Source organism: Nicotiana attenuata, chromosome 7 (genome assembly GCF_001879085.1).
Source record: "Nicotiana attenuata strain UT chromosome 7, NIATTr2, whole genome shotgun sequence".
NCBI classification, from domain to species: Eukaryota; Viridiplantae; Streptophyta; class Magnoliopsida; order Solanales; family Solanaceae; genus Nicotiana; species Nicotiana attenuata.
The window spans coordinates 95,095,032-95,167,120 of NC_031995.1; the positions used below are offsets into that span (position 1 = coordinate 95,095,032).

Below are 72,089 nucleotides of genomic sequence, written 5' to 3' on the forward strand. Positions count from 1 at the left end.
ATTCGGATTAAAAAATATTGGTGCTTCTTACCAACGCCTAGTGAATTGAATGTTTGACGAACAAATAGGTAAATCAATGGAAGTATATATTGATGATATGATAGTTAAGTCCATGCGCGCAGAGGACCATTTAACACATTTGCAGGAAACTTTCAACATATTGAGAAAATACAACATGAGCTCAATCCTGAGAAATGTGCATCCGGGGTCGGTTCGGGCAAGTTCCTCGGCTTCATGGTATCAAATCGGGGGATCGAGATCAACCCCGATAAAATCAAGGCAATCGAAGACATCATAATCGTGGACAACGTTAAGGCTGTACAAAGATTTACAAGGCGGATAGCCGCCTTAGGCTGGTTCATCTTGAGGTCTTCGGATCGAAGTCACGGGTTCTTCTCACTACTCAAAAAGAAGAACAATTTTGCTTGGACCCCGGAATACCAACAGGCGTTGGAAGAATTAAAGCGGTATCTTTCGAGCCCACCATTGCTTCATACTCCAAAAGCGAACGAGCAACTCTACTTATATTGGCAGTCTCGGAAGTTGCGGTAAGTGGTGTCCTAGTTCGAGAAGAGCAAGGTACACAATTTCCTGTTTACTATGTCAGTCGAACTTTAGGTGAAGCCGAGACCCGGTACCCACACTTAGAAAAATTAGCACTTGCTCTAATAAGCGCCTCTAGGAAACTAAAACCATATTTTCATTGCCACCTAATTTGTGTGTTGACCACTTACCCTCTTCGTAATGTTCTGCACAAGCCCGAACTCTCGAGCTGATTGACTAAATGGGCCATCAAAATCAGTGGGTATGATATCGAGTATCAGCCTCGAACGACCATCAAGTATCAAATCGTGGCAGACTTCGTGGCCGACTTCACGCCAGCCCTCGTACCCGAGGTCGAAAAGGAACTTTTGTTAATAATGGGTACATCTTCGGGGGTGTGCACCCTTTTTACAGATGGTGCTTCAAATGTGAAGGGGTCCGGGCTAGGCATCGTTTTGAAGCCACCCACAGGCAATACAATTAGACAATCTATCAAAACCCCTAAGTTGACTAATAATGAGGCCGAGTATGAGGCCATGATTGCAGGTCTCGAGTTGGCTAAAAGCTTGGGAGCAGAAGTCATCGAGGCCAAGTGTGACTCCACACTTGTGGTTAACCAAGTCAACAGGACCTTCGAGGTTCAAGAAGATCTGATGCAAAGGTACTCAGACAAGCTACAGGTAACCCTACACCGGTTTAAAGAATGGACCCTACAGCATGTACCTCGAGAACAGAACAGTGAAGCCGATGCCCTTGCAAATTTGGGGTCATCGGTCGAAGACGACGAAATTAGCTCGGGGATTGTCGTACAAATTTCAAAGTCAGTAGTCAAAGAAGGCCATGCCGAAATAAACTCCACAAGCTTAACTTGAGATTGGAGGAGCAAATATATCGAGTATCTAAAAAACGGGAAGCTCCCATCGGACCCTAAGGAATCAAGAACCCTGCGAACAAAGGTTGTATGATTCACATTGGCCGAAGATGGAACATTATACAGAAGGATGTTCGATGGACCGTTGGCAATATGTTTGGGTCCGGAAGACACTAATTACGTCCTACGAGAAATTCACGAGGGTACTTGCGGGAACCATTTCGGTGCCGAATCACTGGTTCACAAAGTCATCAGAGCGGGATACTATTGGGCCAATATGAAAAAAGGTACTAAGGAGTTCGTTCGAAAATGCGACAAATGCCAAAGACATGCGCCGATGATCCACCAGCCCGTAGAGCAACTTCATTCAGTCATATCCCTATGGTTGTTCATGAAATGGGGAATGGATATCGTCGGCCCTCTGCCATTGGCCCCAAGTAAATCTAAGATCATTTTATTTATGACTGACTATTTCTCTAAGTGGGTTGAAGCACAGGCTTTCGAGAAAGTCATAGAAAAAGAAGTCATAGACTTCATTTGGGATCACATCATATGCCGATTCGGGATACCCGCCGAGATCGTATGCGACAATGGAAAACAATTCATCAGCGGAAAAATAACAAAGTTCCTCGAAGATCACAAAATAAAAAGGATCTTATCGACGCCATATCATTCTAGTGGGAACGGACAGGCCGAATCGACAAACAAGACCATCATTCAGAATCTAAAGAAGATATTGAACAACGCTAAGGTAAAATGGAGAGAAATTTTGCCCGAAGTCCTTTGGGCGTATCGAACAACATTAAAGTCCAGTACGGGGGCAAGACTGTTCTCCTTAGTATATAGCATCAAAGCACTAATCCCGGTCAAAGTCGGGGAACATAGCGTCAGGTTTTGATACATAACGGAGGAGTCAAATCACGAGGCTATGAATACAAGCCTCGAATTGCTAGATCAAAAACGGGAAGCCACCCTTGTTCGAATGGCCGCCCAGAAACAGTGAATAGAGAGATATTACAATCGAAGAGCCAATCTTGGACACTTCAAAATTGGGGAGTTAGTCCTGAGAAAAATCACCATCAACACTCGAGACCCAAACGAGGGAAAGCTCGGTCCAAACTGGAGGGGACCATATCAGGTCCTCAACATCGTCGGAAAAGGATCTTACAAACTTGGCACGATGAACAGCGAACAATTTCCAAATAATTGGAACATATCACTCCTCAAACGATATTATTGCTAAGGTATGACCTTTTTCCTTTTTCATTTGTATTTCATACTAACTTGTTGCATGTGTTCGATCGAAGGCATCAGAGTTCTCTCCAAATACGAAGTCCTTAGGTCTGAATGCACGCGTTGCACTCTTTTTCCCTTCGATCGATGTTTACCCTAAATGGGTTTTTCGGGTAAGGTTTTTAACGAGGCAACCATTGTTCGTGCTAACATAGAGTAATTCAACAGTATCAGAGGCTTCTTTACAATCAACCTCGAATACTGGGGAGCATCACCCTCGGATGTTACGTTTTCAAGGAAAATACTTTGTGTCAACAGGGTCTTGATAGGTAAATTTTGTAAAGGGCCAAACGGTCAAATGAACTGTGTCCATGTAGATCACTCAAGACCTAATGACAAAACATGTACGCATGAATGATCCATTGAAGGAGGTATTTTTTCCTTACCTGATGTTCCATGCCTTAGTGAAATTTCTACTTTACAATTTCATACTTATGACCTATTGCGGAAACTAGCTCAAGCGCCGATCGCAACTAAAGCTCGAACAATCAACCCTGTACTCGGGAACTGCCATCCAAAAATTGACATGCTCGAATCATTAAACTTCAAGATTATAAGACATTAAAAAGGCAACCCTCATCTTTACAGGCCACGGCCATCCCACTCGAGGACTGACGCTTCGAACAAGTTCAAAGTGTAATTGAGAAACAAGCCCAAAGGGCAAATCTCAATTAAAGGCTACGACCAAACTAACCGGTTCGGAGATGTCCGAATTTCGTAATAAAACAGGCCTTCCAATATTTTAATAAAACCAATTAAAAAAGGATACCCTCGGCAAAATTACTATGGGTTTCGATAACATCAACCCTCAAAAACCTTAAGTGGTACCAAATTGTTCGAACTCCCGAACAAGCTTATACTAAGGCATAACAAAGTAAAGAGTTTCGATAATACTAACCCTTGAAAATCCTAATGGGTAGAGATTTACCTCGTACTAAGGCATAACAAATTTTTATATGATTAAACTTTTTAAAGCCGAAAAGGGAAAAAGCCACTCTTCTTAGGCCATATCGGCCCAATTCAAGAGCCTAAGGGCCATTTTTGAGTTTGAGAAATCATCCTCACTCAACTAAAACCTAAGGGTCGTCCTACTTCGAGTTCCAGTAAATACTCCCTCGATCATAAAAACTACACTAGTCCAATTTCGATCGAATTGCCCAAGCCTCATACTTACGAAAATTTTCAAGACATGGTCAAAACGAAATTTGTACGGCGCAGAAATTGAAATGAAGACAAATCAAAGAGAAAAAAGATCTTTAATATATGAAAATATTTACATGGATCGGTTAGGATCCTACACAAAAAATTCAAAGGAGAAAACATTCTAAGTGCCTAATCCTCCTCGGGAGCCTCATCTTCACCGCCCTCGGAACCACTCACGCTCCCAGAATCATCATCGAAGGAAGAGAGCAACGCTTTAGCTTCAGCCTCAAGCTCTTTCGCACTCTCGATCTCGGCAGCAAGGTCAAAACCAAGAGCATAAATCTCCTCGAGAGTCTCTCTCCGAGACTGGTATTTGGCATGTTCGGCAATGCAAAATGCTCAAGCCTGAGCAGCATCGGAAATTTCTTTTGCTCGAGCTTGAGCAGCCTCAGCATCGGATTGATAGACAGCCGCGATTGCCTCAGCATTGGCTTTAGCCATCTCAACCTCGGACTTGGCTTTTGCCAGTTCGATGACCAACCGAGCCTCGAGCTCCTCCATTTCTTGGCCTGAGCTGAGCTTTCCTCCTTCATGCTTTGAAGTTGATGTTCGGCCGATGACTGTTGGGCTCGAGCAGTCTCTTTCTCCGAGGCAAGGCGATCCATGTTTTGTTTCCACCCCAAAGTCTCTGCCCTTATCATATTGGCCTCATCATGGATTTGTTCGATCTTCTCGGCCTTCTGGTGAACCTACAAGATCGGAGTATTAGTCGTCATCCCCGAACTGGTATATCGTATTTCTAAAAAAGTTTTTTTTTCATTACCTGCTGAATCAGGTCGGTTTGCTCTTTATGGGTTGTGGCCAATTCGGCTTGGAGGACCTTGATCTCCTATTCTTTTTGCCCACTGAGAAGTTTGAGGGCATCTTTCTCCTCCATGAGCCTTTTAAGATTGGCCTCACACCGATTCTGCTCCGCCCGGGATTTAGAAAACGCATCCCGGTGAAGCGTTAAGGCCGATGAAGAAAGAAAGGAAATCAGGCAAGAGAAAATACAGGCAAAAGTAATATTGATAAAGGGAGATAAGGCTTACCTGACTCATGAGTCGATGAGCCTCATCGAAGATACTCAATGCATCACCCTGATTGGAAGCATCTTCGACTCCCGTGAAGCAACCGTGAAAAAGGTCCTCCCTTTCGTGCACAATACCCGCATCGGGAGTTTTTATGGCCTGGGACTCCTGAATTTGCCCCTCGGGAAATGCGGGGAGGGGCAGTGAATCGTCAACGTCTATTTTCCCAAGCAAGTCACTTGGGGCGTTCTTTTCGTTTTAAAGGGCCTCAAAACAGGCCTCTTTCGGATAATCCGCCGATTGATCATCACGGCGCGGGGCATCTTCAGCCTCCGATGGCTCAGGGACTTTGCTCGGGCCACCCTCCAAGATTTCTTCGGTCCGAGGCTGAACCTCTTCGATCATCACCGGCTCAGTGGCCTTCGGGGCCTCGGTGTCCCTCTTCGTTCAAGCTACTAGCTCGAAGTCAGCATCTTCATCTTCCTCTTCTTCCTACCTTAGACGCTGAGCAACATCAGCTGGCAGGGCACATCAACTGGAAGGGCGGCGGTGTTCTTTTTCAACCTGCGAGGCTTGCTCTTCTTGGTTTTGGAGTATTAGAGGGCGAGGCCCTTTTCCGCTTCTTATCCTTCGCCGACTTCGGGGCCTCATCCTCCCCAGACGGTGGCCTCCCGACGGCAATGTCTCTGAGACCTGCATGAAAGGAAATCAAGTAAATACGAAAAAGAAATATTTCAGAGAATAGCATCAAATATGTGTAAGGAAACTTACCATGATTTTTAGCCTCCCATCGACCCTTTGCCAAATCGCGCCATGAGCGCTCAGCATATGAAGAGGTCGAGGCTAATTTTCGAACCCAACTCTCGAGGTTCGGAATTGCACCAGGCACCCAAGAAGCCTCTACATCATAGGAAAGGATGTCGGTGAGAAAAGACAAAAGAAACAAAACAATAAACAGAAGCTATAGGTGGGTTTTGTACTTACGCTTCATGTTCCAATCCTCGGGGAATGGCATCTTCTCATCTAGAATTATGTCGGAAGTCCTCACTCGAATGAAGCGTCCCATCTATCCTCGATCCTTGTCCTCGTCTATGCTCGAGAATAGCACATTGGTAGCCCGACGTTGAAGCCTTATCAACCCCCCTCGATAGAGACGGGGGTTGTACATTCTGATGAGATGGTCAAGGGTGAAAGGCGTCTATTCGACCTTGCTAACGAAGAATCGGAGCATAATGACGATCCACCAAAAAGAGGGATGGATCTGACCTAGGGTTATTTGGTATTGACGGCAAAAGTAGATGACGACGGGATCGACGGGGCCCAACGTGAAAGGGTAAGTGTAAACACTTAGGAACCCTTTCACATGAGTAGTGATGTCTTCTTCGGGGGTCGGAATCACCACATTTTTATCTTTCCAATGGCAATCCTTCTTCACATGCTCGAGGTCGCCCTCAGTTATCGAGCATATATATGTCACGCCCCGATTCTCGGGGAGCGCAACCGGCGCGCGACCAAGCGAACCCGGTCGAGCAAGCCTAACCAGCCTTTCCTACCCGACTCATCCAATATCCAAAGAAGAAATGCATCACCAATTATTAAACACGGGAGAGAGAGTTGTTATATAAATGCATAAACGTTGCTAGTTAAATTTTTACTTAAATACGACATGCCATAGTTAAGTTTCCAAAAGTACATACAGTTGACAATCTAGTGGGAGAGTTTCAAAAATACAATGTGATCCAATAACCATCCCGACACCCATAGATGATCCACATCAATGTCTACGGAGCCTCTAAGGATACAAAAGACCAAAATGACAATGCCGGCAACAAGGCCCCGGCTATGCCTCAAAATATGGAAATTTGTACAAACGAAGAGCTACAAAACCCCTGGGAGAAATGGGGCTCACCAAGACTGCTGTAAAGAGAGGAAGAGAGCACCACTATCTGCGATCGGCGCTATCAGCAATGGAACCACCTACATCCATTCAAAGATGTAGAGCCCCTGGAAAAAGGGACGTTAGTACTGTAGTAAAAATTAGCTCAAGAGGGTCTAATGGGGTGTTTTTAACGGAATGGGGGTCGGGTTTTAAATTAAGAAAATGGGTGCCCCGATACAGGTTTGCGGTCGCATATGCAACCGCATAATGGTTATGCGGTCCGCAAAGTTACCGTAGAATAGGCCTCAGAAAGTTAAGTATTATGTCCGAGTATGCGACCGATATGCGGTCCGCATATCTGTTCTGCGGTCGCATAATGCACCGCAAAAATTCCCTTCGCAAAAGTTCAAGGCAGATATGCGATCAATATGCGGCCCGCATAGCGATTATGCGATCGCATAATTGGGCCGCATATCTGGCCTCAAAATTGGCCAACTTTCTGTTTCACTCTGCGGACATTATGCGGTCCGCAGAGCTATTATGCGGGCGCATAATGGGCCGCAAAAACGTGTTCTTTTGGGAAACTTTTTCCTCTAAGTCGTAGGGTATTGTTCAATCCAAAAAGTCCGAACCGCGGCTCGCAAGCTCACCGTGAAGAATTTCTACTATAATAACGCGAGAATCCAACTCGGCACCACGAAATCCTGAGTTTTTGGTTAAGAATTTTACGGGTCCTTACAATATATCTCGACATTGGCTCACATCGGCCACCGACGAAGTTTTCTCGACCTTGAAGTCGGAAGTAAGATCACACCCCCGGGAACGCACTCCTCAAGGCGTGGCTCCACCAGCGTTTTATCGCCAGCCGCCCGCGATGAAGAAGCTTTTTCCTTTTGAGGAACAGTTTTTGATGTCTTCGCCATTTTTGTGTAAAGAAAGAAGAAGAGGATAAGGTTTGGTATTTTGAGGAAGGGTTGGTAACGGAGTAGAACGGGAAGGCTTAAAAGATGTGAAAAGCTTTGAAGATTTGCAGATGGACTTGGAGAACTCAAAGGGATTTTTGAAGATTATTACAAGAAAAATTCAAAGTAAAGTTTGAGGAAGTGAGACGAAGACCTATTTAAGGATTCACGGCGACGGTACAAAGGCACCTGTGGCCGACCGCCAACTGACATTCATTAATAATTTTGGGAACTGTACCGACGGGACGTTTCGGTCACTTCCGTCGCTTACGTCGCGAGGATGACTTCATGACAGATCGAGGTACAAAATCGAAGGCTCAATTCGTTTCTTCTCATTACATTCCAAGAAACAAGGGGACTATCTGTATACAGTTAAAATCGGGCCTACCCAATTGTGCTATTTGATCAGGACTAGGGGACTGCATCGAGGGTTAGCTTCGTAATGTATCATACCAGAATACGAAGACGAGGTATCGAGTCCAAGGTTCGAGGTGCCTGTCGAGATCGAGGCCAGCAGCGATCGAGACCAAATATGACATACTTCGAGCAAAGCGCAATAACAGAAAAGCGAGATATTCGTGACCAGCCGGAGATCATGGCGTAAATCTCGAAACAGATCAAATCAGGGGCGGCTATCTAGTTAATCATGGGATTTACTTCCGGAATTAAGATTGTACCATAAATAGGATTTCTCTACTATATAAAGGAAATCCTAATCATCTTGTAAACACCTTACATTGATACAGATCAAAGCAATATAATATTCTCTTTTTAGTTTACATCCTTTTGTTTATCAGCTTGTTGCATTTAACTGTTCTTGCATAACTAGCTCGAGGGTATTCAAGCTCGAGGGCTCTGTCCAAACACTAGTTTGTTTTATTTTATTGTCAATTTCCACTACTTATCTTTACATTTATCAATTGGTATTAGGTGAATCACGTATCCTTAAAACCACATTATAAGTTTAATTGTTATCCGGCTTTTAGGGTAAACAAGTACATATTTTCGTACTTAACTAAAAGATTGAGTGGGCCATAAAAATTAACTAAAAGATTGAGTGGGCCATAAAAATGTCTTTTATGTAACATATTATTTATGGAATTCATTTTCGATTACATTTAATTTAACATTTTTCTAAAAACCGATACGATTACTTTAAAGAACAAGGCTATAATTAGAGGAATATTACTAAACTCGGCAACAAGAAAACACCTAGATAAAGACAAACACAGTAATGGATAGAGGTAAGGAAAATTAGGAATAAAACAGAGGACGGTTGGGACTTGGGGGTTGTCCAAAAATATGCATGAGTTAAATAATTTTTGCAGTGGGGGCTTTATTGCGATCCACACATTGTTGTCTCTGGCCCAACGTGCACTGCCATATACTTTTCAAGGCACACTCCTCGCTTAATTTTAGAATCCTATGCTATGTACCTTCCAACCCCATTCTCACCTTTCTATGTAGAAGATTTTACCATTTATTTTTTTTGTCCTAGTTATTTAATATTCAATATTTACCGGTTCAATTGTGTAGATTCGTGTCGAATAAGCCTATTGATAAAGTGTTCCCTTACCAATAAATTCTTCATTAATGACTTGAATATGAAATTCTAGTTAAAGGTGGAGCGATCTCAACCATATCACTACCCTGAAAGGCTCAAACTAGTGTTATAAAATACTGATCATTATAAGTTATTCAATTGTTGTTTTCTTGGAGTATCCTCCCGTTGAATTAAGATAGTAATAATTATGACTTTGACGCTAGTGGTTACTTGATTTTTTCTCCGTTGATTGACTTATTTTGATATTTATTTTGTCCAAATTTGTTATTCGGCTAAACGTAAGATGATTTTTCGAGATCGAAAATTCTAGGAATTGTTTTGTTCAAGTTATAGAATGTCAAGAATACATGTGTAGTATCTGCAATAAATGATCGATTCTCTTTTTTCTTTTATATTGTTCAAGAAATTAAATTTGATCTATTAATCCGTTTGCTTGTAAAAAAAATAATCTTTTCTCTAATTTTCAAAAGCTCCTCTTGTTTCCACCCTTCTTTAAGACGCTGTCTTGTATAATTTATAAACATTAGATTAATCCATGAAAATTTCATTAATAAGATTAAATGAAGGTGAGGAAGTATAATAAGGCCGAATTTAGATGGAACCAATGGTTAGCACCAGCTTAGTCATTGGATTTTGCATTTTGTCTTCTTACTAAAAAAAAATTTAAACAAGAAATAAAAGACAATGTAGTGTATGTCTATGCGTGCTAAATGATGAAGATGCAAGATTTTTAGGTGGGATTGGGAGGGATAATAATTATACGGCGATAGTTGTTAATCAGCAAATAAATAAAAGGTTGTAGAGAAGACCGGGAGAGAAGTAAATTTTTGTGTTGTCTAAAAAATTGATCAATTTATCGAAAATAAAATATATTTTGTTATACAAAACTTTTATTTTGATTTCTCACTTGTTCAGTATTCATATTAAAGACCTCACTAATTTAAACTCATAAGGCCCATTAGAGGATAAGTCGCTTCCTACCGTGATTTTAAAGGTGGATAGATTAACCTTGGTGATGTTATACAAAACTTAAATTAACGTAAAGTACTAGTAATAGTATTATTTTAGAGATTTGAATCTTTATTTTGTAGTTGTAGTGTAACAAATAAGGTGTCAAGGGAGCTGCCTGGTTGTTGGCAGTTGGCTGATGCTTTCTGCTGGCACTTGTCTTTAGAACTATCATAAAATATAACTTCTTCATTCGTCTGGAATCCAGACTCTGGATGTTTTTGTGGTACGCAAAATATTTCTTAAGATATACTTTGGTGTTTGGTTAGAGTGTAATATAATATTTCATTAAAAATTAAAAATGCATTGCAAATTAAATAGTGCTTAATAAATGTTTGATTATTAAAGATGGATAATAATATATTAAATTCCGTTGGAGAAATCTGTAAAGGAAATAACTTCCGTTCAAAAGTGAGAGAATTAATTTTTTTCCTTATTTAATAAGACAATTATAAATCAGAAATGATATGTCATCGGAACATATTTCTGTTGCATATGAAACCGAGATAAATCAATTTCATGCGAGTTGTGATATGTATAGTAATTGGCCTAGAGGCTGTCACGACCCAAAATCCACTAAGGGTCGTGATGGCGTCGGACTCCACTGTCAGGCAAGCCAACAACAAATAACTAGTAACTTCTCGTTTAAATATTTTCTGAAATCACTTCTTTTAGGCGTTTAAACAATACGTGATGAATTCCACTGAATAAATGATGAAACAATTAACAATTTTACATTTCTGAATAAACGCATAGACATCCCCAGAACCCGGTGTCACAAGTGCATGAGCTATTTCTAAGAGACAATACAATACCACATCCGTCCGGGATACAAATGGACAGAAAGTAAATACAATATACTGGAAGGGACTGTACTAGCTGCGGGCCGCCTCGAGTAATGCAACTCACCTAGTCCCAGTATCATCCATGCTGCTACGCCCAGTAGGCCACTAGTAGTACAAGTGCCTGTGCAACAAAAATGCACAGAAGTGTAGTATGAGTACATAAACAACGTGTACTCAGTAAGTATCCCACCTAATCTCGAAGAAGTAGAGACGAGATGGCAACTTCGACACTTACTAAAGGTCCAGTAATAATATTATTAATGCGATGACTCGCAGATCCATTAAGAACAACAGTAAAATTCAAATGAGTCACTAAACAGGTGAAAGTTCCTTTTTAATTAAAATCTCCGGATTCATAATCCATTAATTGACAATTATCTCAAGTCGGGGAAATCAGGTATTAGTATCAACAACTTTCACAGCAAGCAATATAAGCATGCGCAACTCATGCCGATGACGTACGGCCCGATCCAACAACATTTAAATTGTGCACTGCCGAGGGTCGAAAGGCACGAACCATAGATGCTGCATCTATTACCCCGCTCGCGAACCATACATGCGACGCGGTCAAATTTAAATAAGCAATCATCCTGCTCGCGAACCTTACATGCGATGCAGGTACACATAGAAATACATGCTCAAACAGCAGATTAAGAATTTATCGAGGAACGTTTATCCAAATAAAAGTCAATTCTCTTTTAACGATTTAAGAAAATGAAGTTTAATCCTTTTAGAAATTCATTTACCAATTCGACAGGATTTAAGCAATTCAACTGTAACCAACATTACAATTATTCCACGTACAACATGCTTTTGGGTCCTAGACTACCCGGACAATAATGTAATAGTAGCTACGCACGGACTCTCGTCACCTCGTGCGTATGTAGCCCCCACAAATAGGAGCACATAACCAATTAACTCACCTATGGGGACAATTCCCCCTTACAAGGTTAGAAAGGAGACTCACTCGCTCCAAAATGCACTTCCAATGCCAAGAACAAGTCCAAGCCCTCAATTCGGAGCCGAACGACCCCAAACTCACAATGCTATGTTGAAATCCCCCCTTTGAAAGCTCCCAAATCGCTCAAGTGTAGAGACCAAATGAAATAAATGGCCTAAGTCCCGTTTTTAAAAGTTGTGTCCAGGTCTCTGATGTCGCATTTGCGACACCAGGCTCGCAAATGCGAAGTCGCAATTGCGACAATATGTTCGCAAATGCAAACTGGGTCACCCTCTGCACTGATCGCAATTGCGATAGAGGGGTCGCAAATGCGGACCCTGCTGGGTTCGCAAATGCAAAGCAAAAGTCGCAAATGCGAACACTGCTAAACTGGTGTGTTGATTTAATCCGAACCCATGCCCGAAACTCACACGAGCCCTCGGGGCTCCTAACCAAACACTCGTACAAGTCAAAAAATATAACGCGGACTTGCTCAAAGCCTCAAATCACCTCAAACAATGCTAGAACCATGAATCGCACTCCAATCTAAGCTTAATGAACCTCGAAATTTCAAACTTCTACTTTCGATGTTTAAACCTATCAAATCACGTCCGATTGACCTCAAATTCTGCACGCAAGTCATATTCGACATTACGGACCTACTCCAACTTCCGAAATTGGATCCGACCCCGATATCAAAAAGTATACTTCCGGTCAAACTTCTCAAAAACCTTCAAATTTCTATCTTTAGCCAAATAACTCCAAAATGACCTACGGACCTCCGAATTCACTTCCAATCGCGCTCCCAACTCCAGAATCACCATACGGAGCTATTCACACACTCGAAATCCCAAACGGACATCGATAACACTGAAATGCACTTCAAGCCAAACTTATGAAATTTCTTCTAAAATGCTAACTTCCACAATATGCGCCAAAACGCTCTCGGGTTATCCAAAACCCGAACCGAGTATACGCCAAGTCCGAAATCATCATACGAACCTGCTTGGACCTTTACATCTCGATTCCGAGGTCGTTTACTCAAAAATCCAAATCTTGGTTAATTCCTTCATCTTTAAGCTTCCGAAATGAGAATTCTCTTTCCAAATCAACTCTTAACTTCCCGAAATTCAATTCCGACCACACGTACAAGTCATAATACCTAAAATGAAACTGCTCATGGCCTCTGACTGCTGAACGACGCGCTAGGGCCCAAAACGACCGGTCGGGTCGTTACATTCTCTCCCATTTAAACATACGTTCGTCCTCGAACGTGCTGAGAACTACACTGAATAGTCTGAAATCACTATTTAACACCTCATGCACCTTCCCGTGCTACCATAACTCAGTTGGGCACATTAGCTTGATCAATTCTGAAGATATTTCCTTTTATTCAAGCAAATAAGCCTTAAAGTCCAATTCCAACAACCGGAATTCTATGCTAGGCCTGTTTCGACATACGCTCACCATATAAACATCTACACGCAGCACCAAAACACGACTACATACCTTAGCTGAATTTACCCCTCGCACCATTTTTTTTTCCTTTTTTCTCATAGGACAACAATAACATTCTCTGATCAATTTAGTCGAAATTCTATGACTCTGATGCTCACAACGCACCTCAGGATGTGCATAGCTCTTACTCTAACTCTTACAATACCGAAACGACGGAAGATAGGCATAGAATTTCCTAACCAATTGCTGAATCAACAAATCATTGGGTCTATACTCTTGACAAGAACCCTCACCTCATTCTGAACTGAATAATGGTCTTAGTTCCTTAATATACTTCATATACTCAGATTACACTGATCTCGAATTCAATGATCTCGTCTCACCCAGTACGAACTGCTCAGGCAGCCACCCCGACATGACCAAAAGTCCCATGTGATGCTACAATATGCCAATAGGCTACCATATCGAACGCGATATAAAGGAAAGCAAACTTTAAGAAGGAAATTCAACAACACCGCTCGCGAATCATACATGCGACGCGGTCGACTTAATTAAACAAACACCCCGCTCGCGAATCTTACATGCGACGCAGGCACACAGCTAATATAAGCTTTCCTCATAAAATAGGAAACAAAACACATAAAAACAGATACGGGGAACTGTACTCAACTTCACTCTGTTGCGGCGTGCGACCCGACCCGAACAACATAACCATGGCGGCGTGCCACCCGATCCACCCATAAAACTCGCATAAGGAGATACGAACCGAGCTAGATTGCTCATTTCAATAATATACCGAATATTGGTCACAAGTACACTAAGTGCATAATTCCATCCCTGGGGAGACATATAGCGCCAGAAGCCACAAAACTCAAGCACAACTGAGGTGCGATATACGATTTGAAATCTCAAAAGCCATCCTGCTCATATAACATCATCTCTACGCGGAGCCTCAACACATAAGGAATTCACCAAGCCGTCTCACAACTCGCATGGCGCAATACGTCATTACATGAAATAGCTGATGACAAAATAACACCGCGACTACTCCTCCATTAAGGAGCGCTATGTTGAAATGAACACATCTGGCCTGATATAGAGCCCATATTTAAATTTAAATCCATCCACCGACCTCAAGACGACCCTGATCGTACCAAACTAGGCAAATGACCCTTCAAAGGTCCATACTAACTTCCCTTTTCTCATAACACACAAGAACAACTATCACAACAGGAGAAATCCTCCGCAGTCCACAACCCAATAAACTGAGTGCTCTCCAGGCATCTATTCTCAAATCAACGATATCATCACAACCTTCATACTTGGTTTAAGTCTTTAATCAATCCAGTGACTACCTGCCACACTTATACAATCTTCCTGTGGGACACACTCCCACAACCTGCCATAACAAATAACTGGGTCGTGTCTCCAAACCGCCGGCCGCACTAACGCTGAATAGCGATCAAGAATCATTAACCAGGATACAAAGCCCTTTTTACAAAACAGCGATCTCAGGTGACGCTGAAAACAATACCAACTTACCTTAAACATCGAAACTTCTTTCCTGCTCATCCGAGCTCGTGACATCCTTGTCGACACCGAACTGCTACCTTGATCTTCACTTCAAATTTCATACCCCTCACTGCACCCAACATGCCAATATACGATAGAACTCGTTTTTCATCATAACTTCGGAACCACTGTTAGATTAACACTTCATCATATAAAACTTTCCACTTAACTCACTTCAGGAGGACCATAGCAACACACAGGTGAATTCTCATGACCGTAGAATATGCAAATCTCTAAGTAGTGGTCTAAACCACCATAGCCCTTCCGGTATCCACCTCCACATAACAGGCCACAACGGTAGAATACCTTCTGAATAACACTAACTACGGCGGCCGACAAGCCTCGCACGCACCGTCACAATTCACTTGCATAACTTGATCACGCTGAAAGAACTGATCATTACCAGCAACATGCCAATTCGACTATGGCTAACCAATCCTTCTTCTTCCAATTTGTCCTTGATTGCCATAGAAACAATGATAACCCCATTCAACACTTAACACACTCCATCCGCACTCTTCCCGAGTGACCCTGAATCACGAGACCATGCTGTCTCAAATCCCACGTACCATTTAGTACCTTCCAATTGCTATATCGCAAGTCAAAACATCATAGAAAATTCTGTGCCTCTTCTCATAGGCTCCTATCAAGCTTGATTCTTAACCGTACCTATAGGCTCGAAATCATTAGGCATCACACTTTATCTTTTGAATTCACTAGGATCGTTGTTGAGAGCCACCCGCTCTAACTTGCCCCCGAATATAATCAATTCCATAAATCTTCTAGCACATGAATACCCCATTGGTGAAGCACCTGGCGGAATCATTCCCTTGGAACCCGCATCTTTACAAAGCACCATCCTGAATCCTTCCCCAAGTCTGAACATGGGCCAATAAGGCCAACGATAGCCCACCTTTAATAATTACTTTGCTCAAATTACCACCTATGTTCTTTTCCCGTAGCTGAGATAACCCATCAATATGCTAAAAATCAGAAACCCCGCAAGTAATTAACCATGCAACCCCATCATAGGCGGTGGGACTCTCCCACTTAGCTCGAAGCCACTATTACACAACTCTGGAATTTACCAGGATTCTTAGTCTCCTATTGACATAACCTTGCGCAATCAACCACCAAAATTCTCGATATCTTACTGTAGAAACCCCCTTTTTATACTCTGAATCATCAACAACATTCGCACGACCGATCCCTTCGCTGTATAACCCATAGGATTCTTCGCAGAAGCCTCGCCAACCACGCGACCGCTAAACTGCTCACAGGAATAACCCACCTGTGGAAATCACTCCCCGACATCTCCCAACGTTGCTGCACGGGGTACAATCACTACGACATCAATAACCCATCCTAAGTCCGAGCTCTCTCTCCAGCTGCACGAGTCCATTCACCCCTCGTGGACATCAATTAAATGTGCGGCAACATTCTTCCAATTCAAGGTTATGTTGTATCCTTCTTCATTCAAGCAGCTCCTTCCCGTTATATCAAATCTCCTGCCGCATAATAGCCCATACTCCAAATTAAATCCGTAGACCTCAATCACCAAATTACTAAAATTCGCAAGTCATCCCAGACTCTCCTTAAGGCGCATAGTCATCCTACTCCAATGCCCATATGCAACTCCGCCACTCTCCCACTTTGGCGGAACTTGTCCTTTTAATCGACTACTTGACCTTTGCCTCTTATACTTGGCCTTCTAGAAATTTTAGCCACCGCCTAACACTTCCCACATGCCTTTCCTCATCCTTTACTGCTCAGCTACTGTCTTAAATAAAATCTATCTTCGTGGCCCTTGAACCAACAATTGCTGCTAACATTACACCTTTCGGAAGATCATCTTTCTCATACCGTCGACATTAGAAACACTAATTCAACCCTGAACTACCGCACCCTGCAATATCTGACAGCCGCATTTTCGATACTATCTCAGAATAGCTTGCCCCAAAGGCGAATTGCAAAAGATCATAACACCGGCGAACTTGGTACGTTCAATTAGGACAACGACACCCCATTATAGAAGAAAGCTCCACCATGGTTGCAAATACCAAGTCTCATTACTCCGCTAGCCCACATCTGACCATTCTTAGTCCGATTGCCTTTCCCTTGCCGGGAATAAAAAAAAACTGATTCTCTAGATTATGCACTGAGTAAACCTCCCTTCAAGTCATTTACCGCCCCGACACGTAGGCAAATGTCCTACCATCATATCAATACTGCGGAATAATAGTTCATAAGCATCATGGCAACTTGTGCCTAGCCTCAGAGCCCTCAGAGGTACCGCTACTGGGCTGAAACGATAAGATATCCTTCTACAAAGCGACGATAATAATCCGATCAGCTATACCGGGAGAAACATCCCGTATCACATCTGTATTACCATTACAGTTCTTCAATTCTCGATTTATAACAAGCGGTTTGCGTCGCGTAAGATTGAGTAGGAATGAATTAAAGGCATACGCCCCCAAGGATCAAGTCGCACGATAAGGAATCAAGAAGGGAAGTACTCCTAACAGTCCTGCAGCCTCCCGAGGATAAGTACAGACGTCTCCGTACCGATCCGCGAGACTCTACTAGACTTGCTCATGACTCGTGAGACCCTAGGAACCTAGTGCTCTGATACCATGTTGTCACGACCCAAAATCCACTAAGGTCGTGATGGCGCCGGACTCCACTGTCAGGCAAGCTAACAACAAATAATTAACTAGTAACTTCTCGTCTAAATATTTTCTGAAATCACTTCTTTTAGGCGTTTAAACAATACGTGATGAATTCCATTGAATAAATGATGAAACAATTAACAATTTTACATTTCTGAATAAACCCATAGACATCCCCAGAACCAGGTGTCACAAGTGCATGAGCTATTTCTAAGAGACAATACAATACCACATCCGTCCGGGATACAAATGGACAGAAAGTAAATACAATATACTGGAAGGGACTGTACTAGCTGCGGGCCGCCTCGAGTAATGCAACTCACCTAGTCCCAGTATCATCATGTTGCTACGCCCATTAGGCCACTAGTAGTACAAGTGCCTGTGCAACAAAAATGCACAGAAGTGTAGTATGAGTACATAAACAACGTGTACTCAGTAAGTATCCCGCCTAATCTCGAAGAAGTAGAGACGAGATGGCAACTTCGACACTTACTAAAGGTCCACTAATAATATTATTAATGCGATGACTCGCAGATCCATTAAGAACAACAGTAAAATTCAAATGAGTCACTAAACAGGTGAAAGTTCCTTTTTAATTAAAATCTCCGGATTCGTAATCCATTAATTGACAATTATCTCAAGTCGGGGTAAGCAGGTATTAGTATCAACAACTTTCACAGCAAGCAATACAAGCATGCGCAACTCATGCCGAGGACGTACGGCTCGATCCAACAATATTTAAGCTGTGCACTGCCGAGGGTCGAACGGCACGAACCATAGATGCATCTATTACCCTGCTCGCGAACCATACATGTGACGCGGTCAAATTTAAATAAGCAATCATCCTGCTCGCGAACCTGACATGCGACGCAGGTACACATAGAAATACATGCTCAAACTGCAGATTAAGAATTTATCGAGGAACGTTTATCCAAATAAAAGCCAATTCTCTTTTAACGATTTAAGAAAATGAAGTTTAATCCTTTTAAAAATTCATTTACCAATTCGACAGGATTTAAGCAATTCAACTGTAACCAACATTACAATTATTCCAAGTACAGCATGCTTTTGGGTCCTAGACTACCCGGACAATAACATAATAGTAGCTACGCACGGACTCTCGTCCCCTCGTGCGTACGTAGCCCCCACAAATAGGAGCACATAATCAATTAACTTACCTATGAGGACAATTCTCTCTTACAAGGTTAGAAAGGAGACTCACCTCGCTCCAAAATGCACTTCCAATGCCAAGAACAAGTCCAAGCCCTCAATTCGGAGCCGAACGATCCCAAACTCACAATGCTATGTTGAAATCCCCCCCCTTTGAAAGCTCCCAAATCGCTCAAGTGTAGAGACCAAATGAAATAAATGGCCTAAATCCCGTTTTTAAAAGTTGTGTCCAGGTCTCTGATGTCGCATTTGCGACACCAGGCTCGCAAATGCGAAGTCGCAATTGCGATAATATATTCGCAAATGCGAACTGGGTCACCCTCTGCACTGATCGCAATTGCGATAGAGGGGTCGCAAATGCGAACACTGCTCCCAGCCAGCTTCATCGCAAATGCGATGCTACTGTCGCAATTGCGAAACCTGCAGCAACAGCAAAAACACCAGAAAATTGGTGTGTTGATTTAATCCGAACCCATGCCCGAAACTCACACGAGCCCTCGGGGCTCCTAACCAAACACTCGTACAAGTCTAAAACACGGACTTGCACAAAGCCTCAAATCACCTCAAGCAACGCTAGAACCATGAATCGCACTCCAATCTAAGCTTAATGAACTTTGAAATTTCAAACTTCTACTTTCGATGTTTAAACCTATCAAATCACGTCCGAACGACCTCAAATTTTGCACGCAAGTCATATTCGACATTACGGACCAACTCCAACTTCCAGAATCGGATTCCGACCCCGATATAAAAAAGTCCACTTCCGGTCAAACTTCTCAAAAACCTTCAAATTTCTATCTTTAGCCAAATAACTCTAAAATGACCTACGGACCTCTGAATTCACTTCCGATCGCGCTCCCATCTCCAGAATCACCATACGGAGCTATTCACACACTCGAAATCCCAAACGGACATCGATAACACTGAAATGCACTTCAAGCCAAACTTATGAAATTTCTTCTAAAATACTAACTTCCACAATATGCGCCAAAACGCTCCCGGGTTATCCAAAACCCGAACCGAGCATACGCCAAGTCCGAAATGATCATACGAACCTGCTGGGACCTTTAGATCTCAATTCTGAGGTCGTTTACTCAAAAATCCAAATCTTGGTTAATTCCTTCATCTTTAAGCTTCCGAAATGAGAATTCTCTTTCCAAATCAACTCTGAACTTCCCGAAATTCAATTCCGACCACACGTACAAGTCATAATACCTGAAATGAAGCTGCTCATGGCCTCTGACTGCTGAACGACGCGCTAGGGCCCAAAACGACCGGTCGGGTCGTTACAGAGGCATATTTAGATTTAAATTTTATGGGTTTGTGTTAGATATTTTAATGCAACTCATTTAATTTATTAGTTACAAAATTAATTAGTTATACTTATTTCGTAAATATTATATAACGAGTCAAAACTATTGAATTTGAATGAATTCATATATACATTTCCCTCTACATCTGTAAATGATGATTTCATGGCATGAGAAAAAAGGAAAAATTAAGAAGATATATATATACGTGAACTTCTAGCTATAAAAAATTATCAAACTTGTACTTACTTCTCTTTAACTTTTTTTTGGTTATGTTAACTATCAAAACTTCTATAAGTTAGATGACACTTATGGGGGTCCTTTTTATATGTCATTTAGATCGGTTGATTTAGAGAAGGAATAAGTAATGTATGAATTAGTAATGCAAAAATTATAATTATGGGGTTTATTAATATAGGAATTGTTGTTATAAATAGAATCCTATTTATGGTGAATGTCCATATTTAGAGAGATTCTAGGGTTTATTACTTGGTGGCTAAGTCACCATCTCCCTATAAATAGAGGGTTCTATTCCATTGTAATTCACCCCAAAAAATCAATAAGAATTACTCTCTCCCTACTTTTCTCTGCAATATTGTTCTTCTTCTTTTATTGTTTCATAACACGTTATCAGCACGAGACTCTACCGTCTCAAGAAGCTCTTTGAGAAGATTAAGAAAATATGGATATCTCTCAAAGCAAACTTGAATCAAATTTCAATTGTAAAAATATTTGTTTAGTTGATTCATGTACAACACATACAATAGTCAAAGAGAAGAAATATTTCTCTCATTTAAGTATGTGTAAGGCAGATATTACTATAATTTCTGGTAGTAGTAAACTAATTGAAGGCTCTGGAAGAGCTACTATAACTCTGCCTAAGGGAACAATACTTATCATAGAGAATGCAATGTTCTCCTCCAAGTCCAAGAGGAACTTGTTGAGTTTTAAAGATATCCGCAGAAATGGATATCATATTGAGACAATAGATGAGAATAATCTTGAATATCTCATCATTACCAAAAATGTCTCTGGCCAGAAAAGGGCTATTGAGAAGTTCCCATCTTTGTCTTGTGGCCTGTATTGGACAAGAATTAGTGCAATTGAGGCACATTCTATTATAAACCAAAAGGTTACTGATTCCAATACTTTTGTACTTTGGCATGATCGATTGGGACACCCTGGACCAATTATGATGAGACGAATTATAGAAAACTCAAATGGGCATCCATTAAAGAATTTAAAGATTCTTTTAAATGATGAATTTTCTTGCACTTCTTGTTATCAAGGCAAGTTAATTATTAGACCATCACCAACAAAGGTTGGAATTGAGTCCCCTGCGTTTTTGGAACGTATACAAGGGGACATTTGTGGACCTATTCACCCACCTAGTGGGTCGTTTAGATATTTTATGGTCTTAATAGACGCATCTTCTAGATGGTCCCATGTGTGCCTATTGTCATCTCGCAACCTCGCGTTTGCAAAATTAATGGCACAAATAATTCGATTACGGGCACAATTTCCCGATAATCCAATTAAGTCTATTAAACTTGATAATGCTGCTGAGTTTTCATCTCAAGCATTTAATGATTATTGCTTATCAATTGGGATAAAAGTGGAACATCCTGTAGCTCATGTTTACACTCAAAATGGTCTTGCAGAGTCTTTAATTAAATGTCTGCAATTGATAGCAAGACTGTTACTCATGAAAACGAGGCTGCCCACTTCTGTTTGGGGTCACGCCATTTTGCATGCAGCAATGCTAGTTCGTCTCAGACCGACAAATTATCATAAATATTCCCCGTTGCAATTAGTTTTGGGTCATGAACCTAATATATCCCATTTAAGAATTTTTGGATGCACAGTATATGTGCCTGTAGCACCGCCATATCACACCAAAATGGGTTCGCAAAGAAGGTTAGGAATATATGTTGGGTTTGAATCGCCCTCCATAATTCGCTACCTCGAAACATTGACGGGGGATTTGTTTACTGCACGATTTGCAGACTGTCGATTCGATGAGACACTTTTCCCAAAATTAGGGGGAGAAGTTGGTGAAACCAAACGGGAAATTTTATGGAAAAATCCATCATTATCTCATCTTGATCCACGTGCCTCTATTTGTGAAAAAGAGGTGCAAAAGATTATTCATTTGCAGAGAATAGCAAATCAAATGCCAGATGCATTTACGGATTTGAAAAGGATAACAAAATCGCATATCCCTGCAGAGAATGTTCCAATCCGTATTGATGTCCCTATTGGACAATCTTCTAGTGTCATAGCTAATGAGTCGAAAGCACGCCTAAAACGTGGCAGACCATTGGGTTCCAAAGATCGAAATCCTAGAAAAAGGAAAACAAATGATCAAAATGACACTACGAAAGGATCTCATGAAGAAATCCACGATTTAATAAATTCTGAGATTCATGAGGAATCCACTGAGCCCGAGACTCAAGAAAATAAGGAACTATCAATAAATCCAATCGATATTGAGACAAATTTGAATCGAGTGGATATAGTGGTGGATTATGTCTTTGCATATAATGTTGCATCTAGCATTATGCAAGAAAGTGAGGATCTTGAACCTCAATCTGTTGGAGAATGTCGACAAAGACTTGATTGGCCAAAATGGCAAGAAGCAATCCAATCAGAGTTGAATTCGCTTGCAAAACGTGAAGTTTTTGGGCCTGTAGTCCAAACACCTAATGGTGTTAAGCCTGTTGGCTATAAATGGGTCTTTGTACGCAAGAGAAATGAGAAAAATGAGGTACAAAGATATAAGGCACGCCTTGTTGCACAAGGATTTTCACAAAGGCCTGGTGTCGATTATGAAGAGACATATTCACCCGTTATGGATGCTATAACGTTCCGTTATCTCATTAGTTTTGTTGTACATGAAAAGCTTGACATGCATTTAATGGTTGTGGTTACCGCCTACCTTTATGGCTCACTTGATAATGAGATATACATGAAAATTTCCGATGGATTTAAAATGCCAAACGCACATAATTCAAAGTCCCGGGAAATGTTTTCAATCAAATTGCAAAGATCTTTGTATGGTCTAAAGCAATCAGGACGAATGTGGTATAATCGTCTTAGTGAGTATTTATTAAAGGAAGGCTATATAAATGATGCCATTTGCCCATGTGTTTTTATAAAGAAAACAACATCGGAATTTGTTGTACTTGCCGTATATGTTGATGACATAAACCTTATTGGAACTCCTATAGAACTCCAAAAGGCAATTGATTATTAAAAAAAGGAATTCAGATGAAAGATCTCGGAAAGACAAAATTATGTATTGGTTTGCAAATTGAACATTTGGCAAATGGAATTTTTGTTCATCAATCTACCTACATAGAAAAGGTATTGAAACGGTTTTACATGGATGGAGCACATCCATTAAGTACTCCGATGGTTGTTCGATCACTTGATGTGAATAAGGATCCATTCCGACCTCAAGAAGAGAATGAAGAGCTACTTGGTCCTGAAGTACCATATCTTAGTGCGGTTGGTGCACTAATGTATCTTGCTAATACAACAAGGCCCGACATAACTTTTTCAGTTAATGTCTTAGCAAGATATAGCTCTGCTCCCACAAGGAGACATTGGAATGGAATCAAACACATATTGCGGTATCTAAAAGGGACTACCGATATGGGCTTATTTTATGGCAACAATTGCAGTCCCAATCTTGTTGGTTATGCTGATGCTGGGTATTTATCCGATCCACACAAGGCTCGGTCTCAAACAGGTTATGTGTTTACCTGTGGAGGCACTGCCATATCTTGGCGATCGACTAAGCAATCAATTGTGGCTACTTCATCTAATCATGCTGAGATAATTGCTATTCATGAAGCAAGTCGAGAGTGTGTGTGGTTGAGGTCTATAATACATCTTATTCGAGACAAATGTGGTTTCAAATGTGACAAACTACCCACAATTTTGTATGAAGATAATGCAGCATGCATAGCTCAATTGAAGGGAGGATTCATAAAAGGGGATAGGACAAAGCACATTTCACCAAAGTTATTTTTCACACATGATCTTCAAAAAGAATGGTGATATCAATGTGCAACAGATTCGTTCAAGTGATAATATGGCTGATTTGTTCACAAAATCTCTACCAACGTCAACCTTCAAGAAGCTAGTGTACAAGATCGGGATGCGAAGGCTCAAGGATGTGAATTGATGCTCTCATCAGGGGGAGTTAATGCGCGTTGCACTCTTTTTCCCTTACAAGGTTTTGTCCCACTGGGTTTTCCTTGCAAGGTTTTTAACGAGGCAACCAATAGGCGCATTTCTAAACATGTGTACTCGTTTTTCCTTTTCTAGTAAGTTTTTTTTCCCATTGGGTTTTCTTTTAGTTAAGGTTTTAACGAGGCACATTATTTGTTGAATAGACATTCAGGGAGAGTGTTATAAATAGAATCCTATTTATGGTGAATGTCCATATTTAGAGAGATTCTAGGGTTTATTACTTGGTGGCTAAGTCACCATCTCCCTATAAATAGAGGGTTCTATTCCATTGTAATTCACCCCAAAAAATCAATAAGAATTACTCTCTCCCTACTTTTCTCTGCAATATTGTTCTTCTTCTTTTATTATTTCATAACAATTATAATGTAAGTATTAATGATACAGAGATTAGCAATATAAAGATTCTTTCATGATGATTGTTTAATTTGATATGTTACTTATTAGCGTAAAATGTATAGCTTAATATATTTGTTAGTAACTTTTCAAAAGAAAAAAAACTTCTTACTATTATAAGGGTTAGTTTGATCATTTTAGCTTTTTAATTCATATATTATTAACATATATTCTTATTTTATATTTTATCCGGCATAGACTAATATGTAGATTCCCGCGTAACTTATTCGGGTATTACTTACGAGGGAAAAAATAAAAAGGAACAACCAAAAGTTGCATTAACTAATGCTAATTTGTATGTGGAGTTTAAATCTCCTTAATCCCGACCAAATATTGTGTAAACTTATGCTGATAATTTTTGAGATTATAACTTCTAATTCCAAACCAAAAAAACCCTTAAGGTTTTGGCACATTCATTTAGAATAATTATTTAATAAATTAATTACTAGAGATATTTGATTAAATTCCTTTTATCTCATTTTAAATAAGTAATTAGTCATTATGCACTTCTTGGAGTATTAATAATGAAATTGAAGAAAAAATTAATAGTTTTCCAGCGGAATAAATATTGATATTGATGTCCCTTTTAAAATCACTTCTTCAACCTCAATTCTTTTATCAGTTTTCACTTATTTTGGGAATAAAAGTTAAATATTTAAAAATCACATCAAAAGTACTAAGAATAAATTGTAGTGTTTATACTTGGCAAGCTTGGAATTGAAAAATATTCAGGAGTTCATGTATAAATACAAATTTGAAATAGTACAGATACAAAGGAAATTAAAGAAAGAATAGAGTGAGTAAAAAGCTCAAAGAGGGCAAGGAATTGTCAATACTGAATACATAAGCTATGTAATTAGGAGGATAGTTACTAGGCTACCAAAGGATGTGGTGCAATGGATGAGACTCCTCTTCTCTTAACCAGAGGTTTCGGGTTCGAACTGTAGATATGGATAGGGAGAGATTCCTCCCGAATAGGGCTCTACACAGCACGAATCTGAATATAGTCGAGCTCCAACGCCGATGGAAAACCCAAAAAAAAAAATTAGAGGGATAGTTGTTTGTTTCCGTTTGGAAATCTAGAGGTTGCAGTACCCTTCCTAGAAGGTGATGTGGCTCTGAATGCTCTTTAGAGTTGTTATATATGTAATATTTTACAGTTTATTTTATTATCAAAAGAATAAATTGTAATGTTTCTCATATAAAAAAATATTGAGAAAAAGCATTTGCAAAACTTGACTACAAAATGCGAAAAGTGTTGACACATTTTATGGAGGGAAGAATATTTTCTTTTTATATTTTATACCTTTATTTATATATACATGGTCTTCAAAAATTTTGAAGTTAATTTAACCTTCATATGAGAATTTCAAAACTTACATTTGAACATACGGATTAGTAAGCAAATTGCTTAATATCTATTAAGTACTTAAAAAACACTATGTCAACGATACTTCGTCAGACTATATTTTGATGTCATGCATTTCAAATTCGGAAGAAAAAATTCTGAAATTTGAATTTGAAATATACACTTAAAGAACAGGTCAATTCACATGATATTTTGAAAGGAAATCCGGTATTTTAAATGCAAATGTCTCCATTCAAAACCCTAAAATCTTTTGGTCAAATCACAGGTGATAAGAAACATCTTTTTATTTAATTTATATACACAAATGATATAAAAATTTGTACATAATGAATTTTTTCCTATCACCTCTAGTTATTTATTTACGAGTTTAACGTTTATGCACTGACATTCCAAAGATATATATATACACAATTAGATTACTTATAAGTATTTTATGATAAATACTGATCACGGATAACATAATAAATTTGGACCAATTTGTTATTATAGTTTAAGCTACATTGATACTGTAAATTTCTTTATACAGTCCATGCATCTAAATTAAATCTATTACTTTATTTTTTTAGATAATCAAATTAAATTAAATTAATATAGATATTTATCTACTATCGTAGGTCATTTAAGTTGATGGCGTAAAAAAGTTTTACGCCAATGTACAATTTTTTTTTATTTACTTTACGTTTGTGCAAATAAAATTGGATGATTGAGTGAATACAGATTAGATAGAGAATTAAGGGCTAGCTCACTGAGTTCCCTATCTTTTTCACAATTAAGGTGAAGGGTTCAGGTTAGTGGCGGAGCCAAAGTTTTCTTTAAGAGTTGTCAAAATATAAATAGTTAGATATATCGAAAAGTTAAGGGAGTCAACGTATAATAAATATACATAAAATAAAAAAAATTATCTAGCAATATAGTGTAATTTTCCAGCAAAAAGATGTCGCTTGACAACCCTTGGTTAAATGTGGCTCCGCCACTAGTTCAAGCCCCATTTATTAGCTGGGCATGTAATACGAATACCCTATGATGACACCTTATTCACACCGAAATTTATACTAATTTATCATAGTTAAGTAATAAATTAAGATAAGTTAGTGATACTTATTTTTTGAATACATATGTCACTTATTGAGTTGATATAAATATTCAATATAAATAAGGTCCGATAGAAAATAGGATAAATAATAGAAAAAGTCCCTCGACATTTTAATCAATTTTGTGCAAAAATGAAGAGGCTTTACGAGGTGGCGCGTGAGCACAGTATAATACTCTTAATTTTCATGTACGTGAGAACAAAAGACAAGTGATGCTGACGAGGTTCCTGTGAACAACAATGTTATTACCAAAAGAAATCTTACTAAAAGGGGATGTACATGTACTCTTTCTTTCCTTCCTTTGTGCTGGACACAATTAAATAAATAAAAAGAAAGAATTACTATTACAGTTGGGTCTTTACACATACCAAAACAAAAAACGTGTTCTTATTCCTACCCCACGTATATATTTAACTCAACTCAATAAAAGGCCATTCATTTGAGCAGAAATTTGATTTATCTTTTTATTTCCTGTTCTCCAGGGTTTCACTATACAGGCCGTTCAAACTTGGGGGTGATGTCAAATTTGTACAATCAGAAGTTAAATTTCTCACCTGCAAGAGCTGTTTCTCCTCATATAATTAGGAGCAACCTAGATGTTGATAGGTAATTTTGCCCAATTTGTTTGTGTGGTGTTTTGCCCAATTCGTTTCTTTAGCATGTTATGTTATACATGTGTTGTTAATTTCTTGTAGTCAGTACTTGACAGAGCTGTTAGCAGAAAGGCAGAAGCTTGGACCCTTTACTCAAGTCCTTCCAATATGTAGCCGACTCTTGAATCAAGGTTTCTTTTCTTTTCCATTTAAATTCCTACTTTTCATCATATGCACACCCCTCCCCTTTTAAGTATATACATATATATACAAAAAACGTACTGATTCAGTTGAGAAGCATGTATAATCTTGTTTCATAGGAAATATAAACCTGAGTGGCCAAGTTAATGTGCTTATATAGCAACTTATTTGAGATAAAATGATTGTCTATATAGATGTATAAGTTCAAGTGAACGTAGTTAAGTTGATTTTACTTTGACTTACTAGCACTGTGCATTAATTCTGCAAATGTCCATCACGTTTACAGAAATATTAAGAGTTTCTGGAATGATCCCCAATCAAGGACTTAGTGACTATGACAGACTACAGCGCGGCAGCCCTAGTCCTATGGCTTCCTTTGACATGATGCAAGATATTGGAGGAAAACCCTTAGGTGGCTGGACTAATGGATGGAACACTCCTCAAGAGGTGAGCATATGTGTAACACGACATAATATGTTAAACTTCCCACATTTCTGTTTATTAAGTGTTAGCTATGTTCTAATCTTTTAGTGAGACTAATGGTTTCTCTACTAAAATTCAAAGACGACGACATGATGTAAGGAAAAACAGTAAAGTGACATGTCTTGCTCCTTCTCTTTATGAGTATCATCGTGGCACACCTAAAAGAATTTAGTGAGTTTAATCATCATTATAAACAGAAAAGTGGAATATTAGAGTCCAAAGAAAGATCTCTGACATCACAATTGCTCTCTTATGACTTCATTGCCTTTGATCAAGTTGATTAAGATTAGGCAGAATTTTTCTTTACCCCTAAAAGACACTGTGCAGAGTTTTTGCTGCACAGCTTTCAACTGAACCGGAATTTCAGCATAGCCCAATAAGTACTAGTTATGAAACCATGCTCCTTAGAATAAAACCGACAACAGTTTCCATGAAAAATAATGCTTAGAGACTTAGGAAGTGCTCAAATTAGTATTGAGAATACAGGTTAACCTACATAAGAAAAAGCATAAATTACAATTAGAACACAAATTTTGGATACACGGATACATTTATTCTTGTGATGCAATATAAAGTGTATGTGGTGAGAAAGTATGTAATTGAGATCTTGCCTTCAGGTTTTAAAAGAAAAATATGCATGGATACATCCATATTATGACAATTTGTGTCTATCTATATACTGCTTTATACTTGTCAAAAAATAAAAATAAAAAGGAAAATCTATAAACTGCTGTATACTTGCCTTTGTCAACGTGGCTCTGTGGTATCAAAACAATTAAAAGGTTAAATGCTCGTGAGAGAGATTGATGAGGACTACTCTGATCTGTCTGGCTTGTAGTTCAGAAAGTTTATCAATTCAGCTAAATATCAACAGTTTGATTTTCGCAATGGGGGTGGCAAAACAGTGAAGTGAAGAAAAATTGTCGGAAGAATAAATAATCTGTGAAGTGAAGAAAGAAGTTAGACCCATGAGAAAAGTTTCAACTATCAGCTTTTTCTGTTTTACTTGGGGATTGTAGTACAACGTTTCTTCATCTTTTTTTAGGGATGCTAAAACATCATACTTCAAGAAAATAATGTATTCCTTCGTGTGACCTCCTTCAGATTTCTAAAGTTGCAAACTGCTGTGTCATTGCTGCAATCTATGATCCTCCTTATCTTACAGAGGTTTACTACGAGCCATACCCAGCGGGATACATATTGCCCAACTGGAACCTAAAAGATGGGATGGGATTGCAAATTATTCAGCTAGCTCATATCCATATACAGTGAGAGTTTGACAATATCTTCAGTCTTGCTTTGAACAAAAAAATCAATACCCTATCTTTGATGTTAGACTTCTCTAAAGCCTATTTAAAGAGATTCATGCCAAGGAATGAACCAGCTCATTTTGTTTGACATGCTTAGGAGTGAAATATATCCTTTCCGTTCCCTTTAAATTCATGCAAAGGAATGATTCATTTAAACAAAAAGCATTTGAAACACTCAAACATGTGTTTCTGTAATCTTTCAGACATGCAAAGGCGGTTTGACGCATTGAATAGGCTTCTGAGGCTTCACTTTTCTATGTATATTATTTGTCCTTTGTCAACATTTTGTTCATGAAACTTTATATGGTAGTAGGAAAAAGCAAATTAGTGTAGATCCGGTAATGACACTACTAAGACATGTTAATAAATTTATTTGTCATAGCACTGTGCTTTCAACCTATCCCATTTCCTTTTTCTTGCTGCTGGTCTAAGTGTTGTTCTTCCTCTACAGCCTTCAATACTTCATATGTCTGTTTTTCTTGGTTTCCTTGACTTGCAAAGGATATTTAAGGTGGTGAGAGGGCTTGGTGAATCTTTTGTTTGCCATTCATTGTTATTGGAATTTGGTTCTTATGATTCAGTTTCATACAATAATAACAACTAAACCCCAGTCCTGAGCAGGGAGTTTCAATCTCAGAAAATTCCACAGGAAAATTTAGTGACTAACCTTCATATCCGTTGGTGATTACTCTATGCTCTCAAGCCATTTCCATGGAGACATTGGCATAATTGCTGACCAGCACTTTTGTGTTAGCCCGTCCATGTCCCTCTCCAGTTTTTTGGCTGCGCTGCTTTCTGTTTTGATATATGCGTTTTGATTAGCGTGAAATTTGTTTTGCAGCAAAGATTAGGTGGACTGCAGGGAATGCCCATCGACTGGCAAGCAGCACCAGGAAGTCCAAGTTCATTTGTTGTGAAGAGGATTTTGCGGTTAGATATACCCGTCGAAAGATATCCAAATGTAAGCTGACTTGGAAATCTGTTGATAGTATTTTATTCATTTTACTTTTTCAGCAATCTTGTCACTTACCTTCTAGTGATAGTTGCATTGGGTGTGCATAAAATGATTTAGGCAGTAGATATCATTATAATCCATTAGTATATGATATCAATGTCAAGTCTTGGAGGCCATCTGCAGATAGATTTTTGACTACTCCGCATAATAGTAGTTCATATAAGATAGGAGGTAGCACAAGGATGAATCTGTTTACACACACATTCCTATAATGATTGCACTAAGTCACATACTTTGCGGTATGCAGTTCAACTTTGTCGGACGGCTTTTGGGACCTAGAGGCAATTCCCTGAAACGGGTGGAAGCTTCTACTGGATGTCGTGTATTTATAAGAGGAAAGGGTTCAATTAAAGACCCTGACAAGGTAAAGTTTTTCTATCTTTTCTGCACATTTTACTGCTCTTTGTTCCAGGTAGAAACCTTTCTCTCTCTATGATCCTCACCTCTACATACCATTTCGGTAATTAGTTTTGTTAACTGCCAGTAATTTGCTTAACTTCTCTTAATTAATGTCTTGTATTATTGAAGGAGGAGAGTCTAAGGGGGCGACCAGGTTATGAACACCTCAATGAGCCGCTGCATGTTTTACTTGAGGCAGAGTTACCCATCAATATCGTTGATACACAATTGAAACAAGCAAGGGAAATTATTGAAGAATTACTAAAACCTGTGGTAAGTATCTCCCTTAGATCAATGTATAGACTTGAAGATAGCCTTCATTATCATGTGCCAATCTGGTTTTAGTCCTTATGTGGCTGCAGTAGAAACCAGCATACTTTAAAAATGAACTTTTCGGATAGAAAATTGTCGTATAGTTTTCCTTCCACAAGCAGATATATTGCGTGGTTATGTACTTTGTTTAATTTACCTCTGAACTTGAACGTTCATGTGGAAAAGGGTGTAATGTAACGACTGTTTCCCTATGGAGTATCTTCTTTTGCCTAGTCAATAGTCTACGATGAACAAACATGACTGAAATTAAAGGCTTATTATTTATAATCTCAAAAGATTTGAGGCACTGGAAGCCAACTGATTTCTTTGGTATACAATGAATCAACTTTGCTGATTTAGTGTTTATTTTCCTGGAATTGCAGGACGAGTCGCAGGACTTATATAAAAGGCACCAACTTAGAGAACTTGCTTTGCTGAATAACAATTTCAGAGAAGAGAGTCCCCGACCAAGGGGTAGTCTATCTCCTTTTAGTTCAAGCGGGATGAAGCGAGCGAAAACTGGCTGGTGACAGATGCCAAGGCTTTCTTTCTAGACATGGTGCATTCATATAGCTGCATGACAAATTCCAGACTTAAGGATGCATATGGTGTTATTGCACCTGAAGACAGTGTGGCTTTGTGGACTTTGGCTGTGGTAAAAATAGTATGTGACAGAAGAAAAACAGCATATGGGTCGATAACCTCCTACTCATTTGGGGACTCTAGTTTCTTCTAGTTGTTAGTGTAGAATTATTATTTGATTTATTTGTTATTGACTCACTGTTGATAAGTGTGGTCTTCTTCATTTTTTCGTTTTAGTCTCAAGTGTAATTCATTACATCCCATGTCCAAATATATAATTTGGTTTATATTAAAGCTGGTGGTGTGGGTATTAGTAGCTAGATTTTCTCATTATTCATCAGCTAATCAAAAGCTACAACTTTTTGATGCTCTACGTGGCATGAAGAAACTGAAGGGCCTTTCTTTTTTTCTTTTTCGCTTCTCTCCATCTGTTGTATGAACTCTCTTTGTTTAATAATTACTCACAAAAAGCCTTTAAATGGAATCCTTGAAGATGTTGTTTTCACTTCTTTTTTCCTTTCCACTTCTTTTTAATATTATAAGACTCTACATTTAGAAATAACAAAGCTACTAATAACAGAGCATAATCCAAATAGGAGGTGTTATCATTTCAAATCCTAAAAGACTAATATGATCTATCTGGTGTTAATAGTTGGAATCACTATACAAGAGAATAGACTGTATAGTTACTAATAAAGCATGGTATTAAAAAAATTAGATAATTAATGTCTTAGTCCAAGAAAATCATAATATTTTTTAGAAAGAGAAGAATTGTACTCTAATACTTAGCATAGTGTTATTGGGTCTCATCAGTTGTAGATAGTGCTTAATGTAATATATTAATATGTTAAGAAAAAAAAATGAGTCACAAGAGTTAACTCTATGTAGTTAGCTTGTCAATAATTACTAATCGCATAGTTCCAAAAATTAAAAGTATAAAGTTGCCGCAATTGACCCTTGAAACAAATATCTCATATCTAACTGCATTATTTAGAAAGTTTATATAACTCCATAACTTTACTGTAAAATAATTCACAATGGAATTTACTTGAGCTCCCTAATGATCGTAAACTAACATTAAGATTAAGTTTGTTATTCATACCTAAATTAACAAAAAAATAAGGTTAACCTTTAATGAACTTGATTTATATTAATCATTTCATATGAGCTTGGGCCCGTGCCGTTTTTTTCTCCTTATCTTTATATTATTTAATTCACTATAAATGAGCTCTTCAAGAAAAAATTGCGCTTGGCATGAAATTTTTGAATTGCCAATTTTCACTTATAATTGAGGTAAAAATAAATATCCAATAAACATATGATCTTAATTGATATACTGAACTTAGAGATTATTGATATATAGAAGATATCCAACATTTATAAGAATTGTTTATAAAAACGCCAAACTATAGTCAGTTGTTGAGAAGTCAATAATTTGTTAACAATTTATTAAACTTTTCCATGAGCTACTATTTTTTTCGGAAAAATTGGAAAACAGCAAAACTTAAAAAGGAAAAACCTGTCGAATTATGATTCATTTTTTAATTTGTAAGAACACTTTCTAAGTGTCCAAATATAATTCTTATAGTGAAATACAAAGAAGGAAAAACGTCAAAAACTTATTTCTCTGCACTTGGCAAGGTCATGAAAAAATGTTTCAACATTGTGGCGGAAGACACTACTTTCTAAACGAAAAAAAGGAAGTTTGTTGAAGTGAAAAAATAAATAAAAGCAAGTATCATCTATTGACAAGTATCAAAAATGGGTTCAGAAGTATTATTTTGGTTCATTTAATTAAATTACAGTTGAACACAAGGGCGAAATTTGGATTCGACCTTTATCAGTTCGTATTTGAATTCTACCACAGTCCATTTGATATACAAAGTTCAAAAGTTAATGTTTGACTAAGTTTGAATAAACCCATAAGGTTGATACTACATCACCCCTAATTAAACACATGAATTATTATCGAAGTGTCAAAAGGGAGAGAGATTATCCTATAAACAACTTCCAGGCAAAATGAATATTTAAAAAAAAAAAAAAAAAAGAATATGCAATATCCAAAAAAAAAAAAAAAGAAGGCATGGCAGTAGTTATGCTCAACTGAATAATATAATATCATCATGAAAAAGTAATTCACGATTAAAAATATCGTTCAGACAAAAAAGAAATAGTTAGTCTTGCATATTTTAAAGTCTTAAAAAAATTATTTTCTCATAAACAACAAATTTAAATCACAGTAAGGTTGTGACTCTTTTGAACATCTAAACAAAAAGAAAAAGAAGCAAATACACAAATGAAAAAAGATTCCTGGGATGCAACACAATGTTAGGACATGTGTTGTTGGGCCCGCGCGCAACACAAACTAATCTTTGACTAGTATATGCATATAGTATAATGATTCTTGCGTGGTTTCCTGGGAGAAGTGTGAGCTTATAGAGTTCTAAAGTATCTTTTATCTTGTTCTACTTTATATCATTTTATTGAGATTAGAGTAAATTTGATTGTACAAGTAAGCATTGGTATGTATATTGTACTTATTATATTTAAGTTTGAAAGATGTCACGCCTCGAAATTAGGGTGGAATGTGATGACAACCGACCTACGTAACCTCTCCAGTTCTACTTAGCTGAAAGTCTAAACTGAACATCATACTCAATAAATTCATAAATAGTTCTTAAGATAATAATCATCTAAAAATGCAATTCTAACATAAACGTTAACATATCTGATAACTGAATCCACTAACGAAGCCCTGAGCTTCTAATTGCAAGTCCAAGTACATAAGTCTATAGGGGCATTTCCCGGAGATAACTGTTGGGTTTTGGATGTGTTTAATTAATATATTAAATACTTAAAAGAGGGTGAATGGGAAATGGAGGGAAATAAAATTTTTGAGTGAAATTTTAAGTTCCCCCCCTTGCAAATGGGCATTGTCCCATATTGGAAGAGGAAGAGGTTTTTTATGGGTATATAAGCAATTGCTCTTCTTCTAGCTCTTAAAGAGTTGAGAAGAAGGCAAGCCTCGCGCCGTCGTCGTCGTCGCTCGCTCGGCTCGACGAAATATTAATATTAAATCCAATCCGTTTTTCTGTTTTGGTAACAGAAAAGTAACTACCCTCTTCAATTTTCCCTCTGGGCGTTTTGCATAAACAACCATTCTGAAGAGTTGCACCTCTTCAGATTTCAGCCTAACTTTGGCTATAAATACAACACTATTCTGCTCAGAATTTCACTACGATTTTCTGAGTTTCTTCTCCTCTTCTGCATACTTTTAGCATCAAACAAAGCAAAAAGTAAGTGTGATTTGCTACCGAACTTTGTGTTCGCTGAAACACTGGGGTTTGAAGTACCACTACACCAGTGGGTAATTCGTTCTATCCTGGGAGGAAATAATCCATAACCTTGGGTACTAGGAGGGGATTAAATTCCTTAAGGAAACACTGTGAATTCAGTGGGCTCGAATTGGTTTTATGTCATTTCTGTTTATACTCATTTATATTTCCAGAATTATTTTACAAATACAGTCTACTAACAAGCTTAAGGAATTTAATTTGATTTCTGTATTTGTACTTACTGTTTCTGGAAGAGTAAAACCTTTGTGGTTTTGTACTCTATTAAAATCTACGTGATTTTAACGTTTGTGTCATTCTTTTACAGAAATGACTAATGAAAATGAGAACCAAGCTGTTCCAATGGTGACTGCCAATGCCTCAACAAGTCGAACGACACCGGCAGCATTGGCACCGGCGGAGAAACCCGAAAAATTTTCCGGGATTGATTTCAAGCGTTGGCAGCAAAAGATGTTCTTCTACTTGACTACTCTAAGTCTCCAGTAGTTCATCAAGGAAGATGTTCCTATGCTGTCCGACGAAACTCCAGGAACTGAACGCTTTCTCGTGATTGAGGCGTGGAAGCATTCAGATTTTTTGTGCAAGAATTATATTCTAAGCGGGCTGGAGGATGCTTTGTATAACGTCTACAGTGGCGTGGAAACGTCAAAAGAACTGTGGACTGCGCTTGAAAAGAAATACAAAACCGAAGATGCCGGGTTGAAAAAGTTTGTTGCTGCAAAGTTTCTGGACTACAAAATGGTAGATAGCAAGTCTGTTATTACCCAAGTCCAGGAATTGCAAGTGATTATTCACGATCTCCTTGCTGAAGGTATAACTCAATTTAATATTGATGTTGAAAGTAGTAATCTTGGTATTTTTACTAACAGAAATTTCATTGAAGGTCTTGTCATCAATGAAGCATTCCAAGTAGCAGCGATGATTGAGAAGTTGCCTCCTTTGTGGAAGGACTTCAAAAACTACTTGAAACACAAACGCAAGGAGATGTCCCTTGAAGATCTCATTGTTCGATTGAGAATCGAAGAGGACAACAAAGCTGCTGAAAAGAGAGGCCGTGGAAACTCAACAATAATGGGAGCAAATATTGTTGAAGAGAACAAAAAGAGGAAGAAGGCTTCTGGACCGAAATACAACCCAAGCAAGAAGCGGTTCAGTGGAAACTGCTACAACTGTGGAAAAACCAGACACAAATCTACGGAGTGTCGTGCTCCGAAGAAAGACAAGAAGAAGGGTCAAGCAAACATGGTTGAAAAGCATGATGATGTTGATGACTTATGTGCCATGCTTTCCGAATGCAACTTGGTGGGCAATCCTAAAGAGTGGTGGATTGATTCTGGAGCCACTCGCCATGTTTGTGCTGTTAGAGAAGCTTTTGCTTCTTATGCTCCTGTTGGACCCGATGAGACGATTTCTATGGGAAATGCTTCAAAGGCGAAGATTGAAGGATGTGGGAAGATATTTCTCAAAATGACTTCCGGCAAAGTGGTGACTTTGAACAACGTCCTTCATGTTCCCGAGATTAGGAAGAATTTAGTCTCTACTGGACTTCTTGTTAAGAATGGTTTTAAATGTGTTTTTGTTTTCGATAAGGTTGTAATAAGTAAGAATGAAATGTTTGTAGGAAAAGGTTACCTCACTGAGGGCCTTTTCAAGCTGAATGTAATGGTTGTTGAAAATAATAATAAAGTTTCATCTTCGTCTTACTTACTTGAGTCAAATGAATTATGGCATATACGTTTGGGTCATGTCAATTATAAAACCTTACAGAAAATGATTAATTTGGAAGTACTGCTCAAGTTTGAATGTGACAAATCAAAATGTCAAGTATGTGTGGAATCTAAGTATGTTAAATATCCTTATAAGTCGGTTGAAAGGAATTCAAATCCTTTAGACTTAATTCACACAGATATTTGTGACACGAAGTCAATACCATCTCGCGGTGGAAAAAAGTATTTCATAACTTTTATTGACGACAGTACTCGATATTGCTATGTTTACTTATTTAATAGTAAAGATGAAGCAATAGACGCATTCAAGCAATACAAAAATGAAGTTGAAACGCAACTTAATAAGAAAATCAAAATGATAAGAAGTGATAGGGGTGGTGAATATGAATCTCCTTTTGAACAAATATGTTTAGAATATGGAATTATTCATCAAACAACGGCCCCTTACACGCCCCAATCCAATGGGATTGCAGAAAGAAAGAATCGTTCATTAAAGGAGATGATGAATGCATTATTGATAAGTTCTGGTTTGCCACAGAACTTGTGGGGGGAAGCCGTTCTTACGGCTAGCCGAATACTAAATCGAGTACCCCATAGCAAAACACAATCCATTCCATATGAAAAATGGAAAGGAAGGAAGCCCAACTTGAATTATTTTAAAGTGTGGGGGTGTTTGGAAAAAGTGCAAGTTCCTAAACCCAAAAGGGTAAAAATAGTTCCAAAAACCGTTGATTGTGTTTTCGTAGGATATGCGACTAATAGTAAAGCATATCGATTTCTGGTTCATAAATCAAAAAATCCCAACATTCATAATAATACAGTTATAGAATCAGATAATGCTGAGTTCTTTGAAAATATATATCCATATAAAAAGGAATGTGAGTCGATTGGTGAAGGATCTAAACGACCTCGGGAAGAAACAAAAGAAAGTACACTTAACCAGGAGGATCCAAGACGTAGTAAACGTCAAAGAACGTCTACTTCTTTTGGACCAGATTTTGTGACTTTCTTATTGGAAAATGAGCCTCAAACATTTAAATAAGCTATGTCTTCTTCGGAATCATTGTTATGGAAAGAGGCAGTCAATAGTGAAATAGAATCCATACTGAACAACCATACATGGGAATTGGTTGATCTTCCTCCTGGAAATAAATCGTTGAGTTCTAAATGGATCTTTAAGAGGAAAATGAAAGACGATGGCACTACTGACAAATATAAGGCAAGACTTGTGGTCAAAGGGTATAGACAACAAGAAGGTCTTGACTATTTTGATACTTACTCTCCAGTTACAAGAATTACGTCCATACGAACGTTAGTAGCGTTAGCTGCAGTTTATGGTCTTGAAATTCATCAAATGGATGTTAAGACGACCTTCTTAAATGGAGAGTTGGAGGAAGAAATCTACATGGAACAACCTGAAGGGTTTGTGGTTCCAGGAAAAGAAAAGAAGGTCTATAGACATGTTAAGTCCCTTTACGGATTAAAACAAGCACCCAAACAATGGCATGCTAAATTTGAACAAACAATGTTGTCAAATGGATTTAAGATAAATGAATGTGATAAATGTGTGTACATTAAAAATATTCCAAATCACATAGTCATTGTTTGCTTATATGTGGATGATATGCTCATAATGAGTAATCACATTGCCAACATTAGTGCTACTAAGCGTATGCTAACTAGCAAGTTTGATATGAAAGACTTGGGAGTTGCTGATTTAATTCTTGGAATTAAGATCCATAAGACTTCTCAAGGTCTAGCATTGTCACAATCTCATTATATTAAGACAGTACTTGAAAAATTCAAGCACTTGGGCTTTAAAGTTGCAAAGACTCCAATTGATGTGAATCTTGCATTAGCAAAGAACAAAGGCCAGAGCATATCACAATTGGATTATGCTCGTGTGTTGGTTTGCTTAATGTACATCATGAATTGTACACGACTAGATATAGCTTGTGCTATAAGTAAATTGGGTCGATATACGAGCAATCCAGGCCAATCTCATTGGATGGCCATGAAACGAGTTTTGGGGTATTTAGTACATACTCAGGACTTTGCTTTGTACTACAATAAATATCCTGCGGTTATTGAGGGATACTGTGATGCAAATTGGATCACCGGATCAACTGATTCCAAGTCCACAAGTGGATATGTATTCACTATTGGTGGAGGAGCGGTATCTTGGAAGTCATCCAAACAAACTTGTATTGCCCGCTCTACAATGGAGGCTAAGTTCATAGCCTTGGATAAAGCCGGTGAAGAAGCTGAATGACTCCGAAATTTCTTGGAAGATATTCCATTTTGGCCCAAACCGTTGGCACCAATATGCATACATTGTGATAGTCAAGCGGCAATTGGAAGGGCTGGGAGCGTTATGTATAACGGTAAGTCTCGCCATATACGACGAAGACATAAAACAGTTAGACAATTACTCTCTAGAGGAATTATCACGATTGACTATGTAAAGTCAAGTGATAATGTGTCGGATCCACTTACAAAAGGCCTAACTAGAGAGGTAGTTGAGAAGTCATCAAGGGGAATGGGACTGTGGCCGAGAACAAGTCACAGTGGCGGTAACTCCACCTAGAAGACTGGAGATCCCAAGATCTAGGTTCAAGGAGATCAAACAAAGTCATTTATGACGGTTCAACATTGTCAACTAAACTTTTGGTCCATTCTCGTGATGAGACAATGTTCAGTACCAAGGATAAAGCATTAAGGTTTTTTTCATGATTTCTAAATTTGATACGGGGTATATCAAATAGTGTATTTACGGGATGACACGTTTAGGAATCACCTATGTAAGTGTGAAGTGTTAGCTACCGTGTTCAACAATTGAATATAGCTACCGTGTTCAACAATTGAATATTTTTACGTTTAATAAATTTTTTAATACAAACATAAATTTTGAACAAAAGCTACTAGATTCGTCGGAGATGAGAAGCTTAATATTATTGCAGATATATGCATTTACTAGGCTATTAGGAGTACTACGTTGTAAAAGTGGTGCATTGCCGAACCTCTAAATGGCCCCTGGTACCAAACCCTATTGAGAAAACAGAAATAAAAGAGAGAAAATTAGGGCATAAAACTGTTGGGTTTTGGATGTATTTAATTAATATATATATTAAATACTTAAAAGAGGGTGAATGGGAAATGGAGGAAAATAAAATTTTTGACTGAAATTTTAAGTTCCCCCCTTGGCAAATGGGCATTGTCCCATATTGGAAGAGGAAGAGGTTTTTTATGGGTATATAAGCAATTGCTCTTCTTCTAGCTCTTAAAGAGTTGAGAAGAAAGCAATCCTCGCGCCGTCGTCGTCGTCGCTCGCTCGGTTCGGCTTCGGCTTCGGCTTCGGCTTCGGATTCGGATTCGGTCAAATGATTGATTGATTAACTTTTTGGACCAAATTTTAACAGAAATGTTATTAAATATTTATTTTAATAACAGAATATTAATATTAAATCCAATCCGTTTTTCTGTTTTGGTAACAGAAAAGTAACTACCCTCTTCAATTTTCCCTCTTTATTTTCCCTCTTTATTATTGAGTAAATGGCCATTTATGTAATGACATTTATGCTGTGGGCGTTTTGCATAAACAGCCATTCTGAAGGGTTGCACCTCTTCAGATTTCAGCCCAACTTTGGCTATAAATACAACACTATTCTGCTCAGAATTTCACTATGATTTTCTGAGTTTCTTCTCCTTCTTCTGCATACTTTTAGCATCAAACAAAGCAAAAAGTAAGTGTGATTTGCTACCGAACTTTGTGTTCGCTGAAACACTGGGGTTTGAAGTACCACTACACCAGTGGGTAATTCGTTCTATCCTGGGAGGAAATAATCCATAACCTTGGGTACTAGGAGGGGGTTAAATTCCTTAAGGAAACACTGTGAATTCAGTGGGCTCGAATTGGTTTTATGTCATTTCTATTTATGTTCATTTCTGTTTATACTCATTTATATTTCCAGAATTATTTTACAAATACAGTCTACTAACAATAACTACTAATGTATGGAAAAAATATGAGAGTGTTAGAAGGATTGCTACCGCCGGGATGAAATCAACAGAGCATGTACTCTGAGTCTATGAAGCCTACCTCTAGCCATAGGTTTCTTCACCTGCACACTAAACGCCTACCACGTCGCATGACCTAATGTCACAACCCAAATCCTAACCAACGGGTTCGTGATGACGACTAGCACCACTTGTTAAGCAGGCCGACACTTAACAATAAATAAGGAAACTAGTCTAACAGATAACAACATAATAATATAGAGTAAGAGTAAAATTCAAAAATATATATAAATAAGTCTAAAACCAAACGTCGTCCGCACAACCTCCCAAGATTTGGTGTCACGGATGTAATGACCCGATCGGTCATTTTGAATATTTGCATTTCATTCAGATGTTTGAAATCTTGAGTAGCTTCATATGATGTATTATGACTTGTGTGTATCGTGGGTTTTGGTTTTTAGGTGATTCGAAAATTATTTGGAAGAATGATTCTCAACTAGCAAGCTTTAAGCTGGAAGAGTTGACCAAGTTTGACTTTTGAGTATTTGATCTTGGATCGAAGTTTTGATAGTTCCATCAGGTCCGGATGGGAATTTTTGACTAGGGCGTATGCCCGGATTTGCATTTGGATATTTCTTGAAGGTTTCGTCTCTAGTTGGTGAAAGATGGCAATTTGAAGGTTTGGAATGTTCATAAGTTTGATCGGGAGATGACTTTGATGATATCGGGTTCGGATCACGGCTCCAGGAATTGGAATAGCTTTGTTATATCATTTGGGGACTTGTGTGAAAATTTTGAGTCCATTCCGGATTGATTTGATATGGTTCAGCACGAGTTTTGAAAGTTGAAAGTTCAAAAGTTCATAAAGCTTAATTTGAGGTGCGATTTGTTGTTTCGATGTTGTTATGTGTGATTTGAGGCCTCAAGTAGGTCTGTGTTATGTTAATGTTCATATTGTATTGTTATATGCATCTTCATTTACCACCGAGCTACGGCCGGTTGGGCAGTTATGCGTCTTCATTTATCACCAAGCTACGGCCGGTTGGGTAGTCATGCATATACCACCGAGCTACAGCGGTTGGGTAGTCATGCATCTTCATTTACTACCGATCTACGGCCGCTCGGGCAATCATACAATTACCATTGAGCTACGACCGGTCGGACAGTTATGCATTTACCACCGCACTACGGCCGTTCGGGCAGTTACCACTAATCAGTTGGGAAGTCATGATACGATATGGATAATAGTCCCAAAAAGAGGCATTATATATATAAGTATAATTAATATGCATATACGGTGGCACTTCGGAGGGTCATGTTGATTCTTATATCTCTCTCATTAATGTTAACCTATTGTTATGTCCCAGTTCTGCCTTACATACTCGATACATTATTCGTACTGATGTCCTTTTTGTTGTAGACGTTGCAGGTGTAGGTAATCAGTTTGACGAGACCTCACAATAGGCGAGGTTAGCATTCAGCGAAGAAACGGTAAGACTCCACTTCATTCGGAGTGCAACCGAGTCAATAAGTCATTGTGTCAGAGTTTTGCTACAGACTTATGGGTAGACCGGTGCCCTCTCCATTTGATGTCGAATACTCTTAGAGGCTTTGTATACACAGGTTCATTATGTACAGTATGTTAGAGGCCTTGACGGTCCGTGTGTATTCATGTTTTAAGTACGATGGATCGTACTGTTTGCCCACTTATAATTGTATAATATAAGTTGTGGCCATGTTGGACCATGATAGTTACAAAAGGAATTAGTTTAGTCAACCCAACCTGTGTATGTTCTAGTTTTGGTCGAACAATCATGAGTTACTGAGTTCTTCGCTCGGGCCAGTAAGGCACCGGGTACCAGCCATGCCCCCTAGGTTTGGGGCGTGACAGTACACCCCTAATTCTCATATTAGTTTATCACTTGATTATGAGTAATTAATAAAAATTTAATCATTATACATTCTCGACGTACAATGCATAGTGATTATTGGAAACAACCTTACTATCTTGTTATTTTTATTCTGCTTTTATATGGCTTTTTGGTATTGTCCCTTCTTGTCTATATTTTCATTAATGTAGTGCTTATGCTTTCCTGAGCCGAGGGTCTATTGAGAAAAGCCTCTCTATCCTCACAAGGTAGGGGTAAGGTCTGCGTACACATAACCAGTGGCGAAGCCAAGAATTTTTCCAAGGGTGTTCAATTGAACGAAGTGAAAAAATTTTGTCGACAAAGACTTAATATTTTACCTATAAATACCGTGTTATTTTCCAACGAATGATAGTCAATTGACCACCCTTTAAGTGAATGTAACTTCGTCCATGCACATTACCTTCCCCAAGTCCCACAGTATAGGATAATACTGAGTATATTGTTGTTGTCGTACATTCTCGACCTACAATGCATGAGAGTGCTCGCTTTGAGTATTCATCAGTTGCCTCATCACCTAAACATGTGCTTTCTCTATTATGCTATCTTTTCGGAGGATGAATAAATTTTTTAATAGGCTTGTGAAATTATGGGCTGCTGAAGGATTTCTAAAGGTAAAGGAGAAGAAAATGAAAGAAGAGGTGGCAAGAAAATGTTTAAAAAAATCTTGTAGATAGAAGTTTAATTTTCTTTTTTACTATTTGAGTTTGGAAAAATCGAGATTTGTAGAATGCATGGTATGATTCGTGAACTTTGTTCGATAGAAGCTCGAAACATGCATTTAGTGAATATCACTGACGGAAAAAATGAACAGAATCTGTGTGCACATTTATGTTTTTTTTTCTCATAGGTTCGATATCGGATTAATATCCAATATCTAGCCATGAGTGTTTCTAGTGAAGTGGATTCATAATTTTATGTTAGTCATATGAAGTATATCATACTTGCTTAGGAGGTCTTTCCACCTCGTTGTTATAAAAGTGCATCTACACATGAAAGGAAGATTGCCTCCACGATCAGTGCCTGCTGCTCCTGGCGTAGTCTCTGGAGTCTTTCTTCTAGTTCCCAAATTCTTTGACGGCTTGCTTCCATTCGGGCTTCAATAGCAGCCGGGTTCACGGAGCGAAGATGCCTCAAGAAACCATTTAACATTATTCGAGTCTTTCGAAGAAAATTTTATACATTTTGTATTTCAACGTTAATTTTAGCAAGTCGCTGGGGAATGTCGAGAATGAAGCGGCTATGATAACTAGCATCATTCACTTAACAACAATATTTCGTCGAACATAATTAAACAAGGAATTAGTAGTTCTCTTATGTAACACTTTAATCCCATATGTGTTCAAATCTTTTTCATCTATCCAAGCTCAGATTGACAGAGTTATCCGATACCTATGTTGGTGGAAGATAACAGATACTCCGATAAAATTAGTCTAGAAACATACAAGTTGGCCGAACACCAAAAATCTAATATGTACGCGCAGGATGCAAAACCTTGGGTATGAACTAATTTTATTAGATGCTAGGAACGGATCTTGAATACTTAGAACAATATTTTGATTTAGGTTGATGTTGGCAAGCTAAAAGTAGTGATGGCAAATTGAACTCATAATTATTTGACTCGTCCAACAACTCGCCAGTCAGGGATGATCGACAGGAATGGCCCTATAAAAGCTAATCTCTACATATTATCATTGTTTTTGAATAATGACCTCCAAACCCATGCATTTTTCAAGAATTTCTCTATCGGATCGATAGAGTTTATGCCTATTATTAATTATTCACAAACTCTATCCGGCTAGCATAATTTTGTGCTTGTTAAAATTGTTCATCAAACTACCAGATTGGTATAACTTTGTATTACCTGCAATCGACTTATCTAATTTTCATCAAAGTCTACCGATTGGCATAATTTTTATGTATTGTTTAACAAAATATTCTTCGAATTTGTAATTCCAATTTCGATCGAACCACCGAATCTGTTCCAAATGATCTCAAATATGAAATAAAACCTCCAAATACCTGCACAAATGATCCTCAGTCATCACTTTAGTCAAATAACACAAAATCAAGAAATGCACTGTCTTTTTGAACACCTTCTAAAGACCAATAATTGAGTTTTCAGATTTTTAAAACAAATAACTAAATCAGAGTTTAAACTAAAAGTATAAACATAAATAATTAACACTTAAACGATTATAACAGTAATTGACCATTAACTGCAAACTACCACTACCTAACAAGAATTTTAAGCTTCAAAAATTGAAAATTTTTGGCGTACTTGGTACAGGAGAAGAGATAGAGAAGAAACTGAAGGGTCAAAGAGGCAGAGTTTATTAAGAACCACCAATTATTGGGATATTAAGCTAAGACCAATCTAGTTGGGAGACTCACAATTTTATTTTATGAAGAAGAATTAACCCAAATTCCATCCACCCAACCACTTAAACTAAAACTAATTGAAAGAATAAAGAACAAAATCCAACACAAATATCCCGCCTAAGAGTAAAACCAATTCTCCCGTAAACCCCTCTCGTGGCCTATGGACTCGTCCTTCCAGTCTAATATTTTTCAAGATAAATGACCGCTTGTGCTAAGTTCCTACTCCTAAATCTAGAGTGCAGAGAAAAATCTATACATCAATAAAAGCACAACGTTAATGTGGTTGGTGAAGTTAAATAAGTAGCAATTGAAATTAACTTTGTACAGCTAAAGCAGAGATGGCAAGGGACAGCACAAGAATAATAACAACTCCAATAATAGTTCACAAGCAGAGAGAAGTTCAAGCCACAAAATTTCGTTCAGTCGGATGCAGAAAAATAAATATGCTATTTAGATAAATATTATGCCGCTCCAATTCCTAAACTGCTTCAAGAAAGGCCCTTCCAGGTTGTCGTGCAGCAAGTCGACCATGGCACCCAAGAAGCTGCAAAAGCAACCAAGAAGAAATTGTAAGTTGTCATCTGCAAACCAGTGCAAACTATCACTGGAAACAAGCCATGATTTGTATGTTTTATTAGATTCAGGCTTTGAGATGTGAATATTATACTATAAGGAAACAAACCTTAGCATTCACACCATCTGGGACAATACGGTTTTCTGACTTGTATTTCAGATAATCAGTACGGCTAAACTTGGTGAACCCCCTGAAATGAAAAAAAACGGCACAGATGAAATAACATGTTTGATCAACGAACTTCTGAAACAAATGACTTGTCTACCTAAAATCACACAATGTTTAATCCTCCACCTTTAGAAACTAAGAAAAAGAGATACGCCAACACTCAAATTCATGTTGAGTGCCTTGAATGGTTGAATTCAGCTCAAAGAAACAACCATTTTTGGTACTTAATAAATCTCGGTTGGAACATGCACTCCGAGAATTGGTTTGGATAAAGTTATCATCAACCAGAAATTCATATATGCTTTAAAATGTACCTTCCTAAAGTTAACCAAGCTAATGAAGTAATGCAGCACCATATACACCAATGTACAAACTGATGAATAATAAACAGTATGGAAATGTACAAAGATACATAAAAGAAAATTAAAAAGTTAGGGCATACCACTTCCTGCTGACAATGATCTTTTGTCGACCAGGGAACTTGAACTTAGCACGGCGCAGAGCCTCTTGGGCGTGGTTGCTGTTGCCATCTTTGCAGCGAACTGAGAGAAGAACCTGACCGATAGCAACACGAGCACAAACACCCTGGGGCTTACCAAAAGCTCCCCTCATTCCAGTTTGGAGCCTATCAGCTCCAGCACACGACAACATCTTATTAATACGCAAAACATGGAAGGGATGAACTCTGACCCTCAAGTGGAAAGCATCTTTCCCAGCAGACTTGGTCATGTACTTGTTACAAGCAATACGGGCAGCTTCAAGCGCCTCACTGGAGACATTCTCCTTCTCCCAACTGACCAAGTGAACACAGAATGGAAACTCATCGACTCCCTTTTTCTTCATACCTACATCATAGATCCTGATTTTTGGATCTGGTACACCACGGCAAAACCGTGACTTTGGGTATGGCTTGTTCTTAATCTGACGGTAACATCTTGCAGGTCCTGTGCAACATAATTGAAAACATTATACAAATCATTGATGATGTAAAGAAAGAATGCAAATGCAAGTACGCTCTGGCTCTGGCAAGGGTCAGTGTTAGACATAAAATGAGCTGATACTAGCAATGCCGAGGTCAATGGTGATATATAACGAGCCAATACTAGCTACCATCCAGACAGCATTTTGGATAGACGTGCAAACACCACACCCGAAAATCTCGAAAATACTGCAAAAAACATACTGTAGTCTATAACAAAGAGCCTCAATTTTGTTGGACGACCGCTTAAAATCTTCCCCCTCAGTTGAATATCAACTAGATTAAGTGTAATTTTAGATTAAGTGTATTAGAGATTGAAATTAAAAGTCCTTTTAATTCCTATCAGACACACGAACAAGAAAAACGGTATAAAGAAAACTAAATCAAATGAACCCCACATTTGATTAATATAGAATGATGACTACACACAAAAGATTTAAACAAATACTTCACTTAAGCCAACACCGAAAAGCTCAAGGAAAACAAAAAAGATTAATCTACTGTATAAAACAGAGAAATAAATTTATCCAAATACTGGAGATTGTATAAAGAACATCATATACACAAGCGACAACACAAGGGGCATAAATCAGCACCATTTTTACCAGATTAGAATACTTATAGGGGGAAAAATTGCACGGAAGAATGAGAATTAATATAATCAAAGAGAGTTCTAAGCTTACTTCTCCCCATGGCTTCGTCCCCGTTTAAGACCTGCGGCTTAGAGGAATGCTACTGCAATATTGCCCTAGTTGACGTTCTCTATATACCAACTGCAAGTAAGCTAAAAATTGTTTGGGCTTGCGTCAGGTAAAGCTAGCTGGGCCGAAATGGGCAAAAGTTTGTATGAAATTCAAAAGGGATATTTTACTTCCTATACCGTATATGAAACCTTATTACCAAAAATGTACATAATTTGTTAATTACCCGCCCAGTCCATACTTTAACTACAATTTATATACCAATCCATAATTAGGCAGATTCTGCCATTTAAAACGCGCGAAAAAAAAAGGCACAAAATCTGCGTTTGATTCTTTCCACATTAAATTCGAAATTTGAAACGGAAAGAGATCTGATTGCTGCGTAATTCTCTCTTTCACTACAATTCAAAAACAACGCAGAGCTTCAGAAGCTTCAACAACGCAATACAAATTGTAGAATTCAAAATTGTTCTTCATCGTCCTCAGTACTCAAATTGTCGAACCTATATCTGTTCTTCATCTTTTTTTCTCTCAACTACATGAAATCATGTCAAAAATCCCAAAAATGCTAAAATTGAATGGGAATTGGGATAACTATGGCAGATTTAGAGATTTTGAAGTTGATGCCATTGTGGTAGATGAGAATGCAGGTTTGTGTAGTTCGAAAATGCTTAGACTTTTAGTTTTATGATATTATCTACAAATTTACTATATATATCTACAATTTGACTACAAGTTCTTTATTTGGTGTAGGAAAAAAATATTTTAATATACAATGTCTCCAGATTGTAGATAAATTGTAGGCAAATTGTAGTTTACTTGTAGTTTGTAGTTAATTTGTAGATAAAATGTAGATATATTGTAGATACTATATTTTTAATATTGTAAAATTTTTTTCTTTGTGTTTGTTCTGAAAATGTAGGTGAGGGCTTCAACAGATCATATACATACTGCGTTGGATGGTGTGAATCGGTACATTGTGTGTCTAGAAAATAAGAAATGTAGTTGTGGCCAATTCCAACTTGAAGAACTTCCATGTGTAAATTGTTTCCAGATTGTAGTTATAATGTAGGTTAAATGTAGTTAATTTGTAGTTTTTGTAAAATTTTGTAGACAATTTGCAGATTAATTGTGGATAACACATTTCTACGATTGGAGTATTTATTTCTTATTTTTTGTTGTGTAATTTATATTCAACTGACAGTTATATACAAATATTACATAAAACTTGGAGGTAAACATCTAAAAATTACCTACAGTTTAAGTACCTAATATAAGAATAACTACAATTAATCGTGGAATGTTCTACATAAACTACAAACTAACTACAATTACACTACAAACAGTAAATCTAGGTGAGGGCTTCAACAGATCATATCCATTACACTAAATCTACAATTACACTACAATTACACTACAATTACACTGCAATTACACTACAAAATACACGACAAACAGTAAATCTAGGTGAGGGCTTCAACAGTCAGTATTTCTAAGTCGTTTGGAGAAGTTGTCGGCAGCTTTTCATATTAGTCTCTTTATCAATAAATTTCTCATTTTTGACTTTTCCAGAAGAGGGAATTTTGTTTGGTACCCAAAAACAATTGTTGCAGAGGAAATTGGCACGACATTCAAATATAATGAGATTTCGCTGGCTAATGCATCTCAAGGACATCTTTCGTTGATTGATCTTGCAATCGTGGATGAAGAACAAGAAAGAATGTGGGGTATGGGTAAAAAACGTGGGTGAGGGGTAAGGAGAGAGAAACGTGAGATATATGGATACCTTTAATTAAGGAGTAAAAATTGCCCATTAATTAGATATGGATACCTTTAATTAAGGAGTAAAAACAGCCCATTAATTAGACCCTTAATTAAGCATGGTATAGGATTGGTAATTTGGTATACTAAGTGTAATTTACTCAAACCTTAAACATATAGGGTAAAAAGGTTTCCTATGTGGTATAGGAATGTAAAAATTCCAATTCAAACATAGCCAGATTTACAAGTGGTCATTCAAAAATAGTCATAGTTTTAAAAGTAACCGAAATTTAGCCACTTTTCATGTAAAGATAAATCTGAACTCCAGTATACTGGAGTTCATGCATAAGTATACTGGAACTCCAGTATATTATACTGGAGTTCTAGTATAATATATCGATCCAGTATGCTGGAAGTTTATACATAGGTGCTCAAATCTCCAGTATATTATGCTGGAACTTTCCGTGTGTTGAAGTTCCAACATAATATACTGGAAGTTCATACAAGTGCACCGATCTCCAGTTAGGGGTGTTCATAAAAACCCGAAAAACCGTGCCAAACCGAAAATCGAACCAAACCGACCAAAAAGACCGATACTTTTTAGGTTTGGTTTGGTTTTGATTTTGAATTTTAAAAACCGATCAAAGTTGGTTTGGTTTTGGTTTTAATAAAAAATAGTCGGAAAAAAAACCGAACCAAACCGACTATAAAAGTAGTTATTTAAATTTATTATTACACCTATATTTATGTATATTTTCATATAAAGTTTCTAAAATTTTATGGTACATATTAGTCATTTATATTTTTAGTCTAGTTCTTTGCTATTATAATCATCTAATTCCTTGCCTTTACATTCAAGTTTGATTGGTAGTTTTCTTTTACTAAGTACAAGAATTTATTTCATGTTAAAAATAATCGATTTTTAATTGAGTACTTAAATTATTCATCACTATTTGATTCAATTATCATCAATATATCTTGGTAAATGATAGATTTCTCAAAGAGCAATTGATTTGATAGTATTACGTTGAAAATGTAGACGACGGAATATGCGTTTGGTAGTGTATGTCTCATATTTAAGAAAAAACCCGATAAATAACCGAAAACCCAAAAAATCGACAAAATCGAATCGATAAAAAATTGACTTAATTAGTTTGGTTTGGTTCTAATATTTGAAAAATCGACTTACTTGGTTTGGTTTCATTTTAGGAAAAAACCGACCCAAACCGACCATGAACACCCCTATCTCCAGTATATTATGCTGGGACTTTCTGTGTTGCAGCAAAATAGTGGCTATTTTTCAATGACTTTGCAAACGTTGGCTATTTTTTAATGACCAGTCCGAAAACTGGCTAGCCCGTGCTATTTTTACCAAAAAGTTTTAAAAAGGGGAAATTTTCACTTTATACCCATTAAGCCCAAACAATTTATCATTTAATACCCAAGCCCAAAGGATTCACTTTTCCTACCTATATGGTCTAAACTATTTATCCGCCTACCCAATCCCCTTTCCTTTTTAAATTTCTCTATACAAGCAGAGTTCCACACCCCAAACATTCCTTTCCTCTTTAAAAAAAACCTCATAGCTTAGGCTTTTAGTGGATAATGAAATCTAGTACAAACCCATGCATTTATCCAAAAAAATTTTAAATTTTCTATATAAATTTTAAAAGACAAGTTTTCATATTATTGTACATGAGTTTCACTCCAAAATTCTCTTTCTATATTAGTATATTCTTTTTTGTGTATTTATTGTATTTCTGAACCCATGTGTTGTTGTGGTTATATATTAAGTTTTCTAGATCTGATTTTTGTGTGTGTGTGAAGATCCACTATTGTTGAGCTTGAAGCTCCTGAATTGGAAATTTTATTTTGAAGATTTATTATTTGATTCGATGTGGGTGCTATAAAATATTGCTTATAGTACCTTCAAGTAAGCTTCCGGATCTGAATTTTTGTGTGTATTTTAATATCTACCATTGTTGGGCTTGAAGGTCTTGAATTTAAAATTTTTATTTTAAACATTCATTGTTTGATTAAAAAGTTATTAAATATTGCTTATAGTACCTTCTGGAAGTTCATACTGAAATTTGATCGCATTTGGAGCTGATTTGAGGTGATTGAGATCGAATTTTTTGCTGAAAATTGAAGAAGAACACAGTTACCCAACAGTATACCGCTACGGTATATAATATATTGTAGGAGTATATTGCTATACTGCAATAATATACTGTTAAAGTATTAAATATACTGCAACGGTATATTGTAATAATCGAAAAAGAACAAAGTCACATAATAGTATACTGCTATGGTATACAATATACTTTAGGAGTATATAGCTATACTGAAACAATATATTGTTATAGTATACAATATAATATAATGGTATACTTTAATAATATGCAATACAGTGCAACAGTAAGTTGTAATAGTATACAATCTACCCTAATAATTACTTCGACTGATATTTTTTTGAATCGTCTCGGCGCTATTGTGCAAAGTTAAAGTCATAGTTATAGTAATAGTATACAATATAATATAACAGTATAACATAATAAATAAAACTTTTTTAATTTCTTAAAATTTTTCAACTAGGTCCTTGCACATTTTTTCTTAAATTGAATTTTTTGATGGAGCTCCATAAAAATAATATTCATCGTATAAGAAGTAGGTGTCGGAACACATAAAATAGTAATATACTTATTTGGTATATTTATATGCAGTTTTGATATACTATTGTGACAAGTATTTTACAATATGCCATTTTCTTATACTAATATACCATTTTATTATAATGATACATAATTTTGGATCCTATGTGCTAGAAATATTTACAGTAATACATATACTTTCAAAAAAAAAATACAATGAAAAAAAGAGAAGAGAAAACATGTATAATGTGTAAGTTGTTCTATTAATTGATTTAAAGAAGAGAAGAAAAAGATAAAAAAGAAAGACAAATAGATTATACTATCAGTTATATTAAAGAGGGTGAATAAATATTTACTATATCAAAAAAAGTAAATGTAATTAGATTATGTATAACAAAAGAGCAAAAGAAAAAAAGAGCTAAATTAATTTAGAAAAGGAAGACGAAATAAAGAAAATGAACAAAAGGAAAGAAAAAGGAGGAAAAAAAAAATAAAGGAGCCAAAATTGAGTATGGAATCTTGTAACGATCCGACTGGTCGTTTTGTGCATTTATACTTTCCTCGGTTGTTTGAGGGCATGAGTAGCTCCGTATGATGTATTATGACTTATGTGAATCGTCGGTTTTGGTTTTCAGGTTATTCGGAAATTTGAGTTTGGAAGTTTGACCGGGAAGTTGACTTTTTGATATCGGGTTCGAAATCCGATTCTAGAAATTGGAATAGCTCTATTATGTCATTTATGACTTGTGTGCAAAATTTGGGATAAATCGGACGTGATTTGATAGGTCTCGACATCGGTTATAGAAGTTTGAGGTTTCAAGTTCATTAAGCTTGAATTGGTGTGTGATGCATGTTTTCGTTGTGTTTGATGTGATTTGGGGGCTCGACTAAGTTTATATGGTGTTTTAGGACTTGATGGTACCTTTGGTTGAGATCCGGGAGGCCTCGGGGGAGCTTAGAGCGAGTCCGGACATTTCCGGCACTCTAATATTGTTCTGGTGCTTTGAAAGTGCGGACCACAGCAGAAATATGCGGACCACAGAGGAGGAGTGCGGGCCGCACAATTTTGCTGCGGCCGCACTCTTCAGGGAGTTATGTAGATCCGCTTGTCCGACTTCGGAAGCCTATATCTTTTGATCTACAAGGTATTTTGAGATAATTCAAAAACAAAAGTTGTATCCCTTCGCGTCTAGTTTCCAGAATGGTAAAGAAGTCATCATATGGACATCTGTAGATAAAGTTATGGCCAAAATACTAAAGTTTGGTAGTGCAGCCACCCAAAGGTGCGGCCGCACCATTTTTATGTGACCATAGGAGCTGGAATGTGCGGCCGCACTTGGAGCTGTGCGGACCGCACAGTGGGAGTTCCGAGGATGCACTATATAAACGAATTTTAGGGCATTCTTTCACATTTTGGACCTAGGGAGCTCGGCTTGTGGCGATTTTTCGTGGGTTTTTCAAGAAATTCATCGGGGTAAGTGATTCTAACTCGAATTTGGTTAATATACATGAATATATCATTGATTTCATCATCCGACTAGTACTTTGAGGTGGAAATTTGGGGGAAATTGTAAAAATTTCATAAAAAATGAATTTTGGGATTTGAACACCGATTCGGAGTCGGATTTGAGTGAAACTAGTATGGTTGGAGTCGTAATTAAATGGGTTATCGGATTTTTTAAGTTTTGTCGGGTTCCGATGTGCGGGTCCCGATTGTGATTTTTAGCCGGATTTGGGATTTAACTTAGGGTTCGATCCTTATCATTTGTAATTGATTCCTTGGCATTTATCTGATGTATTTGAGTTGTTTTTGGCTAGTTTTGAGCCGTTCGGAGGTCGCTACGCGTGATGGCATTCTTGGAGCATCGTTTGGCTTGCTCGGTGTCGGAATTGGCTTGTTTCAGATAAGTAACTCTTTTAAACTTAGTGCTGAGGGTATGAAACCCCGAATTACGTGCTATGTGATTGATGTTGAGGTGACGCACATGCTAGGTGATAGACGTGTGGGCGTGCACCCTGTGAGTTGTGACTCTGTTGTTTCCAGGGCACTGAATAGTGGCCCTATTTTATTGATATCTGTGTTTTCACCATGTGATAAAATAAATGAGTTGTACATCATGCTAGATATCATGTTTAGGCTTTATGCTGATATTGTTGGGACCTATAGTGGTCGTTTCTTGCTGTCATCTCATTGAATTTATTGATATTTCGTACTCGGTCACATTCATGCATTCATATCATATCTCAGTCGTAGTTGTTACTTATTGATACATCATATCATTATTTCGGGTCAGTTTTCATGATATTGTGAGCCAGTGGGTGAGACTGGAGAGACTGATGATTGAGTGAGGCCGAGAGCTTGATTATGAGTGACAGTTATGGGATCGGGTTGCACGCCGCAGCATATTTTATTGATTATTGAGTAAGGCCGAGGGCCTGATTGATTTATGACATGATTGCCTTGTTATAGTTCTTTGGTCGTAGGAGCCCCTCCGGAGTCTGCACACCCACAGTGAGCGCGGTTGATTATATTCAGGGATGGATCTTCCCTTGGTATGGAGATGGATCTTCTCTATGAGGGTGGATTGGCCTATTTCCTTGGTACTGGAGACTAATGGTCAGTGATATATATATATTCCGGGATGGATCTTCCCTCAGCATGGGCCAATATAGTACCGAGTGGTTGAGCATATATATTATGGAGGGATGGATTTCCCTGGACATGTATTTGTCCGAAGTACTTGATACTTGGAAATGGATCTTCTCCATGAGGCTGGATTTGGCCTGTTTCCTCGGTACTGGGTGACTTATAGTGTTGTATATGTTCCGGGATGGATTTTCCCGGGCCGTATAGGCCATATACAGTACCGAGTGGTTGAGTATGATGAGTGGAAAGTGTGATACAGTGAGGTTGAGTACTCTGAGAGTGTGAGTACATGATTTATCTCTGAGATACATGGCATTGGCATGCATATATGACATACATGCATAGAGACGCATTTTTCTCATGCTGTACGGTATCACGTCATTCATGATATTTTACACACATTGATATGTGGTCATAGAGAAGTATCTCACACTTGCTATCTGGAAAGAAAATGAATCATCTTATTTAATATGAAAAGGATTTTAGAAAAAGAAATACAGTTTTTTTTAACTATCTCATATTTCACGACGTTTTTGGTAAAGAATTTGGGTTTTTCATTGATATTCTTGAAAAGCGGAACTATTTTCGGAAAACTGTGAGAAAGCTGAGCATCTCATCTCTGAGTTACTTTCTTATTTGTATGCTCTTTGTTGTTATGAATTGTTGTTGGCTTCTGGTGTTGGACCCGACCATGTTCCAGCTCATCACTGCTTTCAACTTAAGTTTAGGTTTGTTACTTACTGAGTACGTGGGGTCGATTGTACTCATACTACACTTCCTGCATATTGCGTGCAAATTTCGAATGCCGATGTTGCTGTGTTCGATGAGAGCTGAATTGGAAAAAATTCCTGCATTCCGGTCGTGGCTGCCTCTTGTTCATGCTAGTCGTAGATTTATAAAACTCTATTTATGTACTTTTCAAACAGAAGATGTATTTATTTCATATCAGCTTTGTAAACTCTATTCTTAGAAGCTTATGATTTGTACTATCGGTCTTTGGGAATTGTATAAGATTCAGAGAACTCCTATGTTTAATTGTTTATTTTAATATTGATGGAATTGGATAGTTATTAGTTGGCTTACCTAGAGGGTTGGGTTAGGTGTCATCACGACTGGTGGATTTTGGGTCGTGACAAATCTGATTCTTTGAAATAATAAAATAAATATAATAATATGGTTTTAAAAAAAGAACAGAAAAGGAGAAAAATGGGAAAAATAAAGAAAAGGAAAAAAGGATAAAAAATAGCCAATTACCCACAAAAGCTATAATGGGTAGGAAATATAATTAGTTTAATGGGTAGAAAAATAAATGGGTAGACAAGGGTCATTAGTTTAGTTTTAATGTGTAAAGCTATAAAACTCCCTTTAAAAAGGAAAAATTAACACTGGGTAACAAACATACAAGAGGAATTGGCAAATTGTTGGCCTTAAATTATGTTTGCAAGTGTAGCCCCAAAAAAATTTTCATTGTATAGCCAAATCTCTAAAAAAACTACTTCCTATTTATGTTCTCTCTCTATAACCCCTTAAATACAATATTGTATGGTAAAATAAACAGTAAAGAAGAGATGGAAAGATGACTCTAAGACTTGCAAACTGTATGCAGTTTGGTATCCGCTAAGCACCTCTCGGGACTCCGCCAGTACCAATATTTGAATTTGCACAAGAAGTGCAGAAGTGTAGTATAAGTACAACCGATTTTATGTACTCAATAAGTATCGAGCCTAACTTCGACGAGGTAGTGACGAGACTATGACAAGACCTTTATCGTGAAGACTTGTACAGATAATAAGCAACAAAAATTGAAATAGAGATAATAGTGATAATAGCAAAAGTAAGGGCAGAAATAGCAAAAGAACCCAATATCGCAAGTAATGATCAAATATCTTGAAATACGTAACAAAACCCTTTTTCAGCAGCTCAACAACGGGGAAGAACAATATCCGAGAACCACATAACTACAACTCACATAGAGGACAAAATCATAACAACACCAGAATACATCATGTACATTGGGGCGCACAACCTGATCCGATTCACCAAATATATTGTTGTGGCGACAACTCAGTCTCATGGCCATACTATTGTTGCGGCAAGCAACGCAGTTCTTATCATAATATTGCTGTAGCGGCAACCCGATCTAACATATAAATTCACACGAAATTATCTAACAACATATCCAAATATAGCAAAATCCATATTAACTATCGAGGAGAATGAAATAGCATAATTCACTAAGGAAAAGATGGACACGAACAAGAAAAAATGGCAAATTCCAAGTTTTTGAGTTAATCTTACTCATGTAATGGAATAAGGATCCAAATAAGGTTATTAACACGCAACGATCAAATAGCCACACAACCAATACCGCATAGAAGAACAAAGTGTAAAACAAATGTAGGCATGCGACAAGTAAGGCAAGTAACAAATAAAGTCAGGTAACATATAAATGCATATAGCAACTAAAAGCATAAAAGCAAGTAAGAGCATGTAGTAGGTAAATGCATAAATAAAGTAAAACGCTTAACGAGTAAAAGCATGAAATAAGTAAAGGCATTTAACAAATAATAGCATGAAATATGTAAAGCCATGAATAAATTAGTCCCACCGTCATGCACTCGTCACCTTGTATACAGTGGCGAAGCCACATAGTGATAAGGGTGGTCAATTGACCACCCTTTGCCGAAAAATTATACTGTGTATGTAGGTAAAAATTACGTTTTAGAGGTATATAACACATATTGAATACCCTTTGTCGGAAATATTTTCACTTCTTTTAAATTTGAACACCCTTAAAAAAATGCCTAGCTTCGCCACTGCTTGTATATACATGGTCGCCAACATATAGAACATATAGCAATTAGACCAATCATACCTAATTCCCTTAAATCAAGGTTAACCATGATATTTACCTCTTTCTGGAACCAAATCAACAACTCAATACCGCTTTCCCTTTAGCACAAGCCTATAAACAACTCGAATCTAGTCAAATATTATTCAATTGGTCAAAACAAGCTTTAGAAACTATCCTAATATCAGAAAGGTTCGATCTTTATCACATTTAGAAAAGTCAATAAAAATTCATCCCGGGCCCACATGGTTGAAATCCGAAATTAAGACCAAATTTTGGTTACCTATTCATCCCCCAGTCCAAATATGTGATTTGTTTCGAGATCCGACTCAATTCGAGGTCTAAATCTAAAAAATAAAAGGATGGGAAGACCATTTTTGCGATTGCGAAGCTGGTGTCGCATGTGCGGCCATCGCATTTGCGATGGATGCTCCGCATTGGCGATCGTAGTGTCGCATTTGCGGGAGACTTGGCCGCATTCGCGATGTTTGTTGCTCAAGGGTTCAATTCACATTTGCGAGCGTAGTGTCGCATTTGCGAGGGTCACATTTGCGACCCTTGGTCGCAAATGCGACATCTGCACCTGGGTATTAAGTGGTATTTCAAGATTTTTAGCCCATTCTCTCATATTTTTTAATCTTAGACTTGGAGAGGGGCGATTTTGCTTAGAGAATTTTCACACAAGGCTTTGGGGTAAGTTTATACTCCTTTTGGGTATTATTTCAAGAATCTACATGGATTAATAACACCCAAAACATGGAATTTAAAGGTAAATTTAGGGGGGAGGGGTTTCCAACATCTAAGATAGTAAAAATTAAGGCTTTGGAGCTAATTCTGACTTGGATTTGAAAACTAATAACATATTTGGACTCGTGGGGTTATGGGTAGTCGGGATCTACCCCTTGACTTAGGTTTTGACCATGTGGGTCTGGGTTGACTTAGGTTGACTTCTTAGCAATTGATTAAAGATTGAAGCTCTATTGTTTGGAATTGATTCCTATAGCCTTTTTGATGTTTTTAGTTGTATTTGACTAGATCCGAGCTGGTTAGAGGTGGTTTCTAAGGAAAAGGAAGTTTTGGGAGGTTGATCTGGGCTTGTTAAGGTAAGTATCTTGACTAAACTTGTGTGAGGGAATAACCCTTAGGATTTGACCTTATTAGTTAATAGTAATATGTCAAAAGTGACGTGTATGTGAGGTGTCGAGCGTATATGCAGGTGCTATGTGTGATTTATGACTGAATTAGATTTTAGGCTTATATTTGTGCCTTGTTTGGATTGTGTGCTTTATATAATTCATGTTTAACAATTTGTATGACTACGTGTGCTTATCCTTTCATGCTTGAGATCATGCTTAGGACTATTATTAGCTCTTGAGTGGGCTGTTGTGAAATTATTGTTATAATTGATTTTGATGTAGTCATATTTCACATTTTGAGCATACATCCGTACTTTATTATTATTATATCCTTGTGCACCTTATTGATGTATTGTGAGCTCATATCTTTTTTATGATAAATTGTAGTCTTGGATTATTATGATTATGGTGCACATGGACATATTGAGTGGAATAATTTGGTATTGACACGAGGTCTCTTCCGTACAAATATTGTGGTATTAATGATGTTGTGGTAAGAGTTCTTTGTCGTGCAGCTATGATGATATTGTTATTGTTTTTGCATGAGTATATTATACTGTGCAGCGTGCGAATTTGGATCCATCCCCCTAGAGTCGCCCTCTCCTATTTCTCTCTTGATGGCGTACACGCGGATTATGTTAAGTTGAGTGATGTTGGTGGATTTTGATATGCACTCGATGATAGTGAGCTTGAGTGTAAGGGTGGAAGCTTGGCAATGAAAGTGAATTCTTTATGCTTTGTTACGCATTTTATATGCTTCGATGTGAAACTTTAACATGCTATTCCATGTCCCTGTTATTTGTTGATGACTCATTAGCCAAGATTAAATTATCCTTATTGAGTTGATACCTCTTGATTAGATAATGGTTGATATTCTATCTTTTTATATTCTTGTCGGGAGTATTAAACTGCATGGGTTCTTTGATTACCAAGTATAACATGACTTGAACCTCGCCACTATTTGTCACGACCCAAAATCCCACATTAAGGATCTATCTCACCTAGTCTCCAAGACTAGGTAAGCCTAACACATGATGATAACAACATAAATAACAACATACCTATTTAGTGAAAACTGGAATATGCCATAACATAGCCATAACTATCAATAGTCATACATCCCAAAACCGGTAGTATGGAGTCATAAGCTCTACTGAGAGTACACTAGAAATCTCAAAATATAACACTGTTTGGAAATACAATAAACAGTAGGAATGAATCAATAGAAGGTGACTCTGAGGCTTGCGAGAAGAACAATAGGTATACCTTGAAGTCTCCACAACTCATCTCAAAACTCTAGCGACCCGCATGATTCGAGGTATATGGATCTGTATAAAAATGTGCAGAAGCGTAGTATGAGTACACAACAATCGGTATCTAGTAAATATCAAGACTAACCTCGATGGAGTAGTGACGAGGTTCAAATCAAGACACCCACTAGACAATAACCAGTGCAAAATATCAATATAAAACGAACAACGATAAATATAGCCAATTAAATAGCAACAAAGAACAGGCAAGTGAAAACACGACAGAATTAACCAAAGCATGTAAAACACAAAGAGAAATCATTTAAGGGAAAAATAATGATATGCTCAATTCATTAAGCCGTTCCAACATAAGAGTAACATCAAGAATCACCCCGAAGTACCACAAATCATAATCACAAATACCCCTTAGACACCGCGTGAGCTTCACATTTTAAAATATTTTTCCTAAATAGCTTCACGCGCATACGCCCCCTTATGTCGCCGCGTGTGCATCACAATATAGTATTTTCCCTTACTTGCAACACACGCATAAGCCCCCTTATCTCACCGCATGCGCATCAATATACACGCCACCCTTATGTCGCTACATGCGCATCTCAATCACAACACAACAATAACCATCTCCCGCACCACACGTACACATGTGCCGTAACATCACCACAAAAGCAATACCAATGTCACAACAAGATATAGCCCACGGCTCAACAACAATGTGTACACGAATCATAACAATACTATAAGGGTGTGTGGAGTGAACAACAAAGTAAAAGCATGTTCATATAACAAACAACTCTAAATTAAGTCATATTAATAGCCTACGATCTAACCCGATCATAACTAACACATACGCCCATGTACACACTCGTCATCTTATGTACACGTCATTTCACATAGCACAAATATTGCAAATTAGACCAAATCCTAAGGGAAATTTTTCCCACACGAAATTAGACAAGATGCTTAGCTCGAATAAGCTAAATCAATACTCTAAGGCGGCTCGAATATAGCCAAAACAACTTAGTAATATTAATAAAAGCCATAAGAAACAAGCCCAAACGATAAAAGCTACGATCTTGGTTCAATTATGCAAAGTTAATCCAAAAGCCAACCCCGGACTCGCACCCTGAATCGGACAAAACTCACAAATTTCGAACACTCATTCTAATACGAATCCAAATATATGTGTTTCATCCAAATCCGACCTCAAATCGTCAATTTATGTTTTAGAAAAGTTTTAAATAAAATCCCCAATTTCTTCAATTTGATTCATCAAACAGTTGCTAAATTTGAGGTTTCAATCATGAAATATAAATAAATTCGAGTAAAAAATACTTACCTCAATCCAAATCGTGAAAATCCCCCCCAAAATTGTCCAATCCGAGCTCTATAACTCAAAATATGACAAAATAACCAAAACCATCGAAATAGAGTACTTAAATATTCTGCCCAAGCATATGCATCACGAATGCGGGACCCTCATCGCGTTTGCGAAGACCAAAAAATATCCGTCCAGAAAAGGCCTTTACTTTCGCGTTTGCCCTATCACGAACGCGATGAATAAAACACCTCAGCCTTCGCGAACGCAGCCTGGACCTCGCGAACGCGTAGGCCAAACTCCTCCTAGCTGCTTCGCGAACGCGGAGCCCCACCGCGAACGAGGAGAAGGGCGACTGCCCATCCCCCTCTAACCTTCCGCGAACGCGACCTCCATGCCGCGATAGTGAAGAAGGAAACTAGACCTGAGAAAATCAGCAGTCCAAAACAAGGTGAAATGGTCTGAAACCCATCCGAAACACACCCGAGGCCCCGAGACCCTGTCCAATCACGCTAACAAATCTCAAAACATAACACAAACCTACTGGAGGCCTCAAATCATACCAAACAACATCAAAACTACGAATCGAACCTCAATTTCAAGCTATGAACTAATAATCTTTCACATTCCAAAACTTATGCCGAACTATACTAAATCAACTCGGAATGACCTCAAAATTTTTATGCAAGTCCCAAATGACACAACGGACCAATACCAACACCCGAAATCATAATCCGAACCTGATATCAACAAAGTCAACCCTTGGTCAAACCTATCAATCTTCCAAACCTTTAACTTTCCAACTTTCATAATTTCAAGCCAAAACAGCCTAAGAAACTTCTAATCCAAATCCGGACATACGCCTAAGTCCAAAACACCTATCAAAACACTATTTTGGAGGCGTCTACACAAAACTCCGGTCGACTCTTACAACTTAAACCTCCAACCAAGGGACTAAGTGTCCCAAATCAATCCACTTTCATCCCCCCCGAATAAGTAAGACCCCGCTCATTCTAATTAAAAAAAAAGAGGGGCGAAGCGCCCATTTGAAGTGGCGAAACTCTCCCGCAACTAAACCAATCAACCCCGCAAGTCATGTGAACACAAACACACATGTGTTAAGCACCTATAGGGGAAAACAGGACTAAAATACTCAAAACGACCGGCCGGGTCATGACAGTACTTAATCAAAGTTAGTCTTGATACTTACTGGGTACACGATATCCCGTACTGATACTATACTTTTGCATATTTTTGTGCAGATCTGGGCGTTAGCAGCTACGGATCTCAGGAGTGAGCATTATTTGCTGATAGAGATGATTCAAGGTAGTGTTGCATGATCGCTGCAGACCCTTGGAGTCCCCTTCCTTATCTTCACATTGTTATTTGTACGTTCAGACAATATTGTACTGTTGAGATATCTTCTTATATTTAGATTTATAGCTCATGACTCTGTACCACCTGGTTTTAATTTTTTTTGATATTATTTTATCTCTGTATTAGCTATTGTGAAAACTATATTCTTCATTTATGTTATTTAAGATATATTATATCTTATTTTGTTATTTTGAATCTTTATTGCATGTTGGTTTACCTAATCTTGGAGGTTAGGAGCCATCACAATATTTAGTGGAATTTTGGGTCGTGACATCATTATGCTTGCCATCATTTTCATTGATGCCGCAAGCATTCTCGCTAGAGTCACACACTGAATCATTTTTAAAATTTGTATTATAGCACGAGTAAAAAATTTGCATCTCATATGAAAAAGCCAGTATGTTGAACCCACAAGATAGACCAAAATATACTACAAAAGTATGTTGCAGCTACCTTCTGTCTCTTTGTTTTCATCTAGCGCATCTTGATTTGTATTAACATCACCATCACTATCACTCTCTTTTTTAACATCTCTATTATGATGGTGCTATATCAAATTTTAAAAAAAGACTTATCAACTTTAGAACTAGCAAAAAAAGAAAAATAATACGAAATTATATAATGGTATATCTATGAATTTTCTCCTTAATTAAATCAATGGCATTGAACACCTCCAAAAATATATCGGCGAGATACTTCTTTAAAGCCCCTTAATTCATCCTTATGTTCATTCTTCAAACTTTATTCTTCAATTCCTCTTGGCCATCTGACAACTTCTTAAACTGAATAACCCAATAATTATCCACTGGCGAGGCATTTGCAGTTTTAGATTTTATTTTTGAGATGGAGGATCGACAAAGACATTCTCTGAACTACAACGTTTGTTATGAATTTATCTACCACCTCCTTCTCCAAGTCATTTGCAGCTTTGCGTTACCTCTTCGATGTCTGGGATGGAGGATCATAAAAGTTATTATTTGGACAAGAATATTTGTGATGAAACTTGTCTACCATTTCTTTTTACGAGTCATTTGCAGCTTTGCCCTATCTTCTCGATGTCTCGAGCGGATGATCAATAAAGTCATTATTTGTCACCTCATTCTTCAAGTCATTTGCAGCTTTCTCCTGCCATTTGCCCCGCCTTTTTGATATCTTAGGTGGATGATCAACAAAGTCATCATTTGTACTAATACTTTTCTGATAAACATTATATGCCACCTTATTCTCCAAGAGAGACATATTTCTTAAATTCTACTACATAAAAAATATTCAAAAAGTTAGTAAAAAGGGAGTATTTGATGATGGCATATTATTTTACAGAGGCAATACTCTACATATATTAGATATGCATTTATACCAAGTGACTTAGTATACCAAAATACAAATGAGTATATACATGATGCATCGCTATAAATTGAAGTACATGGAAAACAACAAAGTAAATTACCTAGTTAGGAGGAAAATATACACTTTCTCATGTAATTTCTTATACTTTAGCTATGTCATGATCTTCCATCTAAGAATTCGTGGAAAGATATTCCCTCAACAAATAGTGATGCTATTATGCAATAGTTGAAACTTTCATAAAATCATACCTGAAGAACCATAGAAAACCCAGAAATTCGATAATACATAGCCTATCTATCCAAAATGGCAGGCATTCCAAGATAGCATGGTATAGATTTCTCTCCTATGGATAATTGTTAATCACCCTCCTCAACCAAGTCAAAATAACCTCTATCAAGTTGTTTTGTATTCTTAATAGAGAAGAGGAATGAGTTTATCACATAGAGCACTACTACCTTCACAATATCTTCATCAACTCAAATATTTTATTTAGAAAATAATGTGTAAGTCATTTCTTAGCAAGAGAATCCACAAAATATTTTTCAATCAAACTATTATTCTTTCCCTTAGTGTAGGCACTTTACATCACCAATACATTTAATCTGGTCACACAAGCAAACTCAGTCAAACCAAGATGTAGCTTAACTGCATTGATTTTATGAAACTTTCATAATATCATACCTGAAGAACCATAGAATACCCAGAAATCCGATAATCCAGAGCCTATCTATCCAAAATGGCTGGCATTCCAAGATAGCATGGTATACATTTCTCCCCTATGGATAATTGTTAATCACCCTCCTCAACCAAGTCAAAATAACCTCTATCAAGTTGTTTTGTATTCTTAATAGAGAAGAGGAATGAGTTTATTACATAGAGCACTGTCACCTTCACAACATCTTCGTCAACTCAAATATTTTATTTAGAAAATAATGTGTAAGTCATTTCTTAGCAAGAGAATCCACAAAATATTTTTCAATCAAACTATTATTCTTTCCCTTAGTGTAGGCACTTTACATCACCAATACATTTAATCCGTTCACACAAGTAAACTCAGACAAACCAAGATGTAGCTTAACTGCATTGACAAGAAACTGCATTTCTGCCTCAATTTCTTTTTGAACCTCCATTGTTAATAAATAGTATATTAATTGAGACTCAATTATATTGTAGGCAAATCTAATAAATACCCAACACAAGTTGACTTAAAAAGCTCAACTTGTGTTGCTGATGAATTTCTTTTCAATTCACTAACAATGTTAAAATTGGAATGAATACCAAGTTTTGACTTACCTTTTGTATTACGTTGCATTTAAAAAGCAACATATAAGAGTATCACATGATATCCATTAGAATAATTTATCAGTATATGACTATCTTCTATTTTCCAATAAGCTAAGCATGCATGTCTATTAGAGGAACTAGCTCTTAAAAAGTAAATACTAACAAAAAGAAGCAGAGGCTTTAGATACAAAAAATATACAGTTCACGTGCCTCATTTCTGTGAAAAATACGCGCTTGCTACGTAGTTAAATAGTGTGTCATAGATACATTTTTTAAAGGTTGAGTGTGTAAAACTATTCTCGTAATCAACAGGTGTGTAACAAGGATTTGAAGACAAGGTCAGGTGGTATTTTATGTATTTCGCCTATAATGTTACAAGCATTGGCTAAGGGTTAGAAAAATACTACCATATGGTATGTAATATTTATAATGGACTGTACATGGGAGCAAGAGGCTGAAATATCTATCACCTAGGATGAATGGAAGGAACAACTCCACTGACAAGGTCACTACCGGACACATCAGCTGAAACATAAGGATATTTCATAGCTGAGGTTGAGGATGGAGTGCTGCTATCCTTTTCACTATCAGTGACCAGGGAATCTCTAATTATAGAGTCAGATTCGGGCATCATAAGCCGTATGTTTTCCAGTTCTCGAACCACTTCTGCCATTGATGGCCGAGCTTCTGTCTCTTCTTGGCAGCATTTGAGGGCCAGATTAATGAACTTTTCCACACATTCCGAAGGATAAGATCCCATCCGATCATCAATAACACTGAATATCATACCAGAACGATGTGCAAGGTTGACCTGTTGATATGCAGTACAATATATCCATGAGATCATACAACAGGAATTAAATTATATGAAATGTAGTATGTTTTTTTGAATTAGTTATTTTCAGGAAGAGGCAACCATAGCCCGTTGAAGGTGGAATCTGCACGAATAACCTTGAGATTATTCCTCAAATCCGCTATGTTTTAACACTTCCAAGACAATGTCTCCTGGTTTACTTCGGAGAATATTGAAATGTCTAGATGATGAACGAATTTAGACAGAATATATATGTTAGCCTAATCGTGGACAGGCAAGCAGTAAGACAGTACCTCCCGAACAATGTTCTTGCCATGTGAAATTGGCTGCATTCCAGTGAGCAGCTCAAGGAATACAACACCAAGGCTGTAAACATCACTCTTGTCTGTCAACTTATGAGTTAGGAAATACTCTGGGTCAAGGTATCCCTGCAGAGAACAGGCCTTAGAGTTACAAATTTGTCAGTTGGAGGAACTTTGTTTGAGTTAATTTTGTGCATACGGTAATTGGACAACCATCTGCTTACTTTCCTCTTACAGAATTCTAAGTATATCGGAATGTAGGATGACAAAAATAAACATCATATTAGGGGATGATTTTGCTAAAAATATCTACTTTCTTGAACAATCAAAGCTCACCGGAGTGCCCTTAACAACTGTTGATACATGAGCAGGCAGAGTCCCTTCAAGATCTGGAACTGGAGCGAGCCGTGAAAGTCCAAAGTCAGCCACCTTGGCGATAAATTTAGAGTCTAGCAATATATTGCTTGCCTTGATATCTCGATGGAATATGGGAGGATCAGCCTCTGTGTGCAAGTAGAGTATGCCCTTAGCTGAACCCAGGGCAACTCTCAATCGCATAGCGAAACTTAGAGGTTCTTTACATTTACCTGTCACATCACAAGTTAACCCATTAAATCCAAGTTGATATGGTGAAAAACTTGATATCTGCTAGTGCTTTCCCTCAAAGCAATCTCCTAAGACTAAACAATTGTAAGTTTGATTTACTACTATCTTCATTGGAAGGGATTTTGGTGGGGTTGTTGGGGCAAGGTTAGCTGTTGTCGATCAGTTTATCATTTGCATACTTACATGTTTCTTTGCTTATCAAAATGAAGTTCCAAAAGGAAAAGATTTGCACAAATAAATGGAGGCAATAACAATGTGAATTGTATAGTTATTTACCAGATATGTGATCTCTCAGAGTACCATTAGGCATAAATTCGTATACCAGCATCTGCAGGTAAAGCACAACATTGCCAAAAGGTTACATACGAGTATATAGAAAGAAGAAAAAAAAAAGAAAAAGACCTATAATCGGCCAGAGGCAAAATAGTATTAGCCATCATAACATAAAAATAGTCCAACAATTATTTGCTAGCTCAAAATCATCTCTTAAATCTGTATCCGTTTGTAAATATTTATGTGTGCATGTGCTTGTAGGAGTCATTTTGAGGTGTAAGAAATATCATCTATTGCCTTTTCCCTTCCAGTGTAAAAATGAATTTTTTGGTTTTAATAAATTCAGCATACTGCTCCATTTGATATTTGTTCATGATGGTAAGATATGTTAAACTTTAGATCAACGATTGAAGTAATAAAGTACCTGTTCACCTTCTTCACCACAGTATCCAAGCAAAGAGACAAGGTTTCTGTGATGTAGCCTAGATAGTAGTTCAATTTCTGTAAGAAACTCCTTTTGGCCCTGTAACGATCCCTCTAGAGCTCGTTTAATGGCTACAACTGTCCCACCAGTTAAAGTACCTTTATAAACTTTTCCATACCCTCCTTGTCCAACAAGGCTGGAGTTGTTAAAATTTTTGGTCGCCACTGTCAATTCTTCAAAATTGAACTCCTTAACACCATCAATTTTGACAGAGATTTTTGACACTGCAAAACAAAATCGTGGGCTTATAACTTTAAAACGTTTGAGACAGTTTACCATAATCTCCACCTTCATGGAATCAGAGTTGAGATTGGGATTTACACAATTTGCAGGCCTAAAAGCAATGTGTACTTTTCAACTGTGTACTAATGTTATGCAAGATAAGTACACTAACAAGAGTTGATTATGCTGTCAATCGGTAAGCTCGTGAACTAGGCTAACTTTCTAGATGAAAGAGAAGATCTTACAGCCCCTTTGGATGGGCTTATTTTAAGTGTTTTTAAGCCAAAATAGCTTTTAAGCCATTTTGTAGTGTTTGGATAAAGTAAAAAAGTGTTTTTAAACACTTGTTTTAAAGCTAAAATGACAAAACAAGCCAAAAGCCAAAAGCTAGAATTCCTAACTTATGGCTTAAAAGCTATTTTGGTTTAAAAGTCGCTTAAAATAAGCCTGTCCAAACGGGCTCTTAGTCTTCAAGGATATTTACAAATGAAAACCATAGCTTGATCTAACATCTCTTATTTCTTTGCAGAGATGACATGCTCATTATAATACTTTTTGGAATTTCAGTATATTTTCAACTGGAGACTGTATCTTCATCGCTCTATATAAGCAAACCTAATTTAACATCACTGTATCTTCATCATTCTATATAGCATCTATAATTCAATGTCTCTTTCCGTTTCATGATTAGTCTATCTTGGTAAAAAAATGTAATCCAAGTGGTAAAGACGTATGAGAATGTATTGTCTTCAGTGACTTAAAATGCTAGTCACTGAAAGCACCACAACATAACAGGTCCTAGATTAAAATGAAAAGAGAGAGGATACATAAAAGGTCCTAAATTAAAATGAAAAGAGAAAGGATGACTTAGAATACCAACTTCAAGATCAGTAACTGTAGTATACTCACATAGGTTCCTTTTTGAACCGGCACGGTGGTGCTTCTTCATATGCAATCTCAATATGACGAGTGATACAAATGCCGATATTGTGACTGCACCAGCAATTACCCCTAATATGATTCCTGCAAGAGCTCCCTTGCTAATACTAGATGATGAAGGAGGGGGGATGACTGCAAAAGAACAGTAAAAAGTACATATCACAAGGACACAAATAGCTAGACTTTGCCATTAAATGCTATGATAAATATGATATCATGTCTATTGTTGCCTTCCATAATTGCATTAAGGATTGGTAAGCCACCCAAAGTATGGCCCAACAATTAAGTCATCAGCAAAGGAATATCATGCACAAGCAAAGGAGAAGTACAAGAAGAAGCAAGAGATAGACCAAAATATTCACTCATCAAAATAAGTTAATCACGTTGACAAGTTATATATATCACGATCTTTTACTTACAAAGGCAAGAGAACAGATTCAGTCATGCTAAAGATTTCTTAAAAGTTCACAAGTGGACGTCAGTTAAGAGTAAATCATAGAGAACAGAAATAAGAGATATATCTAGAGAAAGTAAAGCAATCAAGATGTGGAGGGTTTAATTTTCCTCTTCACTGACTACTTCTTGGACAACTATGATTTATTAAGGATGGAGGCATACATACATTCTCTATAATCTGCAAGTAGGGTGAAATTGAGAAGTTCATAAGGTCCAAAAAAATCATTATCAGGAATCAGCCACCCAGTGAACATGCTCCGGAGTCTTAGGACCTCACTTTTATTGAACAAATGAGAGCTGCTGTTATCAACAAAGATGGGGAAAATCCTCAAGTACATCCTCACACGGGGACCAGCTTCCAGTGCAAATGTATTAAGGCGTAATTGAGATTGATTCAGCTTAAGACCAGACGTGATATACCACTCAAACCTATGCATGTATGGTCGAAAATCATGAAACCCAGGACTCTTCAGCCTGTATCCTACAAGCAGAGGTAGAGCACAAAAGCAAGTAGGAAATGGCAGGGCATATTCATAGGGAGGAGGACACGCCAAAGGAGGACAATCAGTGTTGTTTGCCAATTGCAAGGTACCATCGGCATCCCCATTGTAAGGTCCGCAAAAGTCGACTAGGGCAGAATTTGAACACAACGGATTTCCTTGAAGACTAGAAGAACAATAAGATGACAAGGTAAGATGTTGCATTTGTATCTTTAAACGAAGAGGAATTACTGAAGATGAAGATGATATGCCAAAAACAAACCTAACAGTGACATTTTGTGGGACAACCAAAGTTCCTGAGATATTCAAAAGCTTATTGCTCCGCAAATCCCTGCAGTAATGCAGCAGATCCATTTTAACTAGACTCGTACTGATCACAAACTATGGAGTTATTAAAGACTAGACATATAGGAAAAATTAAGAATTAGGATAGCAAAAAGGAACATGCTGTTACAGGAACAAATCTTTGGTTTCATGATCAATTTAGAAGCAAGTGAATCTCTCCGAATATCAATTCTTACAAGATAAGTGTCTCTGTTGCATTGAATGTCCTATTTTGCCAAATTATTGATGGAACAGAACCGCTTAATGAATTGTTTGCTAGTGACCTGACAACAGAATAAAATAACAAAGTAATTATATTGGACGGATATTTGTAGTGAGCTATTTTCCCTGAATGGTAATTGAATAACGAAATAATTTAATAAAAAGCCTGCTTCTAGAGCAACAAACATGATAAAAAGCAGAGGACATAATGCTCACACTTTCTGCAAATGGGGAAGACCTGAAAAGTTTGAAGGAATAGTTCCGTTGAGGTTGTTGTATGACAGATCACTGCCACAATCAGAAGAAATTGCTTCAGGAAATGAGAGATCAACAGTATCATGGACCCGACAATATCATTTAAAAGGAAGCAGTTGCTAGATAATAACGCATGATAAAGCTTACAGCAAAAATGAATCAAGCTCTTACATTGTTGTAATATTGTCACTAAGCTTTTCTGATGGAATGGGCCCACTTAACTGGTTAAAGCTGAGATCTCTGAAATGCGAAATTAATTAATTAGAATATGCATGGTTGCAAATGCAAGTAATAACCAAAAAGGGTAATTAACATTGGATATTGGTCTTAAGTGATGCCTCTCTTAGCCTAAAGCAAATGATCTGTGTTCCCTCGAGTGAATCCTGATTATTAACATTTGATTTCTCCATTAAAAACGCGTTGCAATGTAAAAGAGTGTACGAATGCCCTTATAGTTTGCATTAGGGGTGGGAAACGGGCAGGTTGGGTCGGATATGGGCGGGTCGAAAATGGGTAATTCGAAATGGATAAATTATCCAACTCGACCCATATTTAATACGGATAAAAAACGGGTTAACTGGCGGATAATATGAATATCCATATTTTCCATGGCTTCTTGAATATGGTCACTTTTGGGACAATTCATAGTCTCCTAAACTTGAGGAACCCCCAATTTGAGGCTTTACAAATGTAAAAGTTAAACCCATTAGTTATCCATTGGTTATCCATTTTCTAAGCGGATAATATGGTTCTTATCCAAATTTGACCCGTTTTTAAAAAGTTCATTATCCAACCCATTTTTTAGTGGATAATATGGGTGAATAACTGTTTTCTTTTCACCATTTTGCCACCACTAGTTTGCAAAGACATAGAACTTGGAATATATTCTTACATGTAAGTAAGGTTCGGTATGTT

At 37.5% G+C, this 72,089-nt stretch overlaps 3 protein-coding genes across 7 annotated transcripts in view; 1 reads left to right on the top strand and 2 right to left on the bottom strand.

Moving 5' to 3' along the window:
- Window positions 27,831-32,678, top strand: LOC109229505 (KH domain-containing protein At3g08620-like). Of its 2 annotated transcripts, none has more exons than XM_019394969.1 (7): window positions 27,831-28,019; window positions 28,109-28,197; window positions 28,494-28,654; window positions 30,842-30,961; window positions 31,263-31,379; window positions 31,544-31,687; window positions 32,110-32,678. In XM_019394969.1, the coding sequence occupies exons 1-7, from the start codon at window positions 27,931-27,933 to the stop codon at window positions 32,254-32,256; spliced, it is 867 nt and encodes a 288-aa protein (XP_019250514.1). In that variant the 5' UTR covers window positions 27,831-27,930; the 3' UTR covers window positions 32,257-32,678. The 2 variants fall into 2 exon arrangements, with proteins under 2 accessions (XP_019250514.1, XP_019250515.1); XM_019394970.1 differs by having other exon boundaries at window positions 27,933-28,019; window positions 28,123-28,197.
- LOC109229506 (60S ribosomal protein L10) lies at window positions 46,055-48,223 on the bottom strand. The gene is made up of 4 exons (XM_019394971.1): window positions 48,120-48,223; window positions 46,900-47,401; window positions 46,398-46,479; window positions 46,055-46,259 (listed from the first exon to the last, which is right to left on the bottom strand). Exons 1-4 carry the CDS (start codon window positions 48,127-48,129, stop codon window positions 46,194-46,196), a joined length of 660 nt encoding a protein of 219 aa, XP_019250516.1. The 5' UTR covers window positions 48,130-48,223; the 3' UTR covers window positions 46,055-46,193.
- Window positions 65,920-72,089, bottom strand: part of LOC109229507 (probable LRR receptor-like serine/threonine-protein kinase At1g06840) — a 13,000-nt gene continuing 6,830 nt past the window's right edge. For all 4 annotated transcript variants that reach the window (XM_019394973.1, XM_019394975.1, XM_019394974.1 and 1 more), the window contains 12 exons: window positions 72,067-72,089; window positions 71,346-71,414; window positions 71,136-71,207; window positions 70,895-70,981; window positions 70,636-70,704; window positions 70,040-70,539; window positions 69,388-69,549; window positions 68,197-68,480; window positions 67,776-67,827; window positions 67,230-67,480; window positions 66,885-67,019; window positions 65,920-66,588 (listed from right to left, as the gene is read on the bottom strand). The exon at window positions 72,067-72,089 is cut by the window's right edge and continues 46 nt beyond it. In XM_019394973.1, coding sequence (XP_019250518.1) covers window positions 66,244-66,588; window positions 66,885-67,019; window positions 67,230-67,480; window positions 67,776-67,827; window positions 68,197-68,480; window positions 69,388-69,549; window positions 70,040-70,539; window positions 70,636-70,704; window positions 70,895-70,981; window positions 71,136-71,207; window positions 71,346-71,414; window positions 72,067-72,089 — 2,049 coding nt within the window. In that variant the 3' untranslated portion in view covers window positions 65,920-66,243. The remainder of the gene's footprint in view (window positions 66,589-66,884; window positions 67,020-67,229; window positions 67,481-67,775; window positions 67,828-68,196; window positions 68,481-69,387; window positions 69,550-70,039; window positions 70,540-70,635; window positions 70,705-70,894; window positions 70,982-71,135; window positions 71,208-71,345; window positions 71,415-72,066) is intronic.

Bases quoted from the DNA above. Each gene is read 5' to 3' on its own strand.
- LOC109229505 (XM_019394969.1), top strand. From the start codon at position 27,931: ATGTCAAATTTGTACAATCAGAAGTTAAATTTCTCACCTGCAAGAGCT. The intron at 30,962-31,262 runs GTAAGCTGACTT...TGCGGTATGCAG, and splicing joins CCGTCGAAAGATATCCAAAT to TTCAACTTTGTCGGACGGCT. The intron at 31,380-31,543 runs GTAAAGTTTTTC...GTATTATTGAAG, and splicing joins CAATTAAAGACCCTGACAAG to GAGGAGAGTCTAAGGGGGCG.
- LOC109229506 (XM_019394971.1), bottom strand. The intron at 46,480-46,899 runs GTATGCCCTAAC...TTTTCATTTCAG, and splicing joins ATCATTGTCAGCAGGAAGTG to GGGGTTCACCAAGTTTAGCC. The intron at 46,260-46,397 runs GTTTGTTTCCTT...TTGCTTTTGCAG, and splicing joins CAGATGGTGTGAATGCTAAG to CTTCTTGGGTGCCATGGTCG.